Consider the following 72,089-nt stretch of genomic DNA (forward strand, 5'->3'; position numbering starts at 1 on the left):
CTACTGCACAGACATATGCATACATGCACACATACAGGCACACATATACAGAGGCAATAAAAAATTAAAATGCAATAAAATAATGACCTAAGGCAACATTAAAAAGTGATAAGTGAACATTCTAGGTCATAAATATTGTCAGGAGAGGGAAAGAACATGAAAGTGTGTTCTCATTATCTGCTCACCTCCCAAGAGACCCTGTCTTAGTTTCTCTTCTACTGCCAGAGAAACTTGACCTCAAAGTTCCAGGTCCATAATGGTGGAGAACTCAAGGTAACAGGAGCTTGAAGCTGTTATTCACAACATATCCATAAATAAGAGCAAATAGCAATGAAGGCATGCATACTAACACATAACTCACATTCTCTTCTCTTAAATAGTCCAGGATAATCAGCCTAGGGAATGATACCACCTACAGTGGCAGATTTTCCTATATTTATTAATATAACCATCATCACCTTCCTCTAGACATACCCAGAGGCTGAGGCCCTTCTCCAAGGCGAGTCTATATTTTGTTGCCCTGAACTAACACTGCCATTGTCTCCATCCCCAAATACTTAGCAGTGGGGGGGAGGTCCACTTAAAAAGATGCAGAAATGAAACTGCTCCTTAATATCCAAAACAGTTTGTTTACTATATCTTCATAAGCACCGAGTTTTTGGAGCTCTTATTGCTGTATTTTAAAATATATCATCGAGTCTTTGATGAAATAATAATAATATTCTAGTAAGTAAACATTACCTATTTTATTTTACATACAATAAATATTATGTTATGTATCTAGTTCATGGTTTCATTGCAGGGCTAAACAGAGACATTCAGATTCCACTTGAGTAGCTCTCACTTTTGTATGACAAATATAATGTAAGGAAGTCTCTAGAGGCTTTTGAATTGAATTATCACATCACTGATACCTTGCTATTAAAGACATCTTAGATTAAGATAAAATACCACTTGATGCTGAAAGGTAAGCTGATCAACTAATTACTCAACAAGTTTCCAAAGAGAGTCCCTGGAAACAAAAGGGGGAGAACTTTGAGAATTGGAATATAATTATCAAGTAATAAAGATTATGTCCCATTTAGGGCCCCGAGAATTGACACTGAACAATCAGATGTGTGCCAGAGAAATGGTGTGGATTTCCCCAGGATGCTGGCTTCCTTCACAGCTTCCCAGATCAGCAAGTATGAGTGCAAATTCACACAGCCTTTCACTGTCCATATAACCAGGTGACATTGACTGGTCTGTAGCTGCATATGCGACACTGATGTTGAGACAACATGTAAAACGCTCTCAGATTGTGACTATCCTACCCAAGGGCGGCTTCACTAAGGTGGGAATCAAGGAAAGCATCCCAGTCTCCAGATGTGCCAGGCAATGCACTTCCTCTTAGAAGCCAGTCTTCAGCAGCTCAGTTAGGTTCTCTGCAATTCATGGTGTTTATTTGAATGTGGAAAAGATAATTTATATCTAACTTATAAATCGTTCAAGATAGTGGTAGGAGCAAGAGAAATAGTTTAATGGTTGTTGCTCCAGTATAGGGAAAAGTAATGAATCAATAAGGATATGTGTGGCACTAATGGTTACAATGGATACAGCAAAGTCAAGAAATTAGAAGCCCGAATCTAAGGTTTGGGTTGGTAAGGTAGGATCATGAGAGGAATTATTTATACAGAGATCAGGGCATGAGGGACACATCCCTACAGAATAGCTAAAGGAATGTTGACTTAGAACTGAAAAGGTGCCGAGGTAGGATCATTCTTGGAATTTTAAATGGTAACAGAGAAATCCAGTCTTTGGAAGTGAGGGTAAGAAAGTGTAGAATTCTCTAATAGACATGAAGAAGTAGGAGGGGGTGGGGCTATGTTGCTAAGGAGACACGGGCTCCATAGTTCCCATGTGCTTCTCATTCCTAATGATATTTTGGATTTAACACAGAGAAGAATTTGAGGCATGTAAAGAATAAGATGAATTTTCTAGGGTTTCGAATATCCAAAGAATAGCATAGTGAAAACTGTTTGATTTAGCTTTTTCTCCCATACATCCTGGGTAAGATGCTGCAGAAGTCTCATTTTCTCTTACAGATTCACTAATAGGCAGCTTCCAAACAGACATGCAAATAAACAGTCCTCCTAAGCTGGCTTTTCCTACACACACACACACACACACACACACACACACACACACACACACACCAATATAGAAGTAAAGAAGTCACATCACACTGTACCAAATTCATAGAAAAGGTGCCAGAGGGCCAGAGTTGATGTTTCCCTTGCCAGTATCCTATATTAAGGTACTTTGGAGTCATTGTGAGATCCTGTGCTCAATTCCAGCCTCACAAGAATAACATGAAACAAAACAAAATTTTAGTTGAACCTGGTGGTATACTTCTGTCATGTCGACCCCCAGGAAGATAAGCAGGAAAACTGCAAGTCACAAACCTGTTGTGCTGCATACAAGACCTGTCTTACAGAAACAGTTGAGCACGGAGATTAAAGATAGAGGAATTCCCCAGCAGGTCTAAAATCCTATGTTCATGCCATAACATTGCACATGCTAGAACAAGAAATGTGAAAGAGATGGAGGGTTCCCAAAGGGGGATATCCCAAATAGCCAACTTATAAGGAAAATCTGCACATTATACAAAGAATAAATAGGTCACCAGAGGCTAATACCGGAGCGAACTGTTATCTCTCAGGTGTCCTAAAGAACTCAGCACAGAAATGTTTAATAAGCAGTTGAGGTTGTTCCTGAAAAAGTTACATGTACAATTTGACAAGGATTCATACATGCGTGGATACACACAAACACACACAATTTTATACATACACACACTTGTGAAAAAAGAAACAAATCCCTCACATAATGTGTTCAATAGCACAAATTATGAAGGCAGTGCCACTGAATTTGAGGAGGATGCATCAACAGATGCAGTGAAAATAACAAAAACCCGGGGGATACAGCCGTTGGCTCAGGAATTTAGGAGAGACTAAGAGAGCCAACATTTTAAATCCAATTTTGGGAAGGAGAATGCAGTGGCATTGAACATGTCCTTAAAGAAACAATGCCTGAAAACTTCCAGAACTAGATACAATGTACAACTATGGTGTCTATGGAGTGAACTCATCCTGAAGAAATCTCAGAAGCATCACCAAACATCTGACCTCCTTCATTGTGATCAGGATCTTAAATTGCCAAGCATTTTTCAACAGTGCCACAGGTTGTGGAGCAAGCCTTCTTCATTTAGGCTTTTGGGGGACATTTAAGGTCCAGGAGACTACAGTGTACAGTCCTGGGATCCCTAAAGCTAATGCCTATTTCAGAGTGACAATGTTGTGAACTCCATTTCCAAGAGTCTCCAAAGTTATTGCACTGGTAAAATGTCCGAGTCAAAAGTTTTCAAGACACATTGCAAAAATCTTGACTTTAAACTCCTATTAAGATTAAAAAGAAAGTTACATATTTATCACCCTGAACAAAACTCAACTCCGTGTAGATCAAAGACCTCAACATAAAACTAGATACACTGAAAGCTATAGAAGAGAAAGTGGGGAACAGCCTTGAACTCAAAGACCTCAACATAAAACTAGATACACTGAAAGCTATAGAAGAGAAAGTGGGGAACAGCCTTGAACTCAGTGGTATAGGAAAAGACTTTTGAACAGAACACATGACCACAGGCACTAAGATCAATAATAGATGTGACTTCAAGAACCTGAGAAGCTTCTGCAGGACGTTGAATACCATCATTTGGGCAACAGCAGCTTACAGAGTGGAAAAATTTTTACCATCTAATAGAGGGCTACTATCCTAAAGAACTTAAACATGAAATATCAAGAAAGCAAATAACCCAATTTTAAAATGGGCAGGAAACTCAAGTGGGTGAGGAATACTTAAAGAAATGTTCAACACCCTTAGTATCAGGGAAATGCAAACCATTGGCTGGAAACTGAAAACAACATAGATGTCATTGGATAAATGAATGCAAGAAGAAGATTTGGTGCATTTATGAAATGGAATAATATTCATCCATGAAAAAAGAATTAAATCCTGAAGTTCTCAGGTCTATGGGTGGAACTAGGAAAAAAAAAGACATAAGATCAGAAAGACAAACATGGGATGCATTTGCTTATATGTGTATGATAGATATTAAGCAAATGATAACTGAGTGATAGTCCCTAGAACACAGAAGTTAGTTATAGAGTAAGGGACTAAGGAGAAAGATAGATATCCGTAGGAAAGGGAAATAGAATAGATATCTATTGATGGGTGGTAAGGGGTTGGAATAGGGAGATCAAATGGGAAAGAAGGAGGATGAGAAAGATGAGGGACGGTTTACTGGGAGAGGCAGATAAATTCAGGGCCAGTTGGGGGTAATATGGAAACCTTATACACTAGAAACTTCCTTAATTTCTACATGTATGAAGGCAATCTAAATAAAATTACCAAATAACAGGGAAGACATAGCTTGTCACCAAAAGAAACTCTCAGTATTGGGACTGGGTTACTTCTAATAAAGTTGTTAGCAAGAAAGGTCCCATGGCAACCCCCAAACAATCCAGGCTGTTGCCAATCCTAGACGCTGCTCCCCAGAAACCAAACTGATGACAAGGTCCTATTGCTGAAGACAATACCCATACAACACGTTGATTTTGGAGAGGTTGAGCTGGTACCTACATAGAGTCTTTATCACTACATTCTAATGTCTTTGGGACAGGAAGATCCTCTACATGCTACCAAAGGAGAAATGTAAACACCAACCCAGTTACAAACCTTTTGCTCTACAACAATGACCTGCCTGGTAGATATGCTAGCCTACTGGTGACCAGTCAATATCTGATTAGGTTTAAGGTCCACCCCGTGATATGGAACCCGTGACTGACACTGCTTGCATGACCAAGAATTTGAGACTAGATAGCCCAAGGACCTAGAGTAAAATCCAATACTACCATTTATACTAAAGGAATGTAGCAATTATATGTTCCCATCAAAGCCCTCCCTTCAAGGCTTATGGAACCCTACTTTGTTTTGTCCTATTTTTATGTGTTAGTTTTTTTAAAATCTTATTTTATTTTATTATTGTCTTCTAGATGACTACTTGTTTTCTAATGAAAGATAGAAAGGAGATAGATATAGATATTAGGAGAGTGGGGCAGAAATTGGGATGCATAGAGAAAGAAAAACTAATCAGAATATATTGTATGAAAAAAAAGAAATCTACTTTCAATAAAAGAAAAATATGAAATTTACAGTGGTTGAAAGACAGCTTCCCAAATACTTGCCTCATATGGAAGAAGCCCTGTAAAAGCTGGGTGTGATGGTAGAATCTTCTAATCACAATGCCAAGAAGATGAACATTGAAGGAGACTGGGGATTGGTAGCCTGCTCATCCAGCTGAATCAAAAACTCCAAGGTATACAGCAGTTGAGGAAGACTGCTAACATTGACCTCTGGTTTCCACACGCACACATCTACCCACCTAGGTACCCATGTGTATACGCACATACACGAACACTTATGCACACACAAACACTAGAAACTTATGTCTGCGTAAGATAAGATGACACATGGAAAATATGACCATTTCAAAATGTAGGGATAGGACATGGGTCAGTGAAAACCATCACTGAGCACAGTAAACATTAAACCGATGGGCTCATGCTCAGCATCTGGGGCACATTCTGGATGATATGAGTGCACATCTTTGTTTAGTTACAGCTGCTGTGAGTTTCTGTATTCAAAGCCATGTTATGTCTGGAGAAGAACTTTCTACACCTTATTTTCTGGTTCTTTTAATTTTTTTGTCCCCTCTTCCATGATATCGATGCTATATATCAGGCAGAACACTCTATACTCATTTATGTCATCACAGTGATTAATTCTGAATTTTAGTAAGAATTGTCATCTATTGCAAAATAAGTTTTCTGACCAATATTGAGAGTAGCACTGATCTATATATATATGCAAAATAAAGAAGTAATCCCCCAAACTCAAAAAGCTTCTCCCACAAAATAAGAAACATACATATGTACTCTACAAAAACACAAAAGCTGGATCCAAAAAAAAAATGCACAAACAAAGCATTTGAAACAAAATTACCCATTTACTTTGTTTTGTGTTGGCTGTTGACTTCTGGGCATGGGGCCTACCCTCAAGTGTGGTTTATATAGTTAATGAGATTCCGTTGGAGAAAAATGATTTTTCATTTGCAAATGGTTGTCAATTGCAAATAGCTTGTTGGCATTTTTAAAAATTAGGTTGTTTACTTTCTTTTGAGTTCTTTGTGTATTCCAGAAACATTAATCCTTTGTCAGATGTATACATGGTAAGGACCTTCTATTTTCATATCCTGCCTCTTCATTTGATCAAGTTTTTTTTCCCTCTACAGACTTGTTTCATGAGATTTCACTCAGCAGTTTTTGACCTGATTTCCTATTGACTGGAATAGAAAGTCCTTACCTATGTCTATACCTTGAGATGTTTTATATTCTTTTCTACCTTTTTCTCTAGCAGTTTCAAAATTTCAGATCTTACGTCAGAGCCTTTGATGTATGTTGAGTTGATTTTGTGCATTTGTTCAGGTAAACGGAAACTGATTCAGCTTCATTCTTTTTTTTTGTTTGTTTGTTTTTGTTTTGTTTTGTTTTTAAAGACAGGGTTTCTCTGTGGTTTTGGAGCCTGTCCTGGAAATAGCTCTTGTAGACCAGGCTGGTCTCGAAGTCACAGAGATCCGCCTGCCTCTGCCTCCCAAGTGCTGGGATTAAAGGCGTGTGCCACCACCTCCAGGCTCCAGCTTCATTCTTATACAGATAGATTTCCTGCTTTCTTGGCACCATTTACTAAGGAGGCTGAGTGCATTTATAACGTCATGTGGTTTAGCTGCATGAGTTTTAATTGACACCTTTTATTACACTCTACTGATCTACACATCTGTTTCTGTGCCAGTACCATGCTGGTCTTCTAATTGTGGTTCTATGACATACATTGAAATCAGGTATGGTGGTACTTTCAGCTTCATATATTTATTGATTCAGGAGTTCTTTGGTAAGCTGTAGACTTCTGTGCTTCCAAATGAATTTTAAAAGTGTTTATCCACGTCTGTGAAGAATGGCTTTGGGATTCTGATGATGATTACGTTGTATTTGTAGTATTTGTAGGTCATTTTCAGTAAAATAGCAATTTTCATAATATTGATTTTTTTAATCCAATCTATTAACATCTTCTAAGTGAAGTATTTGCTTTCTCTATTTTTTCTAGAGTGATAAAGTTTTTATTGCAGAGGACATTTAGACTAGGTTTGGTACAGTTTGTCCAGGTTATTGTGAGCAGGATTGTTTCCCTGATTTTTCCCTCAGTATGTGTGTGTGTGTGTGTATGTGAAGACTGATGAGTTGTGTGTATTAAATTTTATATCTTATCACTTTACTCAAAGTATTTCTCTTCCCTAATCATTTTCTGGTGGTGTTTTATGTTCTTTTTTGTATAGAATAACAGTTACAAATAAGAATGCTATGAGTTCTTCCTTTGCTTTTGCTTTTCTTGTCTTATTGCTCTAGCTAAAACTTGTAGCACTATGGTGAAAAGTAGTGGGGAAAGTGGGCAAACTTGTCTATTTCTATTTTTTCTCAAGTATCTTGAAGTTTTTGCCACTTAGTACAATCCTGATTTCTTATATATAGCAATTTTGAGCTTAAGATATGTTCCTATAGTCATGATTTCATCAGCATTTTATCATGAATAGATGTTGGATCTCATAAAATCATTTTCTGCGTTTAAATAATCATGTGGTTTTCATTCTTGAGTCCATATATGTGATGTATTACATGTATTGATTTGCATATGTTGACCTATCCTTGTATCTCTGGGAAAAAGTGAAATTGATCTTGGTTAGTGATTTTTTTTATGTATCCCTGAATTCAGTTTGCAAATATTTTATTGATAACTTTTCCATTATATGCTCATGGGTATGTTGGCCTGTACTTAAATCCTTCCTCCTTCCCTTCTCCCCTTTTTTCTTCCCTCCCTTCCATCCATTCTCTCTCTCTCTCTCTCTCTCTCTCTCTCTCTCTCTCTCTCTCTCTCTCTCTTTCTCCCTCTCTCTATTTGTATCTTTATCCATTTTGAGTCCTAGGGTGATAATGGTTTCATAAAAAGTGTTTGTCATTGTTTCTTCCCTTGATATTAAATAGACTAACAGAAAAGCACTGATGTTTGTATGCGGAAGTGGAAAAGAGGTTCTGCTTTTTTTTACACGGATTATGAGAACCTGTGGATTCCTTCCAGGCTAATATGGTTTGATGGCCCAAGACTCCCTGAAAGGTCTCCATAAATCCCCAAATTACTTTGGCCAACAAATTGCAGGAAGCAGTTTGGAGAGAACTATGCCCAAATTCTCTAAATTTTTATAAATGTTTGTTTTCATTTAAATGGGGATATGATATAGAAATAAATACTTTGCATTGGTATGGATCTTGGTTTATTGATACAAATTTAAGGTCAATTTTGTTATATGTATATTTCTGCTCTTGATTCAGGTATTCTGTTTGTGAAGCTCACTTAAAATTTAATATATAATTAAAAATACAGGTTAGTAGATAGTCATCTATAGTAGTCAAATATGTAGTCATGTTAGTTAGGTTTTCTAGATGTACAAAGATATATTTCAAATGGATAGGCATACTTCAAACACTTCAAAGTCTTACAGAATACGATATTTAAAATACTTTAAGAACTTAGGACTTTTCATGACAATGAGACACATCTGCTCCTGCCAGAACCAATCTACTTCAAGAGGATGATGGGCATCAAAGAGTCTCCTTACGAGTTTGCTAGTCATTTGTGCAAGAAACTGCTCTTGCCTGAACTGCTTAATGGTATGCTGTATGAACTGAACATGTAGGATCCACAGAGAAATGACTGTTGAAGTTGCTTTAAGAAGATGAGAGAGTCCTACGGGATTTCTTCATGAAAGAGTCTGCCAGACATTCTGCAGGACATAGAAGAAAGTGACTGACAAATTGCCAATATAGGTGGTACTATCTTTAAAACTTCTTGCTTCTTAGAAAAGTCTGCCAGATACTATGGCCTGTAGGCTGAAGATGGATGCCCCAAAATTACGGAAGAATTTTGAGTGACTGTCCAGGCAGCGAGATGTCTTTGTCAATTCCAGAGTTTTGGAAGTTGCTTACAATGTACTTCCTGTTAACTTTGGTAATATTATATCTTTTGTGGAATCTTTGATAGAGTTAAAGAAAGACAGTTATAATTATAAAAGACAAATTAGATATAAAACTTTAGACTCACAAATATAGGATAGATGATATATTATTTTCCCTAATTTTCCAAATGTAAATGAACTAAATATTGTAGCTATAATTCTTGCTTGAAAACTGTTTTGCTGTATTCAATCTTGCTATGTTAAAGTTAAAGCCTTCCTTTTTATTTAGATAGAAAAGGGGAGGTGATGTGGGATTCCCTTCTGTATGCTGTGAATATGTTTTATTACCATTGTTTAATAAAGAAGTTACTTTGGTTTTTAACAGGGCACAATATAGCCAGGATGGAAGAGATATAGAGAAAGAATAGGCAGAGTCAGAGAGATGCCATGTAGCCACAGAAGATGACAGACACCTGGGAACCTTACTGATAAATCACAAGCCTCGTGATAAAATATAAAATAGTAGAAATCGGTAATTCAAGATGTGAGAGTTAGTTAATAAGAATTCTGCACTAATAGGCAAAGAAGCACTTAAATTAGTATAGTATCTGTATGATTATTTTGGGTCTGGGCAACCAGGAACAAACAAGCAACTTCTGCATACAGATGTTAGCCTTTCTTTGAAGTTCTGGCAAAATTCATCAGTGTTTTCTTCTGGTTCCGGATTAGGTGTGTGTCAATGAGGTGGAACCTTATTAATATGCTAGCACCTTTACAGGAAGAGCAAAAGAGATTTTTTTTTGTGTGTGTGTGTGTGTGTTGTATAGCACTTTCCTCTGACATTGCTTGCAACACTCAATCATGTATGGGGGATCATTAAGAAAGAAACAAATAATTCAAATATTTTCAGGAATTCCCTTAAACTGACTAGATTCACTGGGTACCTCTCTTCCCAAGAATTCATTAACAGTAAAGACAGCTGAGAATCACTCTAAAATAAGCCCAGCCACCTGGAAAAAGTAGAGATGGAGGATATTGAAAGATGAAGAAACCAGTTAAGCTGGCTAGAAGAGGCTCAAAGCAACTAAGCCAATTGGAAAGAACTCTTTCCAACCTGCTGCACTGCATGAAGGGGTGTACACTGTGCTCTAGGATTCCAGGTTTTGGACTTGGATTGTATCAGCATCAGGTTTGTGGTGGGCTTCAGATTGGGAGTAAGTGGACAGTGAGTGTTGTCTCCTCACCTAAATCTTCATTTCTCAGTATTTTGCAATGCTTAGTGGGTAGATTTTATACCTGTAAATTCTGCCTTACTGAGATGGCAGCTGGCTGCAGTCTAGGTAGGGATCCTGGCATCTAAAGCTACTAGGTTATGGTTAGGATGCCAGACACTCATATTTTGGGCTCCAGACTCAAACATCTTTGTCTTTTCAACTGAATTCTGATCTACAATTCTTTCAAATCTGTCATGTACATGTTATCACTGGACTTCAGCGGTTTCCTTGCCACATTTGCTATGGTAAATTCATACTAATTGTTTAGTTGGAAGTCAATTTGAGGGGGCCTGAGGAAACCTTTTGATCATTTCCTTTCTTAAAAAAAATCTTATAATGTTTTGAATGTTCAGGCTCTAATATGAGAATAAGAGAATTAGGTCAAAGGTCCTGACGTTGATGAGAAAGAATAGTAAGTAATACAGCTTAATAGGAGCTGAGTATGTCTGTGTTCCAGATACAGTGGCAGTCACACTTTGCATATAATAGTCCATTAAATTCTCACGATGCAGAGAACAATGGGAGAAAAATTGTAGAGTTAGGAAATCAAGATAGATAATAGAGGCCTATTACATTTTATCTCCATTCTAATTATTATAGGAAACTTTTAAAAGCATAGAGTCATTTGGAGTGACTGCCTTTGTTTTCAAAAATTTTATCAAACATTGCACAAGAAAGACATTCCTTTCTGGTCCTCAGGGGTTGAGTTTGGGACTATCCACACACACTCTTATCTAAGGAGGTTCACATCCATGGCATAAAACTCTGTGATAGTCCATAAAACCTACACTTGTCTTTCAATATACTTCACATTATTTCTAGATTGCTTAGTGCACTGAATATAATGTAAGTACTAGTTAAGGAGCCATAAAGGGTACATGTCCTAGCTCCTTAACATCTACCCTTTATGAAATGATGGCATGAAAAATCTGTGCACGTAAGAAACAGTCCCAGGTTATTGTTTTCTCCAGAATTGTTGGTCTGCGGCTGATTGCATTGCTGAGTAAAGAACTCATGGTCACTGAGGGCTGAATTGAATGAACAGAGATTGCCACCCATAATGTTTAAAAATGTGTGGATGGCATACTATTTCAATTTTACAGATGCATACAGTGCCATCAAAAACTCTCCGAAGACACCACTAATAAGTAGTTAGATAAATACTAGTCACTTAAACCTTGGAGCTGGAGCACCACTCCTCCAAAGGCAGGCTCTAACATGCTCTCCAGCCCCCCTGCTTGAGGGACGATTCCTAGTGCTGGCCTGCCTTTTGTTTCCCTACTTCTCTCTCTCGTGTTGTTCATATTCTTTTCTATCTGGGACAAGGCTCCCCCTGGCTCTTTAACATTTCATTCTCTCTCGAATGATCTAGTTCAGGTTTCTCCTCACACATATTCTTCTAAGTGCAGCCAGTAACATTAAAGGGTTCCCACATTTATTTATCTCTGTTCAGATGAACAAGGGCTTTTGAAACCTGACAGGAAACAAATGTTTCATGTACATTTTTGTGATGGAACACATTTGAATTCACATCAACACAAGTCCTCAAAAACATTTGGGATCTCACAGAACATGTTGGGAAGCCAATTTTGGTTTATTTATTTATTTTGCTCTGATCCAGGAATCCCTCTGGAGCTTTCCAAGTGAATAAAGAAAGGTACTTATCCTTACTTGTTGACAGCCATCCACTCAAGCCCTTTGGCTTCCATGGGACCCTGGCAGGCAAGTCTGGTATGTATGTAGCAGGGGTTATGAGAATTACTTGATGCTCTGTACTCAAGTTACACCCGCAGGTGAAGAGCTATCCACAGCTTGTGTGCTGTTGACATGTGAATTCTTCAGATCACACCTCGTCACAGAAAATAAAGAGGACAAACTGATCTGTCTCTGTAGTATTAAGTTTAGTGGGCTTAGAATACTTACGTATAATTTTATCGCTTCCATTTTTCATTGGCCAGGGTCCTGAATATGAGTTCAGTAAAGGCACTGTTGCCATAACCTGCCTACGGAGGTTTCACAAATGATCTACGTACTATATAGTTTTTCCCCCTACAAACCCAATACCTGAAGGAACTGAGAATATAGTAGTTTAAAAAAAATCCATCAAATGCAATTCACTTTTGAATGGATATTTTGAAAACAACAAAAAACAGTGATTCAAAGAACCCTGCAAAATTATGCCACCCAGGGATTCCCAGAGTGCTGCTAGCTCATCTGCAGAGTGTTGCTTCACACACACACACACACACACACACACACACACACACACACACACACACACACACCTCCATCTGTGACGCTCCAGACTACAGCCATGGGTATCCACATGGGAAGTCCGTCTTCTTCCTCAAATGCTCTAAGGGATTTACTCATTTGTCAATAGCTGTAAAATCCTACCAGGACCACTGAATATCTTTATGGAGAGAGGAGAATCTATGGAAAACACAGGGACTAAATCTCATTTTTCTCTCCTAACAGCTTGCGATCATTTCCTCAGCTGGCGCGCCTCTGAGCATGAATGGGGAGAGAGACAAATGAGTCTCTTCAACAGCTGTTTCATATGAGAACAATTCCACCCTGGAACTTCCTGCTGATATTAAGGGCTATTGTCACATCATATGCCGTAGCCCCTTTCACGTAACCTAACTTCTTTCACAAAACGACTGTCTTCAATGAACCTTCAGAAATGACTTAATTCTGTTACTGGCAGCTTTATATAGCAGGAACACTGGCAATTGATCCCTCCTGCTTGCTAGGTCATCCACACACAAATCATATTTTAAATAGAGACAAAGGCGGATACAGGGTGTATTCATACCAGGAAAGAATAGATATTGCAATGGACGTGCCGCATAAAGGAGAGCACGCGCTCTCAAGAGGCAAGAGGGACTCTTGTGTTCCAAAACTGATTCAAAGCGACAGCGTTACAGTAACATTACCCAAATTGCCTTTGTTGCTTTGATTAAAATAAATAAATAAAAACTTCTGATTGCCACAGCCAAATCATTTATAAATATGTCAGAGAGGGAAGTAGTGTTAGATAAAGTAGGTAGGGCTAAATATATCATTACATTATTTAAAGAAAAATTCAGTTGCAAATACCCACAAATGCTTACATGTGTGGTCCCTGGGTATTCAGTTCGGATTTTCCCATTGGAATCCATTTGCTTCATATAGCTTTAATTATCTTTTTTTCCCCTGGATATAGGATGCCATTTAAGGATGCAATGACAAACAAAACGGATCTCATTTCCTTCCCTGGGAAGAGGATCTGTACCCAGCATTATTAGAGGTTACACAAGGAAGTGGAGCGCAGGGCACACTCACCGCGAATTTTTTTTTTTCTCCAGGCATATTGAAAAGTTAATGATAATTTTCTGTAATTCAAACTTCTGCTCTTAATATCCATTACCCTCCCGTGCAAGAGAGAGAGCTAAATGGAAGGAGCTCTGTCTGAATCCTCCTTTCACAGCCTTCCTGGGGAGTCATTTCCATTTCTCTCTCTTGTGCATTACATTCTGTGGGAGTCAAAGGTGGTGTGTATTGTTGGGCAGAGGGCTGCATCGAGGTGGAAGGGCGAGCCTGGGGTAACATTCCAGGTTCTCAGGTGGCAGGAGTTATTGTTTCAGAGGTAGTGACATTGCAAACTGTGTGTAAAGTGTTATGGGTGCAATTGAAAAGGGACCTCAACCATGGAAGCCAGAACTGCTCCAAATCACAAAAGTCATCAATCTGACCTAGACTTGGCAGTTACATCATGGTAAACTACAATGGCCTGTTGGAAATACAGTAATAAATATATTAAAATAAAATATAGTTAAAATGTGGGTTTCTATATAGCACCTAAAAAGCCTCAGATTTGAACATTCTGAGATGCTTCTCAGGGGTTGAATAGAGACTGGTTTTCTGTGAAACCCTGTCTTGATAAACCAAAAAAAAAAAAAAAAAAAAAAGCCTTAAAGTAGCCAGGTGCTGGTGGTATACACCTTTAATCCCAGCACTTGGGAGGCAAAAGCAGGCAGATATCTTTGAATTTGAGGCCAGCTTCGGCTACAAGAGCTAGTTCCAGGACAGGCTGCAAAGCTACAGAGAAACCCTGTCTCGAAAAACAAAAAGAACAAACAAACAAACAAAAATTTTAAAGATTAAAGCCTGATCTAGAAAAAAAAAAAGTGTAACAATTTTGCTTGTGTCAAAAAACACTGCAAAGACACCTAGATACACCGTCTAGCCTGAAGATAGTTGTAGCTATAGATAACCCTTCCTAAATGAATTTAAAGACACTTTTTGAATTTTATCAGAATTTCTTGTTTTTAAACAAGTATGATCAAATTTATTAGCATTGCAAACAATGGCGCCTGCTTTAGTATCATCGTCACTAAAATTGATAAGGAATATACAGGATTATTACGGTCGATTTAGCAAGAGTAAAAAGTTTACCAGAAAAAAAAAATACAATGAAAATGATAAGAGAATCATAGAGAATTACTAACTCCTCTATCTGATTAAAAATACTACATTTCTTTATACAAAAAAACCATTCACAAGCACACTGAAGTGGCAAATGAAAAATCAGACCATACCCATGACAGATATAAAGAAAGGTTAACATTCTGGCTAGTCAATTAAAGAAACACTAATCCCTTCAGAAGAAGGGATATGGACCATTAATTCTGTTCACTCTTTCTTTACTCGATCTAAATGCTATCATTTGGTCTAATGCTTGCTCGTCATCTCTCTGGCTTCCAAAGGCCCCTTTTCTCCAGCATGAGCTGCAGCTGCAGGATGCTCTTCTTTTTCCCTCCCAAGCATCAAAGCATCAGGGGGCTACCATTGGATTTTCCTTAGACAAGAAACCAAGTCCGAAGGATGGCATGGGAGCCCCCACACACACTTATTTGATTCTGTCTCCAGTCACATTTTAATTTTTATATTACATTTCTAAAAGTCATTAAGTACTTCATCTTCACAAAAATTTCATTTCCTTTTTAATCCAGGTCCTTTAGATATACAAAATAGGAATTACAGCCATGAATTATTGGAAAGGCACCATGTCCCTTGCCAGCACTTGTAACTTTATAAAGGTCTCCCTCTGGCCTGTGTAGCGAGGTGAACGATGGAGCGGTACAGCTTCCCTTCCTCATGCTCTTGAGCTTCTACCTCCGTGGCTTCTCTGTTCACCTGATCCTCTGGTCCCAGGCGTTTTAGCAAGTGCTTATAGATAGGAGCAAATGTACTCACATCTTATCAGATGATAGAACATGCCATATTCTGAAGGAAAGCAGCCTTGACCCATCTTAAGAGCCCCTGGTTTCCGTTTCCTTGGGGCTTCCTCTGGGTAGCATTTTTTTTTGAACATCTCACTTTTAATTTTATGTTCCTTCTTTTGTTAGCAAAGTATTTCCTTCTAGCCTTCCCCTCCTTACCTCCAAGAAGGCAATTTGCTTACAATTTCCTCTGTAAAGTCAATGGAAATTGCATACTCGAGACAATGGTGGCGGGCACAGAGCAACACACAAAATCAGCCAAGAGTATATGAGGGTGTTGTTGATATCTGTGTGTTTGTTCCTTCCCTCAGCTAAGTGTTTTTTGCAAAAGCCCACTTAATGCAATAGCTCGGGAAGTGAACTATAGATACAGCTTGTACACACTCAATTCCTTAAAGTGGTGTTATTATTTTTGTAAATAAAAGGATGCAGAATGACTATCCCCTACCAGAGAACAATAGATCTTCTTGTTAAGTCTCAGGTGTAAACTATGCAGGATTTACTTGCATACTTGAACTAAGATGCTGAATACAGGAGCTTTAGAAAGGTATACTGCTTTCCTGCTCTATTCTTTTATAACGAGCTTCTTCCATTTAGACTCCAAATTTAACCGTGCTTTGCTATGATGTGCCCCTGGTAGTTGGATAATGTTGGATCCTGGCATAGGATTTGTGTTTATAGAATGTACCTGGAGTTCTTGCATTTTAGCTACGTAGGATACATGTTGAGAGTAAAGGAACCTGGAGCTTTTCACCTACATTTTAAGTCAATTCTATAATTTTCTTTCTTTTTTTTTTTTTTTGGTTTTATTTTGGTTTTTCGAGACAGGGTTTCTCTGTGGTTTTGGAGCCTGTCCTGGAACTAGCTCTTGTAGACCAGGCTGGTCTCGAACTCACAGAGATCCGCCTGCCTCTGCCTCCCGAGTGCTGGGATTAAAGGCGTGCGCCACCACCGCCCGGCAATTCTATAATTTTCTGATGATTACCTTGGGAAAGGTGTTTTTTCTTCTTCTCTTTCCTTCTGTTCATCTCTATAATGGAGATGATAATAACACTTGCTGTATGCATAGATTAAAAAGAGTAGGACAGGGACAAGTCAATCAGTGCAAATAGAACTTGGGATATGGTAGAATCCATTATGGCTATTATTAATGTTCTGATAGATTGTGTGTGCTCCAGTTTGACTTTTAAAGAAATTTATTTTTCATTTCATGTGTATGAGCGTTTTGGCTGCATGTGTAAATGTGCACTTTGTATGTGTCTGGTACCTGGAGATGCTGGAAGAAGGTACTATCCTCTGGACCACATTTATGGATGGTTGTGAGCCATCATGCAGGTGCTAGGAAATGGACCCTGGTCCTCTTCAATAGCAGCAAGTGTTCTTAATCACTCAGCAATCTCTCTAGGCCCTAGTTTGACGCTCAGACATTCAACAAAGGCACTGGTGTTAAACACTTAGTCTCTAGGCTGTGGCCTTAACAAGAAGTAGGGAGTTTGAGGCTGGCGAGAGGGCTTAGTGGCTAAGGGTACTTGCTGCTCTTCCAGAAGAAGAGATTCATTTCTCCTACATTCACATCAGGATGCTCACATATACAGTGCCAGAGGGTCTGGTGCTCTCTTCTCGCCTCCATGTATACTCACACATATATTGCATACACTCACATGTGCAAATGCACATCAATGAAAATCAAAATCAAAATCTTAAAAATAACAAGGTGAAAAGGCATCCTGGTGGAGGCTAGACACTTGGAGCATGTCCTTGAAGGTGATCTGGAGACCTTAGCCCTCCCCACCATGCCCCCTATTACAGTGTCCTGATCACCATGCGATGAGCCATCTTCTCTGGCATAATATTTCTTGAACACTTAGGACAAAGACTGGTAAAGACAATGATTATTCAGGTTATCTCTGATATTTCTTATCTCAACATGTTCCTCTTTGGAATTGTGAAGTTTCTTGATATTCACCTTTTCAGATATAGTTGATTTTGTCTAGAGTGTTCTTTAAAGTGTTTAAAGTTGATGACAATGTCATTAGCCACATTTGAATTATTCTATCCTAACAACTTCAGCACAGCTGACATTGTCAAACTTTTTTTTTGTTGAGTAATTCAGTATTAATTTATTTCACTTATATCCTCCTCTCCTTCTTTTAACCAATGTGGGCTTCATTTTTGCTCATTGATCACTACTTTCATCATCATATTTTCTTCCCCTTTTTCAGAACTGCATATATGAACTGAAATGAGCTAACTAGAACTAGCTAGCATAGAACTAAAATGAGCTAAACTCCAAACTCATTTTCTTCTTCAGAGGAACAATAATGACTTAGTTATCTTGAGTATTAAGAGCCATTGCACTCAGAACATAAAAGGCCAAGGAAAGTTTGCAATATTCTGCAAGTGCAGATAAAAGATGTGTAATGAAACCCTTAGCACCTCTGTGATAATGAGAATAAAATCATGTTCGAGTCACCGTTTATACTTTCTGCTCAAGCCAATAGGTCTCTGTGACAAGCATTCATCTTTGGAAAGACAGGCTTTGGGAACACTGATGTGGTATAATTTTCAGATAACTTCTTCTCCATAAGGGCTTTAAGGCCAACAAAGCACACAAGGAATAATATAGCTAGCTGATGTATTGTTTGGAGACCTTCCATCTTCACAGCCTGTTTATTTGATTGTGTCTACTTTTGTATTTTTCTAATTTGTCAAGATTGGATTCAAGTGAAAGCAGTTAAATTCTAAAGCAGTGTTTCACAAGCTCTTGGTGGCGAACCCTTTGACCAACCTCTACCTTCAAAAAGTATTTACATTACGATTTATAACAGTAGCAAAATTACAGTTAGGAAGTAGAATCAAAATAATTTTATGGTTGGCAGTCACCACAACATCAGGACCTGTATTAAAAGGTCTCAGCATTAGGAAGGTTGAGAACTCTTCTAGAGTTTTAAAATCTGTTATTATTTCCTGGGTCATATATCATGGGACTAGTTCTGTATTTGATACGTGTGTTGATTATCTGGTTCTTCACGCGATAGGTATGCGCTTGGAGTGACTCGGGTGTACCAGGAACTGACCTTGGAAACCCTTTATGATGCTGTTCTGCAGGTTAGTGTCAGTAAGGAATCTTAAAGACGAGATCAACATGAGGATTCTGCGCCAGAGTAGGATCCACCTGCTCTGTGACTGTGGGTCCCTGGCTGTCAGCTCAGTTTGCTTGCCCACATCACTCTCCCTGGAGTCATCCTCCCTTCACCGACGGTCTTCTTATTACAACTGCAGTGGCTAGAAACTCTTCCAAGAAAGAAAGCAAATCAAAAACTTCTTATAAGATGTGTGGTCTCTGCTACTAAAATAACAAAAATCCTCTAACTTAAAATTGCTGTTATCCATTCCAAAATAATTGACTTTGGAAGACTGTATACTTTCAAAAAATGCCATCCACTCCACTCATTGTCAGAATCCCAAACATGTCCCTTTGGTTGTTTTGTCTCAAGATAGCTAGTGTCTTTTGAAGACAGAACGGTTTTGGGACATAGTCAAAATTTACTTTGCCATTCCTTGTAAAGAAGGAGAGAACTGAAAATAAAAAGAATAAATACAAGTGACAAGAATGTTTAGACTAGGGGAGTAAAATTAGTCAAGAAAGAATTTTGCTTTCTCTGCTTCTCCGAAACTAAAAATAATATAAAGCATGTATTTCGATTGTGGGTGTTTGTGTACATATTTGTGCTTGTGTACATGTGATAGGTCTAGAAATATACAGGGGGCTGACTGTGACCATTCAATGTTTTTAAGGACGTCTTAAAATGTCTTTGGTGTTCTTGTGACATGTGCATGCCCTTTGCTCTCCCTGTTCTGTGCCTAACCTATGAAACTGTTCCAACTTGCCCAAAATAGACTATTACCATGGCCTAGATCAGGGTCTTGCATGGCTGGGCTCATCAGCAGTTCCATTTAAATGGCCAAGTGAAAGAAGATGTGGCCCGCTTCTTCTAGGGTTGTGGATTTCCATTCCAAATGTTCTTGTTCACCCATCTGTCTGCCTCAGGAGAAGTGTCAGTTTCCACATTTTCTTGTGCATCTGTGCCTGGTGACGGGGAGGCTTCTTTCCCAATTTGTTTATTTATAAACTTAGCTTCTCTGTTCTTATTAAACGTACTCTCCAGAAAAGAGAATAAAAATATATCCTGAGCTTATTGCCCATCCTCTCCCAAACCCAGCATGAAGGTGTGTGCCTTTCATGGAAACTTGGGGCGAATCTCAGAATTTCCCTCCTGACATGGTATCTAAGACCTGTCTATGTCATCATTATGATCCTTCTGTTTATCATTTGAATATATACAGAGTAACATTTCTGCTTTTTCCCTTTGTTTGTTTTTAAAAAATGTACTTTCTCAATAGATACGTACTCTTTGTTTCTTAGTAAATATATAGGAATGGGCACCAAGGTTCTTTCTTTTTCCAAAAGCAACTATAGCTGATACTGGGAGCGCTGCCTTAAATTTTCTCCCACTGTGATACAAAAGACTTCATATCTAAAGAGTTACAATTATTGATATAGGAACATAAACTATAGAGCCAGTTGCTCAGGACTGAAGTATACTTTCAGATTTTGCAAGCCCTCTTGGCTTATAAGGATGCCTTGAAGTGGTTCCTAGTCTGCTGATTTGGAAAATGGTGACAAAAATCACCTCATAGATTTGATCTAACTATGACCTATTGCTGGACCCTAATGTCTTCCTCTGGGGAATGGGACACTGGGAGAGAAAGAAAGCATATAGCAGACTCATTTATTTAACAAGCATGTGTGTGCATGGGGGGGGGGGGCGGGACTTTTATACCCTTCTAGTACCCAGGCATTCAGACCCATTGGCATTGTGTGGTTGCCCCTCATTGGCTAGGTGCAATCAGGACCTCTGACAGGCAGAATCCAGGTTGGCTCCCCTCGCCCGTTAGGTCTTAACTTCACGAATGTAACATGTAGAAAGTTCAGTAAGCATCACTTAGCTACTGCCTGATTCTGTAGGTAAGTGTTTCCTAAGACTCAGCATCCTGATCCCTTCATTTGCTGTCCGTGGCTGCTAGTCCACTGAACTCACTAATGTAGCAGAGCTTGCACTGCCTGGAACCTAGTGTGTTTCACAACTGCAAATTTATAGCAAAGTCTACTGATCCTGACTTACAAGGTCTGATGCTCAGTTCTCATGAACATCTGATGCTTTTTAAATCTTGGCCATAGTTGCCCGTCTTGGCTGTTTCTTTCACGATCAATGGCATGGTCCTTCTGGCTAACTCATCACTTCCTCCCCCACACTACTATTTCCTTACGGCCTCCTTTCCATTTCTTGTTCAGACATCTTGTTCTCAGACACTGTGTTCTCAATCACATTTGCCCTCCTTACCTTGTGGAGCCTGTCCAATCTCTTTCCCATGCTCACTGCCCTGTTGATTTCTATCTCCAAACCGTTACCTACAATCTGATCTTTCTATGGCCTTTAGACTTGGCCTTTGCAGAACAGCCTTTTGAAAACTCCGCTAGAAGCACTAACATTCTTGTCATGTTCCTTAGGCCAAAACTAAACCCATACCATTCCTAAGACTACTCAATCACCTGCATCTTCCAGTTTTCAATGTTTTACCAGAGGAATCTTTTGAAAAGTACATGTAAAGATAAAAATGACAATTGTTTCAGGATCACAGATTTCCAATTCATCTCTTTTGTTAAAGGTTCCAGTCAACAAGGCTGGACAACAACCTTTATTCTTTTGTTTCAGGTCCACCCATATACAATTGTTCCTACTCTTCTCTGATGGCCTTCTACCTCTCACCTAAGACACTCGCATGAGTGCTGTTAATCATCAATTTCTTAGAGTCTTACTAACAGCTATGAGTTTGTTTATTGTAAAATATTCAATTTATCACAAAACAATTTAGAAGTTGCCATAGAGACATAGCACTTGCAGAGAAAGTTTAATTATCTTAGTTTTAGACAGGATTTTATTATCAACTCATTGGAGAAAGAAAGAGAAAGGTTGAAGGGGAGAGAGAAAGAGAGAGGGGGGAAGAGAGAGAGAGGGAAGGAAAGAGGGAGGGAGGGAAAAAAAGAAGAGAAGAGAAGAGGAAAGGAAAGGAAAGGAAAGGAAAGGAAAGGAAAGGAAAGGAAAGGAAAGGAAAGGAAAGGAAAGGAAAGAGGGAGGGAGAGATGGTTTTGTGAGTTAGGGCAGCCATGTCACCAAAATTGAACTGCATAGTGAATAAAGAAAGGGACTGTAGACAAAGATTAAGGCAGTGGTTCTCAACCTTTCTGATGCTGAAATTCTTTAACACAGGTCCTCGTGTTGTGGTGACCTCCAACCATAAAATTATTTTGTTGCTACTTCATAACGATACTTTTACTACATTTCTGAATCTTAATGTAAATATATGATATGCAGGGTATCTGATATATGATCCCACCCAAAGGAGTTGTGACCCACAAGTTGAGAACACCAGAAAAACCTGTGAATTAGCTCTAATCAGCACCCCAAACACAAGGGCTGAAGAAGAGCTAGAGGAAGTCTTTGCGAAGTCTGACTCAGACAAAGGGTGGACATAAAATGAACTCATGGCCTAACAGAACCTCATAGAGGTTTGTATTTGAAGTTGCAATGTTGCTTCTCCTCACTTGGTGTATAGACAGATTTTTAAAACAGCAGCAATCATCTCGATCCTCAGAGAAGTGAAACAGTCATACGTCTTTTCCCATGATGTTTATCAACACTGTAAAATCTATTAAGGATACCGCTCAAGAATTACTGCTATGGGGAAACGCTCTATTTGAATGTTTGTTTATTATCTTCAAAACATTCAAGGTTTACATGGGAATCTCTCCTCTTTCAGTGCACACACACACACATATGCACACACAATGCAATAAAATATGTGTTATTTTATATGGAACAGTAGTCATCTGCCATTTTTCACTACCAGGAATTACATAATTCAATACAACAAAATGCAATATGTTCATGGCAATAACTATCTTGCCAAGCAACATTCTGTGTGTCACCTTATCTAAGTATTGAAGCATTCTTTTATTGTACATGTTATTATCTGTCTTCAACAGCTAGAGACCCAGACTGAGGGGAATGAAGCCATGCATATAGTGTATTAGCTTGTAATTACTAGAGCCAGGATTTAAGCACAGATTAGAACTTTCTAACCTGAAACCTGAGGCGTTAGCAATCATTCCTTAGACTTCTGCTTGTATGTGCCGCATTTTCTACTTCGGCATCTCGCACATGTATGCTCCATACAACTGCTGCATTTTCTACTTTGGCATCTAGCACATGTGTGCCCCATACAACTTTCCTTGGCTTATTTATTCTATCCCAGTGTGCATGTCTTTCTAATATCAAAACACTTGTATCCATTGGCATTTGGCAACACTTACAAATCCACCAATATCATCCTCGTTCTGCTTACTAATACCACGCACAGTAAAACCTTTCTTTATCTTTTCCCTCAATTATCATGTGAACCTCATTTTGAAGGATTTGTTTAGAAATACAATTAAAATGTTTTCTACAGGTTTAGGCCAAGTTGGCCTAGATCCTAAAATCCACTCTGAGCAAAACCTCCAGGAATATATGTTCACAGAAAGGTTTGCACCCCGGGATCCCCTCCCACTTGCTTTGACCTGATATTTTGCTTATTCTGCTATGAAATTCCTCCGAGGAGGGAAACAGGAGCTTGCCTCATTAAGACTCATTATTTACAAGATGTTGACAAATGTTGGCATTTATCCTGTTAACATAATAAATGTGAGAAAAATGACCATTTGGCATAGATAGTCCGGCGCAGAATGCTAGCATGGCAAAGAATGAGGAAGGTTTGTTATGTCTAAGCGGCATCATTCAGGGCTACGTATTAGAATAAATATGTTTTGGAAAAATAATTATTTTTTTCTTTGTCTCACAAATACAATCTCTCTCTCTCTCTCTCTCTCTCTCTCTCTCTCTCTCTCTCTCTCTTCTCAGAAACTGGCAGAGTATTTTAATACAGAATAAAAACCAGAGCCCAGAAAAATATCTATACAAATATTGCTTAGTTATTTACTCTAATAAAATGTTTGAATTTTTGTACCTTTGAAAGAAAACTATTATTGTTGCTTGATCTTTGTAACATTTGGTTATAATTTAAATTCCAAATGTAGTCACTTGATAATAAAATAACTATAATATTCAAATTTACATACCCATAATAATAAAACAAAATAAGTGAAGGGAATAAGAATGTAAAGTAGGAATTACAAAGATTTGTTTTTTTCTTGAATGAACAGGATTGAATGTCTACTAATAAACATATCTAAAATTCAATTTGTTTAAATTTAAAAAATTTGAATTTGACACCAAGCTTCTAGATGCCCACATGAACTTTAAGCATACATACATGTACATATACATACAAACTCACACATATGCATATACACATACACACAAAGTCACACACATGCACGCACACATACACACAAATGCATACACACATACATAACCACACATATACACACAGACACATACATGAACATACACACAAACACAAGCAAAGACACACATACAAACTTCGGGGGAATTATCTACCTCCAGTCTGACTTTCATAATTGGGTCCTAGTGTACTGGGCAGCATAAGCAAACCTGAGAACTTCAGCATTGGGAAACATTCCATGAGAGACCAAGACAAAAACAAGAGCTGTGTGACCACAATTGAACAAGACAGAAGAAGGAATTGTCCAGATCATACAGCAGCCAATGCCTCTGTGTTCTGTCTACAAGGACTGCTGTTATATGAGCAATTGCCCATGTCTTTAGCATCACCGGAGTCTTGCTCCTTTTGTGGAAGACTGTTAGAATTCATGGTCACAGCATCACCCACTTTTACCAACAAGACTCTACCCAGTATAAAACCCTGCGTTTTCACAGTGACTACAGTTCCACCAAATGCAAACCCAATGCCTGCTAGGATTTTGTAATGCCCTCTTACTGAGGTGCCCGTGGTTCCCTCTGAGCTGAGCAACACATCCGCTTTCTTCAATGCTGGTCTTCTCTAGTGACCTTGGACCTGAAGTCTTGATTGTGTATAGAAAACAGAGCAGCACTTTACTTAATACAAGCTGCCCACCCTGGGAATCACTTTGGATTTAAGTGTTTATATTTGCAACAGTTTCTACCTACCCATATCTTCGGTCAATGATTTTTTTTTTTATAGTGTCTATGAGAGACATGTGGATTTGGGCAGAAAAAGAAACTAAGACAAAAGAAGTTAAGTGACCCCATGGTTGACATTTAGAATTAACAACATCATAGACAGAACCCTCATTTTTTCTGGCTCTTCCCTCCAAGCTTCATCTTAGAATATGGAATTTGATTAAGGTATTTCCAGCTATTTAAAACACAGTAGATGTTATTTATTTGTCTCTATCTCTAACGTCATGGAGGCTCTGTGAAGGCAATAGCCTCAAAGTACCTATTTGCATGCAACTATTCCTTAGCGACTCTCTAAGGAGTTCACTGACTTATGGACCTCAGCCAGGGCATGAACCAGCAAGGACATCTGATTTCCTGGCAGGAGGAATGAAATTCTAGGGCATGTGGCAATCTGTATTATAGTCAAGAATTCAACTGTAGTAGCAAGCTTCTTTGTATCAGTACCAAGGCAGGCACAATCCAGAGCTAATAGTTGTAATGCTTACTGTGGACTCGTGTACGCTTAGTAGGCATCCTAAGGTTGTTACAAAATCGAAATGCTCTTAAGTGATCGGAAGTATTATGTCACTGCTCCTACTTTGCAATTTAGAAAATGGTTGAATGCTTTGGTTGTAATGATATTTCAAAAAATTACCATGAGTAAAATAAGATGAAAAGAATCTGATAATACTACTTTACAAGTGATAAAAATAAACCAATGTACAGAATTAGAATTTTTGGTTTTCCTCTTAAATATCTGCCCTTAAAAACTACACAAAAATAAACTAAAAAGCAAAAGCAAACAAATAAACAAGCAAACATAAAAACACAAGGACTTCCAGGGTTTATTGTGTCTTCAGCACTTCAAAAATAATCTAATGCATCACCATTTAAATGATACTACCGTTGTTTACAATATACACAGATTTTGTTAATGATACTTTTATTTGGCATCAACACTTGTAATTTGTTCTCAAATATAATTGATGATGAAATAAATTAGAAGCAATTAAATAATGCTTACTGGTATTATCAGTCATATCCAACAGGGATTTAGAATAAATAGGAGGCATGCTTGGATCTCACTTCTATTTGATGTCCAAATGTGCTTTTTTATGGCGCTTCCAGCTGCTCCACAGAGCGTCCTTAACAAACAGCCATGTTAGGTGCTATTCTTGTGAGTGGTAAATTCATTTATCCACTCACTTTTAAATATAGCTGACAAAGACTTAAGAACTTTTGGCTGCTGCCAGGTACTTTGCCAGGTGCTGTTGGTCACACAAACCCCATTCTTCAAGGTTAAATGATGCAATTCACAGAAAGTAGACAAGTGATTTGCTGAGGTCGTGCTTTAGTCTCTGAAGGAAATGACATGTGGACATTTGTACTTTGAGAATAAGTTCGAATTTTCTCCTGTACACCTCAGTCACCTCTGTGCCCCCTACCTCCTCACAACCGCGTTCTCTTTCACTCAGCTCACCCTAGGTTACCATGAAGTGGACCTTACGAAACAGGATGCTCAAATGTGTATTCCTAACATATGGTACCTGGACTCTGCAACTCCTTCATCATGGATTCCAAGGGAACACTGTCATGCAGACGTCTCCAACTTGGAACCGCACACTTGGCTGCAGCTCTGGGATGCTAACAGGCCGCTTGCAGTTGGAATACAGAAACAAACCTGATCCGACTTTTAGGGCTCACGGTCCCCTTGGAAATAACTGATATCTGCCTGACTGTTAAGCTCACTTCCCTTGAAACACATCTTTGAAACAGCCTTGTCAAATGCTCCCTGAGCTATGTCTGAAGGACTCAGTGTTCTGGGGTATTTGGGTTTGAGTTTTCTGGGCATGCAGCTGTTCACATGTGATTATTTGAATGATTGTGGTCTAGAATCAATTCCTCCACGCCAAGGGAAATTTAACAGAAATTTTAGGGAAGATTTCAGTTCTCTTCACTTCCTTTCATTTTTTTTTTCTTCATGATGAGGAAATGAACATTAAAGACGTTTTCTTCTTTCACTTAATAGTCTCACGCACACTTTCAGGGAGAATATGAAGACAAGCCTGAAACCACTTTCTTACATTATTTGAATACATTCAGGTGCAATTTCATTAGGAATGAACATTTTCAGTAACAAGACTTGAGTGCAGTCATCAAAGTTTAACCCAAAGAGCAACTGGGTAGACTAACCCAGTCACATCTCTGAAGATAAATCTCTAAACATGATCTTGCTTCTGATCGAACCTTTGTACTGTAAATTTATCTGGAAGAGAAAATGGGGCTTCATTTCAGAAGACAATCCTTAAGTCCATCTGAGTAATCAATCTGGAATGACATGTTCTACAGAATGCTGACTCCCATCTTGGAAAACCAGAGGCCTTAGATATGTACTGGAGACATAATCTCATTTTAGAGATAAGGTGCTTATGGAAATGGATGTGTGAATATCTGGAAACTGCAGAATCAGGCCACCTTATTCGTATTCTCTGGTATAAATTCACATTTTCTCTCGTGCTTTTGTTTATTTTGGGGGAGATTGCCAACTTAGAATGAAAGACTAGCTGCTGGATTGGATCGGACAGCTCCAACATGGGGAAAACTCACCATGTGGCTTGAGAAAGCTCATTCTCTGACTTGAGTCATCGAGAACAAGGTGCCTTCCTGAAATCAAAACCAGACAGACACTTGTGCCAGGTCCTCAGACTGCATGAGCCAGAACTGTGAGGCTCTGAATTTGAAAGCGAAGTAAATTTCATCTGTGAGATGGGAATAAAGAGCAGCAGAGAATCTCTCAGGGCACCCTCCCCCCACTCTGTTTTTACAGCTGGCTTATAAACATTTGATCATTGATTAAGGAAAATCAGGACACTGAGGAGTTCAGCCCTCTGCTGCCGGGCACATTTGTAGACTCCTTCACTAACCTAAATTTGAACAAGGTTTGAGTATGTCGACTTAGAATGTTCTCCATTAAACTTGAGAAAAATCAAGGTAAGTACTCAGTTTTGGATTATAGGAGGGTTTTTGTTTGTTTGTTTTTACGTAAAATCATGGAATATTGATGGTTGTTTCAGATCTACAGGGTCAGGTTAAACAGAAGTATTTGTTGGGATATTTACAAAGAGGTTAGTTTCAGTGTCTCACAGAATGCCGGCATGACAAAGGCAGTTTCATTTCCCCAAGCCTTTACTCCACATGCTCCTATAGTGCCTGCCTCATGGGCGGCTACTGATATATTTGTTTTCACGTATAATAAACTTTGGTCTGTTTGCCACAGCTCAGCACCTACAGGATCATAATCTCATGAGGATAATAACCAAGTGGCCTTAGTCAATGACAGCACTTGAGAGGGGAATGGAAAAGTCCGCTTACTCTCCTCTATTTCTTTAGAAATGCCTGTTCTTACAAGGGTCAATTAGCAACATGAAATATATTCTGATCTGAAAATGAATTGTCTAGAATTCAACAGCCTATTAGTGACAATTGGACGAAGTCAACCATGACTGTCTGCTTGAAATAGATACAAATAAAGCAAGTTGTTAAGTTATGGGAAACACAGTTAACAAGGTATTTTTTAAAAGCCTGTTATATAGCAGAAGCTATTCAGCTAATTATGCTCAGAAAAATAGCCACTTTTTGCTTCCTAACATGCAGGTCACCCTTCAAAACAGGTCCAGCTAGGGTAGGATCTTCTCCTTAGCAGAGCTCTTTAAGTCATTCCCCTAGCCACTAAGAAGACATCTGCTTAGATATTTCCAAATTCCTACCCCATTTCTGGGAGATTGCAACAAAATCATTGAAAATGCTTAAGCCTTAGGGACTAATCGCTATTAACCTATAGACATCCCTGCAAAGAATGGCATGTTAAGCTGCTACCTGTATTTTCCATTTGATGGGAATGGTTAAAATCAAATCAGAAGTCGGGGACTGACAATGATAACTATGGAGCATTTAACTTCTTGTGGGGAAGATGAACTATATTTCTAAGGACCCAGCTCTTCTTAGGCCAGATCAGTCATTAGGGTAGTGCACACCCTGTCCTGGGGCTGATGCCTGAACTCCAACATCTAAGTTTCTTCTTCTCATCTCTCGCTTCTACTGTCTGACCAGATGGGAGTAGAAACGGGTGAAAATGAAATACTATGTTAAAGCAGGAGTTTGCAGTCCTGTCTGTTGTGACGTGGGCAAACTTGGGTGATACCATACTAGGTGAAAAGGATCAGGAACAGAAAATATTGGCATGACCATTTATATGTTTGCCTGCATTTATATACAGAACATAAAGATCCTGGAACACATAGCAATACAGAGAATTGTTACTAGGACTGGAAACTTGAAGAATTGGCATTTGTTTACTTCCATGTATGAAAGCCAGTTACAGAGGTGCATTTATCAGGGAGAGTGGAATGTGACAGCCTTCCCTTAGCCCTCAAGTATTTCCTTAATGCTATAGACCAGTGGTTCTCAACCTTCTCATGCCGCAACCCTTTAAGACAGTTCTTCACCATAAAATTATTTTCTTTGCCACTTCCTAACTGTAATTTTACTATTTCTGTGAATAATAATGCAAATACCTGTGCTTTCTGATGGTCTTAGGGGATCCCTGTAAGAGTCACTTGAACACCAAAGGGATCATGAGACATAGTAATTAAGAATCACTGATATAGACACTGTGAGAAGGGTCTAAACTCACCAAATTGGAAAGAAACATGATAAGTACTCCGCATTTGGAAATTTAATCTGACAAATAACATAATGAATTAGAAAAAGGAAAAACAGACAATTCTTAGTGCCAGCAGGAGGCAGTGCTAGGGAAGGTGTTTGAATATCTAGACTTCTGGGTGTTGATATGGGGAATACCTCCAAAGGTTTATAACTACTAAGCAGGAAATGATCTCATACAGGAATGGAAAAAGCTTGAAGATGGGGTCACAAATAAGCCTAAGGCTAATAAAATGGGGAGTAGAGGGTAAGTTGCCAAGGTTAGACTCTTGACTTATTCTGGAAGTAAGTGAGAAGAAATTCTTAAGGAAAAAAACATCTATTTTTCAAAATATGGCCTAAAATAAATGCTAATCTGAAAAGTATGTGAGCCCTTGGGGTCATTGCCACAAAAATCCTACCCTGCCTCAGTATCCACACTCAGGGGTGGTAATATGAGCAAATTCAATCTATTGAAACGTGGAATGTGAGAAGTCAAACAAATATTGATCAAAACCACTCTTGGTTAATAATGGCAGTCATTCAAATACTCACGTGGTCAAATATAAACAAGAATTACTTGCCACGGAGAGTGCCAGGTAAACAGAGTCACCCACAGCTATTAACAGCACACACATTTTAAGGATCTTATCACAGTCACTAGGTACACCAGTCTTCATTTTGGATTTGACAAGTCCTATGCTACATGCTTGCTGAAGGTCTATGTTAACCTCAGAACTCAGAGAAATGCAAATTCCCACGCAGGCCCGCTGTAAATGTGTCTCAAATCCACATGGTGGCTTTGGCGCTGCTTTGACTTTTGCCAACCGATTCAAGCTGGGGGCATGTGAGAAGGGAATCTCCACTGAGAAAATGCTCCCATCAAACTGGCTGATAGGCAAGCTTGTGGTGCCACAGCTGGGCAGGAGGTTCTGCATTGTGTAAGACTGTATGGGGAGCCAAGCACCTGAAGCAAGTCAGTAAAGGAAAATTCCTCCTTGACCTGTGCCTCTGGGTTCCCACCCTGATTGAGTTCCTATCCTAACTTCCCTCATCCATTGACCATGATCAGGATATATAAGTCAAATAAACCCTTCCCCACTCCAGGTTGCTTTTGGGTTTATTCCAGCAATAGAAGAAAAAGTGGGGCAGATTTTCCAAGCAACACAATCTAATTTTCTCAACTTGGTTTTGGGTTCTTTTATCAAAATCCTTTGAGTAGAGATAGTGGGGTCATAGGAGGAGACTAACACATGTATTGGGTTCAGAGCATTCTCTAAAGGAATTTCCCTAATGAAAAACTTCACTGTCAGTGACGGCATCCTGAACACCAAAAACTTGTCTTCAACCGACATGGCCAACTCAATCTAAGTGTAGTATGCAGGCTTTAGAACATGCTTATTTATTTATGTTTTGTGTGTATGAGTATTTTGACTGCCTGTATACGAGTGTACCAGGCACATGAAGTGTCCATAGGAGATAGAGGTGAGCATCAGACCCCTGGAAACTAGAGTTAGGGATGGTTGTGAGCTCCTTTTGGGGTGCTGGGAACCTGAATTCTGTAAATGGAGTCAGTACTTGTAACCACTGAGCCAGGTCTCTAGCCCCAGAGTCCTATATTTTTGAAAGCAGGCTTTAAAAAATAACATTAGAGTGAGAGGAGAAAACAGCTACCTTAGTGAATGGCAAACAAAGTAGAATAAAATGTATTGAGATAAGCACAGGGTCCTTATCTGACACTCTCTGCCCTAGCCTAAAAATCTGTTTCTAGATCTTTGTTCTTTTTACAGTGATTCTTTATAATTAGCCCTTTATAATGGGGCTAGGAGTTATTTATCCTAATTGTGGGTAGAGAGAATGACAAGGGATGGACCTCAGGAGATGATAGCCTGACAGGATTTCAGTCAGGGAGGAATGCTCTCTTGGTTACCATGAAGCCTAAACGCACTGATGAATCAGTGCTCTAAGCTACCCGCTCCTTGGAGGCCCAATCAGAGTCCCATCAACAGAGGTCAGATCATGGAATAATCTTTCCGGTTAGCCTGCAAGCCTCTGTTGTGTTTTTTAAAGGCTTGCTTCACTCTAGGAATATGCTTGTGGAGACAGACACCACTCCTTATCATCATAGACTTCTCCCAAATCTAAATCACAAAATCTCTTACATCAACAGATATTGAAAAATATGGTCGTTCTGTGTACTTTATATCTGAGAAGCAGTTCCTTCCTATTGTAAGTCCATTTTATTACTAACAGAGAAAATTGTTTTCCATTCATTTAATGTCCTACTAAAAAGGCAGTGTGCAAAATGCCAAATTCCTTCAGAGTTGCCCAGAAATGCCTGATCTGCCACCAATCAGTGAAAGCTAATGCACATTTTAAGAGAATTAAATCTTAAAGCTTTCACAAAGTCTCAGAGTTATGCCCTTTCTCGCCCTCCCCATTTCTATCTCTGGATTAATCATAATTTCTGGTGCAATTCTTTTGAAGTCATTCATTTTATTTGAGACATTGCGTTGGGCTCAGTGCACAGAGAAGTTTAAACACAGAATTTCTTTCCCTTCTCCATCAGCCAATATGATCCTGGAGGCAGGGGCCGGGTGGGGGGAAGCATGCAAAAATAGCACCGAGGTTACAAAGCCGATATTAGATTTTTGTTCTAAAATGAATCCCCATGATGCCTATCTTAATGAACAGGAGATAGACATTTCTTTTAATTAAACAACTTATTGTTTCAATTAAACTGACTTGCTTTTGTTTGGCGGCATCCTTTAAGTATGGGCAACTTTTGTCTTCTGCATCCTGCTCTCCGCTGTTGCTTCTTAGCTGACAGTTTGTGAGCAAACAGAAAGGTGGCTCAGGCATCCTCATTGCTCCATTTCAATACAACGCTGGTATCTGATCTTTGACTCATTAAATGACAAGACTTGTCGTCTTTGCTACTGCTTAACATTACAAGCCCATCCACTGCCACTCTCACACACACTGTTCCCTGGAACATTGCTGAGCAGTAACCATGATAGAATGGAAATGAGCTTAGGAGCAGCAATAAAAGTGATTTCCTTTCTAGGCCACAAATACGATGCATTTCTGGATCTCAATTATTTGAACTATGGGCCACTTTGTACCCATCATCGAAAAAGCCCAAGGTGGGTTTGGTGGCATACTCCTTTAATCTCTGCACTTAAGATGCCAAGCCAGATGGCTCTCACTGAGTTTGAAGTCGGCTTGATTTAGATAACAAGTTCCAGGGTGGCCAAGGCAACATAGGAGGACCCTATCTCAAAACACAAACCCCAAATCAACAAATCCAAACAGAAAACCCCAATATTTACTAACTGAATATCAATACATCTATATAGATTGGAATGTAGACACGGAATCTAAGAGTTAAAAGGTGTGCTTAAAATTTGTGTCATGATATTATACATGCTCTTAGTGAAGTGATGTCTAAAAAAATTTGGCAGATTTAATTCAGTGGAGGTCCATGCCAGTCTATGTGTTGTATGTATAATGCTGCAGATATGTCAAATAAGGAAGGGAACCTGAGCCTTTGCCTGGGAGTAGGCAAGCGTGGAACAGCACCGGTCATCAAGTTAGTGTCTTCTCTGAAGGAAGCACACATTTGGGGTGGGCTAGCCAGCATGAGGAGGGTGATTTATGCTGAGGTCCCAGGAAGAATTGCTGTGGAAAAGCCCAGCAAAGACAAGGGTTGAAAGCACATTGACCAGCTTCACTCCCCACCAGGAAATGATTGACAGGTTGAAGGTAGTGATAGCCTCTTACACAGTTGCTGGCTTTTCTAGAAGTCATTCATTCATCAGGGATTTTTTTTTTCTTTTCCTCTGCAACATTCATTTACCCCAGAGACTGGCAAAAAGGATGTGTCTGGTGGAGAACAATGCAAACCCTGGCCATCTCCAGCAGATCTGCCCTCTGGGTGCTGTCACTTCTCTGGATTCCTATGAGATGGCACTGGTGACCAATCCTCAGGTGGTTGGATGAGCCATTATAGCTCTGAGCAGTCCTTCACTTTAGCAAGGCATACTCACTTTGAACTCCAGAGACAGTGTTAACTGTACACTGTCAAGGGAAATTGGAGGGGCACCAGGACCGAGTCTTAGTATTCCCGCTGTTCAATGAGCAAATCTTGTCAATGTTTCGTGAGCTTCACTTCCTATTATAATAGCGAAGGTTTTAACTGGGCCTTTTGAAAGCCACATTCATCAAGTATTTATTATTTTATATTTGGTCTCAAACTAGGACCATTTTTATTTTTTCTCAGAATAAGATATAATTTATGAAAAACTGAATATTTTTTAAAAAGACAAATAGCTTTTAAAGATATCTAACTACTTTTGATGCTGAGGCAAGAGGCTAGAAAGCTCCATGCCTATCTGGGTGATAGAGTGAATTGTGAATTCAAGGTCACTTAAATAGCCACCTTATTTAGACTCCTATTTATTTAAAAATCATGGACGACAGGGGTTAGAATTCCATGGCAGAGTGCTAACTCGACATGAACAAGGCCCTGGCTTCAATCTTTAACATGAAATAAAATAAAATAAGATAGCAAAATTAAAAAAAAAATCTCTTCCCATTTTCCCCACCATTTCAGCACAGTGAAGCCTATAAAGTCTGTGATAGTGAAGGTATCCAGGCTAGCATCACTGGCTAGGGCTTTAAAGTCGGTCCTTAGGGATACCCAGCCCCATGTTCAGGTGGCTGATGATTCATATTGACCAAGAGAAGCACCCAAGTTTTAAGAGTAGAATTGGGAATTTGAATTTGAAGATCATGAGAACACTAAAGCCTGAGATGGTAGGTTAAGATCCTTAGAAAAATTGGAACCCTCTTGGCCTAACCTCAAAGGACATCCCCTGATTTCTCCCATCCTTCACAGGAAACTGAGTGGGAGTCTAGTTCTCAGAAGCTCAGCTTCTTGCTCTTCTGATAGGCCCACAGATAGCGCTTCCAGTTCATTAGTCAAATTGACTGAAAATGTAATTACACATGCTTCTATTCAAAAGGGAGTTAGAATGATCACACATGCCAGGGTTCAGGGATATCCAGAAGAGGAGGCCAAGTTTGCGATTGCCTGAAGAGTGTGGAAATTGATGATGTGATGTAAAATAAAACACTGTCTTTTTTCCCTGTTTCTTTCCCACCAACAGCTGCGTGAAGCTTACACCTGAAGGGAGGTGTAAAAGAAGCTCCACCTTTCTGTTGTTTAAACCTGAGCTAGACGCTTTGGTTTCAAAATTTCAAACATTAAATTTTATGCTGAACTAATCATTGATTATTTTTCTTTCAATTTTCCTATAAATCTGTCATTATAGCACATGACCCTCATACTCAATGGTTATAGCTGAAGACTTTGGAGGTGGTTAGTGTTAATTCCCAATTTGATGAACTCAAGATTCTAGATTCCTGGACTTACCTGTTGGGAGATTATCTTGACTGACAAATATGGGAGCACTCACAGCAACTGTGAGTGTAACCGTTCTCTGAGTGGGGATCCTAGGCTCCCTAAAATAGAGATAGTGAATTGGCAGGGCAGCAAGACTATATTCATCAGCCTCTGTTTCCTGATTGGGGATGCCTTGTGATGTGGATGCTGCCTTAACTTCCTGCCAGGTAGGGTTAGACCTTTGACTGAGAGCTGAAATAATCCTTTGCTTCCTTAAATTGATTTTTGTTGAAGTATTTTGTGAAAGCAACAGAAAAAGAAACTAAAATTCAAAAGCAGCTAAATGGAAAATGAAGCCTATGCCTTCAATATTCAGCGACATAATCCCAATAAAACCAAACACATACAGGATCTCTCAAGCTCTTTTATCCTTTTTCCCTGGTCTCTCTCTCTCTCTCCTTCACACACGCACACACACACACACACACACACACACTTTCTCTTACACACACAATTTTCTTTTCTTTCATTCTTATAACTATTACACACACATACACACCATACATATACACATCCCTGTCTTATATGCATACAATTCATCTTTTCCATTCTTAAATGAATATATACACACAGTATAGACTAGAGTTGTTGGCTGCCTACACCCATTCTATCCCCTAAATTTAGCAAAATACATTTATTTAAACTTCCAAAAACTACAATTTTACCAGAATTAAAAAAAAGATTACACATAAGCTTTCTTAGTTACTGGTTTATTCATTCAAAAGATGAAGAAAAATAATTAAAAGTTATAACTTCCCTAAAGTTAAATACAGAAATGATTAATAAAGATTTAAGGGAAAATATAAATATGAATTTAGTTCACTAAAATCCATATCTCATCAAATTCACAGCAGAAATAACTGAATATATCAAAGATTTTTAATTGGATTAGCATTGATATAATCTCTCGAGTACATTCATTTGTCAGATAAAGGCTTTGTCTGTCGGCTCAAAAGAAAACATTACCCTGGAAAACATTAGGTTGGGAGCATTTCAAATATTTTCTTATTCACAAGGTAGCAGACTCTTCAGACAAAGTATCACAGGGAGCATGTGCAGAGAGCACAGGGCTGCATCTTTCTGTCTTTGGAAGATGGAAGGAAGGAAGGGGGAATGACTGTAGCTCATCTTTCCAGATATCGCTCCCGCCATCAGACACAGACCCTCATTAAATCAGTGGCCTACGCTTTGTAGGTGTGGAAGGGTTAAGAAATGGTGATCTTAGCTGCTATGTTGGGCTCTTCTCTGGCTAGTGAGCTTACCTGAGATTTGTCCTGAAGGAAAGCGACAGCCCCACTTCTGTCCTTTTGTATAATAAACTTAAGCTCATGGGAGGGCAAAGCTGACATTATTCCCTTTCTAGTGTTTCCAAGGCAATTGGAGGTGGATCCAGTGCTAACTGTGTGACAGGGGTCCATCTTAGTGGTCCCTAAGGTTGCTAATCCATCTAATATGGCCATCTGGAAAAGTTTTCATGCACATTGTTTTCCTGTTACTTGAAATATTCATATGGCCTCTCCTATGTTAAGTAGGTATGAAGTCTAAACCTGCAAGTATTCTCCTATAATTGTGGTGCATGTCCGAGTATGTGGGCTGTGTTCATGGAAACATGAAGGGAGTCTTTTTAATGTGACACCAGTTTTGTCTTCATAAAAGTTTCTTTGTACTCCAAAATTCCGTATTGGTTTTCCATCCCTTTATAACAAATCACTAAAAATGCAGTGACTTAAACAAGACTTGAAAATTTTCATAGGTCACAATTGGCAGAGCATAGCTGGAGGCTTTATCTAGGTCACATGCATCTGAAATCAAAATGTTAGAAGAGTGTACTCTCATAAGCACCTCGAGGTACTTTCCTGAGTTCATTCAGGTTATTTTCAGAGTTCAGTCTCTTTAGGCTCGAGTACCAGTGATCAGCAAGTGATGTCTCAGCCAACAGAGACTGCCCTCGGGTAATAGTCATGTGTCATTCTTATAACCCAGAAAAGATTTTCCTTCAGGATATTAAGATGGAGTAATAAAATGCATTCAATGAAGAGAGATTATCTCTGCAATAGAAATACTAAGCAATGTCTGTCTAGTTTAGGCATTAGGTCATGGAACATTCTTACATAGAAGCCCTTTACCTCCATAATCCCAAATGATGTTGCAAAAGTTCCTTTTTGAGGTACCAAAACTTCAAACAACTGTGGTGCCATCCTCACTCTTTGGCCTTGTGTTGCACACACACACACACACAGCTATCCAACACATTCTGTTTTGTAAAAGTCCTGTTATCCGTATTCAATTATCACCTTGAGAGGTAGTTTCAGTAATTACTTATAAATATTTATTGACTCTGTACATGTAGTTTTTATGTTTCTATTATATTTTTTTTAAAATGAGGTATCTTATAACAACCATTTAACAAGAAATTGATTTGATTCCAGATCATGATTCCTTAAGCCAACAGGAATAACCTTTTGAAATAATATTTATGAGTAGAAAGGAGATATTATTATTTATTCTTAAAAAACAAGTATCTAAAATATATTGAATTATTCCTGTAATTATTGATTTTTTTTTGCAGGCATGGCACCCACCTTTGTAGTGAATGATTACCACCTCATAACTATGTCACTAACACAATTAAAATATGTACTAGGGAAACCATGTTCAAATTTCATGGACTTTAGAGTTTACAAACTATTCCTGTATATATCATAGCTTCACAGCCATCTCGAACTCTGAAATTCTACTCATTGTTTGAAGACTGAGGTAATGAGAGTCACAACTCTAAGTAATTTGCTCAACTAACAACTAGTGAATATTATTAATTTCTCATATAACATTTGTGATCTTTCTATTTCTAATACATGTCAGTGCCCATATCCTGTGTAGTAAAAAAATTACTAATCATTTGACAACATCTGTTCAGACTGAACCATGTTCCAGATAGCACTGATCAGGTTAGTGGTGGCTCTTCACCATGATGTGAAAATTTTCCATTCTCTCTGTAGCGATCCCTGGCCCCTCCTCAGGGCTCTAATGTGGATCACTCCCATCAGCCTCACGTGAGAGGCTCAGTGATTCCTGGCTCACCTGGTTTTAGGTTCTGGATGATGGGTAAACCTCCAACTACTACTCAGGAGAGATGAGAGTCACCCTGCTCACAAATCAAAGGAGTCAGACAATCCTGAACATCTTAGACTGTTGGAAGACACCTTGAAGAAAAATGGGATTAAGAAAGGTGGTTATTAATATTGAGTTTCTGATAGGAACTCTCAGTCATTTCTCTTAGTAGAAGTTACTCAATTTTTTCCAAGGTTTGCTCCATTTTAAGCTTTAACATCACACACACACAAACACACAAACACACACAATTTCTTAAACAAAAATGTGAACCCAAAGCAAGTTTACTAAAGTTATAAATTCCATAATAGTAGGAAATTTTAGCTTTGTTTGCTCAATCTCAAGGTTTGGAAACATTGCCTGGTATACAGCAAATTCTCCAATACATTAAAAAAAGAATAGGTCTATTAACTCTGCAATAGTCAGGACTGCGCTCTGCTCTGGTTATGTCACTACGAACTGGCAAAGTTGGCTTAACAGCCATGGCATACACTTTGCAAGAACCTTTCCCCTTGACTGTTGTTTCTCTTGTTAACCCTTATAAAAAAGTCTAATGCGAGGAGACAGACTATTATCTCCATTTTACAGTAATGTAAGTGATGCAGACTTCTTATGCCAGGAAAATCACAAATGCAGTATGTACAAGAATGCAGCGCTCAATTTACACCGGCAAATCCGACTTTGGTCTCATCCAATTGGTCCTCAGTGCAAAAATAGAAACCGTTTTCTCTTTCTTGTGAGCCAATGTGAATTTTACTGACTTTGCTGAAAAAAACCAAGCTCTAACCAACCATAGCTTCCTGAGCTTTTGGTCCAATGTTAAAAGAAATTCACTTTTCACAGCCTGATTCCCTACCTTTACCCGCTTGCTCCCAGCTCCTTCAAGGAAAGGCTTCCGTTTGAAGTTAGGGACCACAGCCTGATGCTCCTGAGTGACTCTCATTCCCATCAGGAAGGGAAAACAAATGACTAACCTAGCCCTGAGAACACTCCTCCCTGGCAGGCCTTTTAATGGATTTTGTTCCTTAGGCAGCTTAGCCTTTCTGTTGTAAAGTTAACCAGAACATATACTCGACCAAAATTGAAATTACAGTGAAAGTCCATCCATGAGAACATCCTGTATATGAATCTGCAAGTCCATAACTACAGTAGGAATTGTTGTAGGCAAGTGTCTAGGTAGCTGAGCAAAACACTGTGATAAGCTGTCCACCCTATCCCATTGAGCTGTCAAGGAAGGAAAATACACCAAGAACATGGCCACTATGAGGAATAACATTCACCAAAAGAGCTGCTCTAAATATAGACTGCATACATAAAGCTGGAAACAAAAGCACCACAGGCTAAGATTCCTTATCAGGTTTATCTGTTTTCTCTTTCTTGTCTCTGCCCTGTAATTCCCTTAATCCAAATGTTTGAGTCTCTCAGATGTTACACATGGTCGTCCTTACTGATTGTCGTTCTCAGAACCACAATATCCTATGTCAGACTTCCAGAGAGGATGTAAGGACTTGTGGAGACAAGAAAATCCGATGAGGTAATAAGAGATGTGGGACAACCCCAGGGACAGCTATAGTGATGGCTTAAAACCATACTGGATCCCGCCTTCCTTTTCTCTTCTTCATGTCAAGATCATTAAAAAACAAAAGGAAATCTGGTTGCACGGAAATCCATTCTGAAAATCAGACTAGAAGAATAACTTAGGAGTACACGCTACTTCCGTCAGGACACTGGAGGACCCGTATTAAATGGTGAACCCAGAGTTGTTCAACAGTTCCCAGTTTTATCCCTTGATTCTACTGAAACACTGTTTGTAGGGAACAATTAGCCTTCATATTTCCCCTACAGCTCTGCAAGCAAAATTTATAGTTACAACATACAGACTTTTCAAAGAAAGGAACGTCGATTTAACCTACCTGTATGTCTTGAAATATGTATTTAGCACAGCTGTTCTTTTGTATTAAACTCGTCGCAAAGCACAGCTTTAATGTAACCCACCACTGATCTGCAGTAAGTGGAAACAAACATCTCTCCTTAATTAGTATCAGCCAATCACTTTTTACATTTCGACAGAACACACACTGTGAACTGTTTAATGGACTATTATTTAGAAACGTGGTAAAGAATGCACGGGGTGGGGGGAGAGAAAAAGACACAGCAGAAGTCAAAACTAGGCACACCAATGAAAAATATGTTGGAAATAATTGAAAGTCAGATACATGGTTCAGCGATTCCCTAGTAGATTATGGGAGAGATGAACTGTACCCCAATTATTTCCAACGAGCAAGAGAGAGAGAGAAAGAGAGAGAGACAGAGAGACAGAGACAGAGATGGAGAGACTGAGACTCCTTGCCTTCAACACTCTAAACTGTCTACAATATATTTGCTCATTGTCTCTTTTTATATTGTGGACCCTTAGAACCCACACAGAGAGAGGAGGGGTAAACAAAGAAGGGAGTGGATCTCTGTCTCACAAATTACCAGAAACACACTCTGATTGGTGCACTTTTCGTTTTTCTCCTCATTAACTGTGTCTTCCTCAGAATGAGCTAAGGGTCCAGCAGTAATCAGGTCCCACAGCTAGCAATCGACTTGGCTGTTCGGGCAGTCACCACCTCCCAGCTACTGGGAAATACAGCTCAGAAGTAAAAATGAGTTAAAATAAAACTCACTCTGCTCTCTTTTCCATGCTTAGCTAATTTGATAGCCTTGATAGGCCTACAGAAAGCAATTCATCTTTCTCTGAAGAAGAGGCTGGATGCCGCCACCACCAGTAAGGGCCTCCCCCAGTGCCAACAGGAGCGAGCTTGATTACATGGCATGGTACCGTAGAGCATCCTGGGCATGGACATTTTTATCCCTGAGATCATTATCATAGTGCTGCCTGAACAATAATAAAATAAAACCACACAAAGGGCAGTCAAGGAGTAAGAAGGGGGAAAAACAAAAACAAAGACAGGAGGGCCGCTCTCAGACAAGGAAGGGCAACCGGCCCTGGAATTCCAAAGCAGTACGAAAAACTTGCCTTTTGTTTTTGTAAAAGTTTTTGAAACGTGGCCTGTTTGCTTTTGTGTTTCTTTTGGCTTTATCAAAGCAGATTTGAGGGGAATACTGATGAAGGGACTTCCTGTTTAAGAGGTCACATGCTGGCCAGGACATACCACTTGGCTCTAAAATGGGAGAAAGGGCTTGTGAGGACAGTGTCACTTCAGGTCGCTGGCTTTGCTTCTGAGAGGGACACTAGGAAGGACAACTTTTTCCCTCTTGGATGCAGGCACTATAGGCAAGTGCAAGTGTGGAGTTAGGTTCACAATAAGCTTGACTTCACTGTCCTTGTCGTGGTATGTGGGCATTTTTGTCAGACTGGTCTGGCTCACCCTGGCTGAAAAAAATCTTGCTGCTTAAAAACTTCCCAAGCACAGGCTGAACAGTGCTCCTCATTCCCGCCAAGCTGTATGGCTGCTTTCTCTTTGTGAGTGTGTGTTTTCCATTGCTCTTATGCCCTTGAGTGTATCTCTCTTCCCTCCTCCAGTCCACCTTGACTATTGTCGTTATTTCTCTCAACTAGGCATTAGCATGAATATGGATGTTGTAAATGGACTCAAGCGTGGTTGATGCAAAACAGAAGAGATCCGTGTAGCTACATCAAACAGAAGCATTTATGCAGAAGACAGGAAGGCACTTTTACCAGCGAAACCCAGTCACTGTTGCCACAATAGCAGCAACCTCTGAGCGTAACCTCCTCTCAAGGTTCTGAGAGAGGGCCACCTCTGCAGCAGGCCAGCGTTTTCACCTACATTTCCCCTTTATTATGTCTTATGTTTTGGTCCAGGGATGAGATGGGCATGGGAGCTGAAGGAAGTAAATGCCACCTCTGACTTAAACAGTGGAATACAAGCTCAGTCATGAGGACTGGCCAAGTGACCTAGAGAGCAAATAAGGAATCGAGACACCCACAGAATGTGGAAGTAAGGGAGGATCCCTGGGGCTCCCAGAGGACGCCCACACCTCTGTAATGAGAGAGTCCCACACTCCAGCTGGTGTGAGACAGTAGCTAACCAACTGGTGTGGAACACAATCACAACCAATTAAGTTTTAGATCTCACTGACTCTTGTGATCCATGAATTGGCACTGTCTCATCTTATAAAAGATAAAGTTTTTCCACTGAGCTATAGCGGAGGAGTGGCTTTTGTGACTGTTGATGCAGAAACACCTAGTATTGAAGGCTAGGTTACTGCCAGTGGAAGCAATGCTGACGTCTGTATTGCATAAACTGAAAGCTTTCACTTTCAGGAAACACCTTAACTGTGTGGGCATCTGCTTCCTTCAATTTACAGTCTGCAGGTGCAGTATTTGGCATGAGCAACTCTATGCTGGGTTGGATTTGAACCATTAGGGGTGATCATAAGAGCACAATCCAAATCAAGGCTACGTACATCCTTTTTCTTTCTTCCAAAAATTAATTAGATTTGTTTCAGGGTAATAAGGCATACATATTACTTAATAAATCTGATTAGCTGGGATTAGGTGCATTTGCTGTGTGTTAGGATGTGTTGAAGACCACGCCTTTCCATGTTTATTGTTAATGGAGTATCCAGGAGAAATGTTCGTGTTAGGGCTTGTCCTCAGTTCTCAGTCGCATTTGGGACAAGAATTCTTGTGTAATTTAGGGGATGGGAGATGATCACAGGAAGTAGGTTACTGGGCCCGGTCCTCGGGGATAGCCAGTCTCAGGCCCTTTCCTATCTCTCTGTCTTCTTGCTCTTTATAAAATGAAGCTCTAGCCCCCCCCCCCCCCCCCCGCACACACACACACATTCTCACAGCCATGATTTTCTAAAAACCTGGGTCAACATGAACGTTTCCTTTCTTGGGGTGTTTCCTCTGGTGCCTTTGTCATGGCTACAGAATGCTAACTGGCACATATACCTTGCATTAAAACATCCTTTCTTCCAAGAATAGGGTTTAGTCAACTATTGAACCACTTTATTACAAAAAACTAATTGTAAGTCTATAGGGCTCTGATAGAATCCACCAAGTGTAATACATTTCCTGTTGATAAATAAAAAGTTCTATGTGTAAATAAACATGTTCATGTATATTTATACCTATTTCCTTTCTTCAGAATTTTCAATGGACCTCACATTTCTCAGGGGTTGAAAAAATGTACTGTTAACAGTCCTTCATATGTTTGGATGATTACAGAAAACACTTGAAGGAATACCTTATTCAGGGAAGCGTAATGAGGGCTCTTTGAAGTCAACTACTGAAGCTATTGATATGTCATAAAAGTAATCTTATTCAGTTTTGAAGTAAATATATTCTCACAATATATGAAACTCTTTGTCCCTTGAGAAGGATCAAGTTAGCCTTTAATAAAGGACATAAAGGATCTTGCATATCACCTTAGAACCTTCATCTGGCGATGGATCGAGATAGAGACAGAGACCCAATTTGGAGCAACGGACTGAGCTCTTAAGGTCCAAATGAGGAGCAGAAGGAGGGAGAACATGAGCAAGGAAGTCAGGACCACGAGGGGTTCACCCACCCACTGTGACAGTGGAACTGATCTATTGGGAGCCCACCAAGGCCAGCTGGGCTGGGACTGAATAAGCATGGGTTGAAAGCGGACTCTTTGAACATGGCGGACAATGAAGGCTGATGAAAAGCCAAGGACAATGGCACTAGGTTTCGATCCTAATACATGAACTGGCTTTGTTGGAGCCTAGCCTGTTTGGATGCTCACCTTCCTGGACCTAGTAGAAGTGGGAGGACCTTGGTCTTCCTGCAGGTCAGGGAATTTGGACTGCTCTTCAGTATCGAGAGGGAGGGGGAATGGAGTGGGGGGAAGAGAAGAGGAGTGGGGATAGGGGGAGGGGAGTGGGGGGAGGGGACAATATGTGGGAGGAGGGGGAGGGAAATGGGGAACGGGGAGGAGGCAGAAATTTTAATTAAAAAAGAATAAAATAAAAAAATAAAAAAAGAAACACATCTGCTATAAACAAAGCTGAAGAAAAAAAAAACAAAAGAACCCCCCCCCAAAAACAACGCGAATGTTTATTTTGATGACACAGCTTTAATCACCTCAAACTTAAGAGGAGCGTTTGACAAAACAAACACCACAAATAATCTACTAAGTGTGTTTAAGTAAAACTGCTACTGGACGGTCCTTCAAAAAATTAGAAGTCCAACTGGGTGTGGAAAAGGGCAAGATTGCTTTCCTGTTTCCTTGCTCCTAAACTCCATATCATGACAAAGCAGTCATCTGGTGAGTTTGCTGGAATCTCTGGCTGCTGAGACTGGCCTTAGTGAACGTAGCAACACTGTGTTATTCCAACAGGCAGTTCATCACAGGCTCTGAAGAACAGGCAACAGACTGGCAATGGTGATAAAAACAAACTCAGAGAAGACAAATCTGTAAAAGTGGCAGAAGTTAGGGTGGAGTAAGACCTGTAGCACATGCCATGACTATTTATTTATTTATTTCTTTTTTATTTTCGAGACAGGGTTTCTCCATAGCTTTTTGGTTCCTGTCCTGGAACTAGCTCTTGTAGACCAGGCTGGCCTCGAACTCCCAGAGATCCTCCAGCCTCTGCCTCCAGAGTGCTGGGATTAAAGGCGCACGCCACCACCGCCCGGCATGCCATGACTATCTTAAGATGCATATCCTGGTTGGTGAAAAACTATCACATTTGCTCAGCCTCATGTCTACTAACACAGATCTTTCTCTAAGTTCTGTAAGTTACATAATGTCCATGACTGCCACCCGTATTAAACTATAGATGCGATAGCAACACATAATTGGCTTTCCCAAGTTACCTGGTTGCTCTGTATTGACGTGTGGAAGGTGCTTATATTACCTTCATAGAAAGCAAGACTCAGGACTGGAACGAATTTGAAGATGTTTGCTTTGTTACTTCCAAGTAGGAAATTTAAAATAACTCTTTGGGCTCTTTGTTTGCTGCCACCTGCATCGATGGCCTTCTTCACAAGGCAGTGATCTCTTGCATAGTCCAAGAAAGTAATGGGAAAAGCCTGTGGTATCCACAGGGGCCATCCAAAAAAGAGCCGACAAAGTCAACTGTACCAAATTCCAACATTTCACTAGAAGTTTGGGGAATTTAACTTACATCCAGTAGAGGCACTTTAGGGAGCTTTAATTTTGCCAGGGATCTCAATGCCTTGCAGTTCTGTGACATTCTTAGAAGTTAGGCTGGGCATTTGGTGCAGGGGAGGAGGCAAAAATCAATTACAGGCAATTTGACTATATTTTTATTCAAGTAAAACACAGAAATTTGGAGTAACACTGAAATCTACTGACACACGGTCATAAATCGAGCAGGCTAAGCCATGCTGGTTTTCATTTTACTTCCATTTAATTTTCTAATTAATCTCAGAAAACATTAATTAATTTTGTCTTTTTCACAGGCAGTCTGGCACCCTTGGGCCTGAAACATCGCAAATATTGCTGGCCTCAAGCACTGGTAATCAAAATTTCTAATTCATTTGAGCAATCCAGTTTCTTGCTCCTCATTTCTCTCTCTGGTATATACATTTAACATTTCTTTAACCCTTTGGTTTTGGAGAACGTTTTTAGTTCTAGAGAGAGAAACAAGAGAATCAAGTATTCTATGCCTTAGTCTTATCTACAGCCTTCTTTACTTCTATTGTTGTGTCTGGATCTCATTAAGCTTATCCTTTTGAGCTTCCTGAGTAGCACAGGTTGGCCACAAAGTAGCACAGGTTGGCCTCAAGTTTGTGATTCTTCTGTTTCAGCTCTCTGTGTAGATGGAAGACAGATATGCAGCATCTTACTCAAATTTGGTCTAAGCTATCCCCGGGATGCAGGACCAGAATGATGAATGGGTATCTCAGGTTACAGCAAACTCTCAATGAGGAAGGATAAGGGTTGAGGTTTTGATGGGGTAACATTTGAGCCCTTCTCTGGTAACGTACTTATCTAAGTTCCTAAAGAATCAAATGCACTCATATTCTGCTCTGCATTCACACGTCCACAAGAGCAGCCTATTTGACTGGTTGTACACCTTTTACAAGGCTAAGTCACAATTAAATAAGCATTCAGAAAAATGAAAATTGTTAAAAAACTAAAATATCAGAATTTTGCGTTTCTCTAATATTTTTCTTTTATCATCAAATGAACAGGCATCTCACAGGTCCACATTCTGTCAAAGATAGTAGAGTCACAGCGATTTTATTGAGCCAACTGCCTAGTTTTGGAAGCAAGGAGGGATGAGCACGCAAGGTAATGATACCCAACAGTGCAGAGTGATGTGACTGAAGAGTCACAGACATGTCCTGTCACAATGCGCAGAGCTGAGCTGCAGAGATGGCTCAGAATTTAAGGTCATTCACTACATTTTCAAAGGAGCCAGGCTTGGTTCCCAGCACACACAATGGCTCACAACTACCATTAATTCAAATTCTAGGGTATCCCATGACCACTTCTGGTCTCTGAAGGCCCTGAACATACATTGTGCATATTTCATACATCCAGGGAAATCACTCATATATATAAAATAAAATTTAAAAATTTAAAATAAGTGTGTTGAATGGGTATGTTCAAGATTTCAAGTCATAGCTACTGGACAGACTGTTATCTTATAAACAAATGTTCCACCTGGCATTTCTACACACGACAAGCTTTGGAGATTACTTAGGAAGGCTGGATGTGGTCTTCATCACCAAAGACAAATGACTAACATTTTAAATCCCTGTTTAATCTTTTGATACACAGGCTATCATGATATTAAAGAAAGCAAATTTATAAAATTTTAATGCAGCTTACATTTTTGACACGAGTTATTGTTTACCTTGAAATTGTGAAGATTCCTCCAAATCATTTCTTAAAATTTAAACATGTGCCTTTGAATGTAAACTGTTAATTAACCTGTTTTAGAGTTTAATGTAAGAATCCTAATTCACTTCTCCCCATAAAAACAGCCCAATTGCAAGTTCACACATGGTTTTGAAGATTTTGACAGGAGACACAGGATTACTGGATTAGTGTCAAATGATACCTTTTAAGTCACAGTGTACAATCAGACAGGACAGTAAGAATTTTGTACAGGTCTATAAGCTTCAGTTTTCACAACATGGGTCAAATTCAGAAGCCCAAGTGACTTAGACACACAATGGGTTGTGTAACTGGAGCTTGCCCTGAAGATTAAGGATTCTGAACATTTTATGTGGGGCCACAAGCTTATCTAAATTGCTCCTCATAGACAGTTGTTAGTATGTTGAATAATAATATGATCTACTCTGTGGAAGAGGAAATATCTTTCCTCTTTCAGGTCATGGCAAGGCAAGAATTACTGAAGTGACAGTATGGGAGTACGTTTTTAATTAAAATAGTATAATTAAAATAAAAATAGAATAAAATTAAGATAAAAGCTTCTTTCTCTCTTTTTTTCTCCCACCATCCACACTCATGTCTCCCAAAACTGATAGACTTTCTTTCTTTGATTTCTATAGTACATAACTATAGCCCATTGAGTCCAATTTTGTTGTGTGTGTATATATGGTTTCAGGATTCACCACCTTGTATTGGGTGACAAGTCATGTTGGGGTCTCAGGCCTGGAGCAACCTAATTCTCTGTCTCAGCAGTCATTAGTAACTCCAACTTTGTTGTCTAGGCATGGGACCTAGTGAAATACTTTTCTCCTTTGGTGTTTGTATGTCTATGCAGTGATTTCTAAGAGTGGCCATCTCCTGGCAGGGTTCCTAGAATCTTTGCTCTATCAGTCATTCCCGTCATCCTTCCACGAAGTCATAGATATGATGCATCTGTTGCGGTTCTCCGTGATCTGTTGATCTTTGTTATTGTGTCAATTTGTGGTCTGCTGTTGCAGTCTCCGTTGGCTGTAGAGAAAAAGCTTCACACTTATCTGTGAGGATCAAGATAAGATTCAGAGTGTATTTAGGGATTTATGCTGGGCCAGCATTACTAGATTCTCTTCTTAAGATTCATGACTTCGTTAGCCTGTTAGTTGACGAGGTTTTCATTATCAGTGTGATTTCCCTTCTGTCGAGTGGACCTAACGATCACACAGACAGTAGTTGGTTACCTACAAGTAGTTCAGCACCTCCATTACGCCTTTACAGATATTTTGCCATGCTGGTTATTCTTGTGGCTCATAGGTTTCATAGCTTGGTGGGACTATTAATGGTTTCCCTCACTTGGTAGCTTGTACATTACATAGAAGCTAGACCTCAGGAAAGAGGCTTTCAGGATAGATTCAGCTTGAATCATCCGAGGCCTGCATCTAATGTATATACAGCATCTGCCTATATTGTTTTTGAGGTCACTTGAACTCACCTGACCAACCACTTGAAAGGAACTTGATGGGTATTTTCACCCTAAGTAATGTGCGTTAGTGTGTGTGTGTAATGTGTATAATCTTAAGTAAATATAAAATGATGTTATTATTTTATAGTGTTTCTATCAAATATCATTCTCTTCTCCTTCCTTCTCCTTCTCTACTGACATTGACACTCCTACAGAGTGGAAATGCTGTTCTTCAATCACCTTTAGCCTGGTAGTCCTCTCTCGTGCCCCCTCCATCCAAATGGTCCCTTATACTTTCCTGGTTTCTGCTGTAACTCCACGTTAAACTCACATCTGAGAAATTTGGAGCTAAGAACTGAAGATGAGAGAAAATATGTGGTGTTTGTCTTTCTGAGTCTGTGTTACCTCACTCAATATTATTATACCAGTTCCAACCATTTACCTGCAAACTTTATGAGTTTATTATTTTACAGCGGAATACTATTCCTATTTTTTTGAGGTTCCATGTGTCAATTTTTAGTGTTAATTTATGAACAAATTGAGTCCCATTCGAACAGCCCCTTCCTACATCGATATCATATAAGGTACTGCCTATGTTTCTTTTAAGCAGTTTTAGTCTCAGATTTATAATCGAACTCTTTGATTCACTTGGAGCTGATTTTTGGGCAGGGTGACAGTGACAGATTAAGGTCTAACTTCATTCCTGTATATGTGGGTATCCAGTTTACTCAGAAACATTTTTTTTCTGAAGATGCTGTCTTGTCTTCTTTGTAGTGTATGCTTTTGTTATCTTTGTCAAATATCAGAAGACTGTAGTTATGTGTAATCATATTTGTGTCTTATATTCCGTTTGTCTACATGTCTGTAGAACCATACGACTTTTATGAATATAGCTCTATCATACAAAAAGAGTCTGGAATCACAATGCCTCTGGCATTACTCCTTTCTCATGATTGCTTTGGCGATCTTATGTCTTTTTTTAGTACCATTTAAGTCTACTGTTTCTTTTGACTGATAGGGCTACGGCTCTGTTGATTTATCTCCTTAAGGAACAGCTATTAAATATGTTGATTCTTCAGATTGCTTTCTATGTTTCCATTTCATTAGTCTCTTCTTGGATGTTTTATTATTTCTTGCTGATTCCTGGGTTTGGGTTTGGTTAGGTTTTGCCTTCCAGACTCTTGAGTTGCATCATTGGGTCATTTATGCATGCGTTTTCCTGAGTTTTTAAGGTAGACACTTCGAGCTGTAAGTTCCTCTCTTAGGATGGCTTTTAGTGTAAACCAGCCTATGAACTACAATCCCAGAGAACTTAGACAACAATGAGGACACTAAGAAAGACTCACATAGATCTAATCTACATGGGAAGTAGAAAAAGACAAGGTCTCCTGAGTAAATTGGGAGCATGGGGATCTTGGGGGAGGTTAAAGGGGAGAGAGGAGTGTTAGGGAGGGGAGCAGAGAAAAATGTCGAGCTCAATAAAAATCAATAAAGAAATAAAAAGTAAAAATAGATACTATGTAGAGCTCAATAAAATTCAATAAAAAAGGAAAAAAAATAGGTACTATCTTAAAGAGAAAGGATGGAGAAAATATTCTAAGCAAATAGGACCAGGAAGGAAGCAAGTCTGGACATGACAATTTCTCATAAACTAGCCTTTAAACTAAAATTGATCAGAAGAGACAGAGAAGAGAGCTTCATTTTAATCAAGGGATAAATTTATCATCAAGAAATATTTACAATATTAAACATATACACCCTGAACTGCAGTGTACCCATATCATAAAATGCTTACTAACAGAATTAAGGAAACTGATTAACATAAACCCAACAATAGTAGGTGATTTTAACACCCTACTTTCTTCATAGACAGGTCGTTTGGACAAACAAAGCAAACAAAAAACAAACAGAGAAGCTTCAGAATTAAATGACAGATTACATCAAGTGGACCTAACAAGCATCCCCACAATATTCCACCCAAACACAGAGAATATGCATCCAACTCAGCAGCATATGGAAGCTTGTCTAAAATAGACCACATGTTGGGACAGAATGCAAGCCTTAATAATACATAAACAGTTGGAACAATGTCATGTATCCTATATGATTATTTTGCAATAAAACTTAAAATCTATAGATCTTTTCATCTTCAGAAACTTTTTAACTGGTTCTTTGCTCATGTTTAACTATAAATGGAGATTAAAAGTTACCAAGTATTTTCTTTCTGCATTGAAAAAAGATACAATTTTTCCTTTAATCTTTTATGGGTATGAATCATTTTTTCAGTAATAAATGCACTTTATGCACCTGGAACTTTTCTTTCTAAATTTCAATCATGCATTTCCATAGTTTATGAAATAGGTGATATGGAATTGTATTTTCTAATATTTTGTAATTTTAGTATTAATATTCATGTGTAAAACTGACTTTGACCATTTTTGTTTCTAAGTTGGACATCTTGCTTAGAATGCGTGTTTCTCTGTCTTTTCTATCTTCTGGAAACATTACAAGAATGTGAGGGAGAATCTTCCCCAAAGATAATGTTTTATTATATTTGCAAAGTGTTAGTTTTGTGTTTGAAAGAGAAAGAAAGAGAATAACTTGAATCATGAGGTGTACTTCATTAAATTACTTTGAAATTATTCCCATACTTTATTTCTCTATGAGGTAGCTTTTAAAAGTTTTAGTTCCTAAAACATTATCTCCAAAATTTTTTATAATCTTCTGCTTTCATTGAGGTTATTCTCCTCTTTCTTAGTTAATTCCTAGGTCAAATAATTTATTCATTAAATTTGGCCATTCTTCTCTCATATTCAAACCTACCACTTTCTCTTGAGACTATAAATTTAGTTACATTCCATAGATAATTACTATTTTTTCAACCATCATTTTGTTTTAATTTTCTATATCCCTTATGATATATTCTTTGACTTGTGAGTTATTTAGAATCTGGTTTTCAATTTCCCATTATGCGAGCTATTAATTATCCTTTCTGCTATTGTGTGTGGCCATCGTTGTATTGAGATTTGTCTTGGAAGGGCTCAATGACAAGACTCTTCTGATATTTTTGAAACTAGTTTATGTTCTAGCAGTATATTAATTTCTGTTCTTTTATTAAAGTGATTTGTCTTCAGTCTATGTGCAGATTCCTACATGTACCCCTGAGATCATTTTAAAGTTCAGGATTCAAGTGTTTCAATCTTTATGCTTTATTCATTTTTCTTATTCTGTCCTATAATCTGTCACCATCGGAAGGTGTCTCTCCAAGCTACCCACCAGTAAGGCAGAAAGATCCATTTTCCTGTGAAACACATCAGTTTGCACTTTACCTGTTTTTGTTTATTACTTACCATGTTCTAACTTGGAAATCTTTCATCATCATCTTGCTAGTGTGACTTTTGTTATCAAAGTATATTTGAGCTGAAATTAATATAATGTTGCTAGTGTTTTGCTAATGGATGCTTGTTGTGTTTTTTTCCCATTTGAATCTGACTTTTTTCTATCCTTTTAATCCAGATAAATACACCTCATAAATAGAGAACATGTTTTCATCTTTATTTTATTTTATCTTCTTAATTTAGTCTATGAGAATTCGCTATGTGCCTACAATGCATTTTGGTCATATGCACATGTGATCAACTATTTTGACTTCTAGAGGACTCTTCCAACATCTTTCTAATTTTTGCTTTTTGTTTTAATTCCTGTATTAATCTTTACATCGAGATTGACTCCACTGATATCTCCTGTGGTCACTATTTAGTATATAGTTCTGTTCCATGAACTCTTCAGCTCCAGAAGCAGAGAGGACAACTCAAGTACTTTTGCAAAAGAAAGCCTCTGTGAGCAGGGTAGGTAGGGAGCAGTTGGCTGCCATTTTGGTCACAGCTCCAGTTCTTATCCTTCCTGAGCTGCTAATCTCCAGGCAGTGGCAGCTAGAACTAGGCCATTTCTGCCAACATGCCTGTATGAAGCCTCCATGCTTCGGTTCCCATGGTATTGATGGACTTTCTCACAGTTCCAGTGTAGCCCATTTCATTCTACTCAATCCTCCTTCTTTCTCCTTTTCTTTAAACTTTAATCAGCTGGCCTAACTTGGAGATACCACAATCTCCCTGTCTTCCTCATATTATATCCCCTTTGTAGCCATTACCACCAAAAAAATCTTCAAACCTTTGCCGATTTGCAATGGGACCTACTTCCCAGTAGACGCAATTGATTACACCCATGGATAATAAATCCACAGTCTCTATACTGAAAGAAGTATCCTCAAGACAGGTTCAAACAATTTTATAAATGTTTACAATGTGACAACCTGTGGAAAAATTGAAGGAAATATAAATTCTATGAATTAAAGAAAATTAATTATATTACTCCATAATTAATGACCCCAATCACTAACTAATGGAATAGGTATGTATAACCACTGGGTCATATACAGCTTCCTAAATCCTGGGGAAAAGTGGACTGTCGGTTTTTCATTTTCTTTTGCATATTCATATTCATATTCACTTATATCTAAATCATATCTAGATTTCGCACAAATAGAAAGTCATTAAAAAATTTAGGATAAAATATAGGAAAGGGATTTAAAAATATAACATAATATACTGCATTTGGACCAAACTCTCTATGTATTTAGATTCTGAAAAATATGCTTCCTCCAGTTATAGAATGCATTCCTGTGACTTTCCTATGTTCTTTGATACCTATTAGGTCACACTTAGATATGTTGCTACATCAGACTTTCTGCATATTCTCTTTCCTGTTGGGGGAGTTTTCTTAGATTTGTTTTTATAATTTTAAAGGTTTTTTTTTTTTTTGAAGAGAAGCTCTCTGTTTATCACAAAATTGAAGAGACAGACATTTTCTACATGTGCCTTCCCTGCACTGCAAGCCTCCCCATTGGATTAATATTTTGATCCAACTGATGTGATGCTATTGACTTGCCTTTATCAATTGTTGTCCATGGGTGACAATAGGATTCCTGCTTGGCATTGGATACTCTTTGCTTTGGGACATGCATTCTAGTGTCACACAGAATTGGAGCACTTCTGCTCCAAAAATCCTCTGTGCTCTCATATTCAACTCCCACACCACCCCCAAACCCTCACCATTCACTAATCTTTTACTGTTTCTTTGTATTTATGATTCTTAGTATGCTATACAGTAACAATCATATCATAGGCATTCTTTGTATCAGCTTCTGTTGTTTAACAGCATGATTCTAGGTATCTTTCCTTTCTATTCTTGGCTTGGTAGCTTATTTCTTATTTCTGAATATTATTTCACTGTGTGTACTCATCTGTCTGAATTATTTACAAATCTGGGCATTTATCACCTATGCTCCTCCTAAGACCATTTTGTCCTTTAAATATCAAGATTCATCATATTTAATGTAAGTATTTTTTTGTCTGTAAAGTTCTATGAGTGCATTCTGTAAGGAGTTAGAACTTGTTTTTGATTCTTCAGTTTGCTTATATATGCCACCTCTCTGTTTTTAAGTTAATTTTGGACTTCTTAATGCTTGCAGATTCAGATTGAGAGACTCCTAAGATACTTAAAAGAAAACCAGTTCCTTTATAATCCATGCCACACTTGGCACATTCGCTCACAACCTCAGGTTCTGATAGAGTTCTGAGGGCCAAAGCTGGATGCCAGTGTTTTGGCAGTCTGGTTTCCTTGAGTTTGGGGGTTATCAATGCCCTTTAATTCCACATCAACACTGGAGTCATGCGAAAACTTAATGCTTTTATTCATTTGTGTTTCAACAGAAGAAAAGTATTGTTACCCGTTTTGCTTCACTTTTCCATCCCACTCAAGAAAATCGGAGCCTGGTGTGATGGCGCACGCCTTTAATCCCAGCACTCGGGAGGCTGAACCAGGTGGATCTCTGTAAATTCAAGGTCCGTTTGGTCTCCAAAACATGTTCCAGGATAGCCAGAGTTGTTACACAGAGAAACTGCCTAGAGAAAAAAAATGAAAAGAAGAAAGAAAAGAAAAAAAAATGAGAATCACAGTGGTTTGCTGGCTACTCAGGGAGCTGGTGGGAGAGGCTGGTGGATTGTCACATTTTCTAGTTCTTTTCCTTCCAGATAAATTCAAGTCAACACAAGGAGCATGTTTTAAAGGGAAATTCACTTTCAGTTTTAGAAACATATGATGGAAATATCAATCTCTTATGTTGTGGGAAAAATTATTGACACATTTTTTTTTTCTGTGCAGAAAAGAAATGTAGGTTATCCTGTGGGACTTTTGTAGAACAAGAAGCTTCCAGCTGTAGATAAGGGTAGGACATTTATTTGAGGTTTGATTTTTGTCTTGGTTTGGGTTTTTCATCTTAGTCTTTTTAAATGAGCATATTAATAACATCAATAGAAAGGTTCACTCAAGGCATCTAATTTTTCCATAGCTGCAAAACGGTCCCTGCATTCATCCTCAAGTCACTGCGGTGGAGTGTCTGGCTGTCTCACTTCACAAACTTCTCCCTCAACCTACTCAGCGACTATTGTCGCCGCATCTCATGAAATAATGCATGTACCCTTGCATCTCAGCATCTCTGGTGGTGAAACAAACCAGAAAAGCGGTGATGCGGGACTGGGTACCTGTTCCTAGTACAAGTGTCCTTGTCAATATTCTGAGAGATGATCACCTTTGTGCTTAGGTGGAGGGAGAAGGTTCCTATCTTCTCGTCTGATGTCATTTGCCCTCTAAATAATGACTCTGTATGAATTTTATACCATTGAAAATCCAGCCATATTATTGCCCTTTCCCCTGACTTCCTCTGCAAAATAACTTCTTTTTCACCAAGGGAAAGGTTGGTTAGACATTGTGATAGATGCTATGCCTACACTCCTGCAACAAGACACTGTACTTTGAGTTGGAAGATTTTCATTATATCTCATAGACCTCAACAGAGAGATGTGTGGGAAATTATCCTCTGGATTAAAGAAAAACCTGACATTCTAATTCTTGTAAAGAAGTGTGATCATGGAATGGAAAGCTGCTATGTCCAGCTCACCTTCCCCGTCACTGAATTTTGCACACATTCCGGCCACCATGTCTTTTGCAATGCCTCTATGCAGCTGCTTGCTTTTGAATGGTTTGGATTCATACATGCATGTCCTGGATTTGAGAAACGTACAGGATGTCAGTGTGGCATGTAGAGTTAGCACGTTTGGAGACACTGTGTATTGGCTGCCTGGAGAAGACAAAACTAAAAAAGTAGGTTAGACTAGAACGGAAAATAAAATCATATATTTAGGAAAGGAAGGGAAGATTTAGCAGATTTATTACATGAGAGCAGGCTGCTGCTGAAGGAAAGATCTCAGACTATTGAAAGTAAGAGTCCTTTAAAAACTCTTGGAGACCGTAAGTTATGGGATTTGGGCAGCATGGTCTGTTTCCCAACCTACTTTTCACTCTATTAAAACTGTTGAGCTCCAGTCTGGACTCTAAGAGCCTTTCAAAATGTCTTAGCTCTAAGGATGAGAGAAGATTTTCTCCATGACAACTCTTCTTGCTCCACCACGGAAGTGCCCCTTTCTGTAACTGTCTCCTTCACTATCTTCTAATTGAAGTGGGGGGAGCTGAATTCTGTCCTCGGTCATTACTGAATATGCAAAGCTTCTAGCACAGCCAAAGCACAAAGAAAGTTCGTGTATACGTGCTTGAAAGAAAATTCTGTAGATATGAAATAGTGTGAGGCATGTATATGTTTACTGAAGAGATTTACAGAATAATAATAATAATAATAATAACAATAATAATATATCCATATTAACTGCCAGCAGGAGCATTGCTACCTTGATGGTTCCTGTTAATCCTGAACTTCCAAGGTTGTATGCATATTTTCTAAGTGCACTTTTCCTATAGCTTTAATTACACATTGGATGGAGTTGTTTGAAATGTAGAACTGAATGTTTATTGATTTCATATAAAATATGGACACAGGTGAATTTTGCACACATTCAGCATCAGTGAATATGTTTAGGGGAAGCACCAAACTCATTCCTGGGTGGAGGAGAAAAACAGAGGAAAACCAAAAGAGGTAGTATGATTTTTTCCGTACACCCTAAAGAGGGTTCCATGCATCTGAACGGCTTTACACAGCCATTGCTTTCATAAAACCATCTCTGTGGCTCCATGCCCAAACCCAACCTCATTTACTACCTGACTCAATTTGGCTTGCAGACAGCCCCAAGATTGTTTCGCCTGCATAATGTCCTTTGTTTAATATTTCCCCCAGACAGAGGAAAAGAGTGAGGTTAACTCAGTACAGTAATTCAGTTGAGAAATGCCGCAGGCTTGGATCCATTAGGCAGTTCCAGGGATCTTTGTGAGTGGCTTATAAAGAAAAGAAGCTGAGAGATGAGAACTGAATCCCAACACAGAACATGGCCATGAGCCTCCTCCTTAGCCTAGTTCCTCTTCCCTTTCCGCAGCCTCTTTCATGTGTTTGTTCAGTTAATCCACACAAAGTGCCCTTCACTGTCAGATGGTTTTTAAGGATATGACATTGGCGAAATGATGTCAGTAGAGATTTATCTGAAATTATAATACTATTCAGAACATATAGAGTATGTCAAATACTAGCTTGTCCAAAATGTGTAAAGCAGACTTAGAGTCTTTATTTTTTTCAAGGCAGAAGCTTAAGTGCTTTCATGAAGTCATGAATATTTAGCTTCCATGTGGGAGCTTCACACTACTGCATGGAAAATAGATTCCTCTTAGGAGATCCCAGTCCAAGTATTCAAAGGCTTCGAGACTTTGGAGGTGAAAGGGATACAGATTTCTTGCCATTGACATGGTGTAAGTCATCTGGTTATCTTTTCCTTTCAATTCTACACAGCAAGGGGAATCCCAGCTGTCAGACAGTGGCTATCTGAGCTACGTCAGGGCCTGGAGGAAGGGAGGTAAGTGAAGCCTTGTGACAAGGACTGCCAGTGACATGGTTCTGGGCTCCTCCCTCTCTTCCCTCTTTTCAAGGAAGACATGAAGTAAATTTATTTTGTGCAGTCAAAGATGATGTCACCCTTAACTTTGTTTGACATGTTCCATCTGAGAATGAAAGCTGGGGACATTAAAATTTACTATTATACAGTGGAGTGGAAGCCAGTGAATTTTAATCCTTTTTTTGTCTAGGGAATCCTGTGCTAACTAAGTTTAACTAAGTCACCCATTCTGTGTTTGAGTCACCATGGCAATAAAACAAGGACAGTAGTATGTTTCCACTTTCCTACATGGACAATTGACCAAAAAAATTCATACAATGTACTTCTACATGGAAGCACACCCAATTATACAGCTAATGTGTGCATATAAGACTATGTGTTTTTGAAGCATAGATATTTGGAGCATATATATTTTTGAAGCATATATATTTTGGAGCAATGACATAAACCTCATGGCAGTATGTAGTGAGTAATACAATCAGGATTCTAAGTTACTGTAAGATAGTTTATAGACAGTAAATATTTTCTGGACATAGGCTGAGGTCAGGAGTTTTTACATACCTTAGAACATTCCTGTATGGAATCTCACAAAGCAATCGGGGTAATAAAACTTTATTCATTGATGCTATGTTCTGTTGATACTTTAGGATCCCATTGCATACTCTGAAGCTATGATTTATATATTTTCGGTTGTAAAAATTTATGGCAGGATCTTACTTTAATGAAATTCATGACCATTACTTTTTATGAAATGAAACAGAGGCACTGTGAAATTCTGTGGTTTTCCTGAGCATGCGTTATCAGAGCTAGGACAGGGACTCAGCACACATCTTCAGGCGGTCACGTTCAAGGTTGTTTCTCCACAACATTCTCAATTATTGACCTTACCCTCGTAGATATGATTAACCTCTACTGACCTCAACCAAGGAACTTCGCTGTGTCTCCACCCATCCATCATCTCCACAATATCCCCATGTCCTTAGCTGAAGTCTAACATATTTAAGGATTTTGTCTTTATTCTCACACTTGAACCCTTGCCTCTGTGGTCAGTCGACTTTCAGGAAAGTTTCCAAGCATATGCCATGAGCAAAGAGTACTGGCTATCTATATGCAGAGGAATAAAACTGGATCCTTAGTCTGGGTGGGGTGGGGAGCTAAAAAATGGATCAAAGACTTAGACAGGAGATCCCAAGTTATCAAACTACTGGAAAATAAAAACAAATAAGAAGCACTAAATATCAATCTGGACAATGATGTTTTAGATTTAAGGCGAAAAGAGTGGGTACCATGAAGAGAAGTGAGGAGGGGAGATTACATCAAACTGGAAAGGCAGGTAGAATTCTGGGTAAATTATCGTGGAGTTTGGTACATACTGATGAGGCTACATTTTGTCTTTGTACAAATTTGATAAATTCCTCAATCTTTTTTTTTTTTTTTGGTTTTTTGAGACAGGGTTTCACTGTAGCTTTGGAGCCTGTCCTGGAACTAGCTCTTGTAGACCAGGGCTGGCCTCGAACTCACAGAGATCTGCCTGCCTCTGCCTCCCGAGTGCTGGGATTAAAGGCGTGCGCCACCACCGCCCGGCCTCAACCTTTTTAAATCTTTTTACCACTGCTTTTTGTAAAGTCTGGACCTCCTGTCCAGTGTCCTCTTCTAGCCCCCTCATTGAGGATTTCAAGGGGTGAAGTCTGTCCAATAAAGATAACGTCTCATCCTCAGACATAATTTTTATAGCATGAATATTACTTCCTGGAGAGACATTCTATCAGTCAATTTATTATAACCATTCGACAGAGTCTGATTAATATATTCAACAGTATGAATTCTCTCAGACAGTGTCTCAGTACCCTCTGTCTTTGACTGGGTTTTGTTTGTCAAATTGGTTGTATCCTTTTCCAGAGTGCTGAATTTCCCTTTTAGTTGGTCATTTTCAGCCTGTAAAAACTGTATCATTTGTAAAAGTGCCTCATTTTTGGCCCTATTTTCAAACCATGTTTTTACAGAAAAAATATGAAGGATGAAGCTAATCCCCAGAATCAAATAGAGGGATGTAGGAGGGAAATTATACAAATCTTGCATAACATCATACATGGTATAAGTAAAAAGGTATTGAATTCTTGGATTGTTAAATTGTCCATCATTTTACCCTTTTAAATTACAAATTTGTAATTTATATTTTAAATTATAAATCTTACCTGTGCTTGAGTTTGAACTGGAGTAGGCACAATAACCATTACCTGCTAGTAGGTGTTGAGTTGCACTTGTAGCCACGTGGCCGGCTTGAATCTGATTTTAGATTAAATACTGAAAAATTTGCTCAAGTTAAAAACAATTATTAAATGTAAATAACAGACTATGTGCTTCATGGAAGTCCCTGACTGGTCAGCAGACAAATGAGCACAGAAAGAAAGCAATGACAAACAGAGGCAACCAGAGAAGCCTGTGTCCTGCCTGAGCTTTCGTGAGTGAGGGAAAAACTGGACCCAGAAGCCAGTAGTGCAGCCGCAGGTGGCCAAGGTGCTTGAGTACTTGGATCAGCTCTGAGGCATTTATTGAGAAAATATGAAGGACCTCCACTAATGGCTCCTCAGGGCCGCTGCATAGGAATTCTATACTCAAATGAAAAGCATGGAGCCTGACGGCGGTTGGCTAAAGCCACTGGAGACCCAAGCCCCACGATTTGGTGCAAAGTGTGGAAGTTAGCTTAAGTGGGGAAATAACCAGGCTAGCTAAATGATAAAACAATTATATTTTTATTTATTATAAGGGGAAAACTCACGAAACAGGAACGAGAAGTCCAAGCTCAGCTGTGCTGCAAGGAAACCACATAGAGAGAGAGCACCTGGGCTGGGAATCATTTTTCTCCTGATCCCAGAAAGCTACAGCCTAATTTGGTCCCACCTCTTAAAGATAATTGATTGGTAAAGATTCCCCCATTACCATTGAAAGATGCACCTGAACCATATCTGAAACTGGACCTGTTATTCCTGGGAAATGGATATTCTTTTGACATATTCTTAGGTGAAATACCAATTTTGGTGGAGAGAGTAGAAAATATGTAAATATAAAGAATGTCCTCATAGCAGGACAAACCAAACAGCTGACGACCCAGTAAAATTAGTCAAGGTGCCTCTTAGAGCTGATGGGTGCAGAAGTGCTCCAGTCCTCCCTGCGTGCCTGTGGGGAGTAGGTGAGACAGAGCATCTTTACCTGTCTAGAAATATGCTGTGTTTCTTTATTATAAACTGCCTTGGAGATTATTTTCAATATGAAAGAAGCTTCAGTGATACCACCTTTCCATTTCTCACATAAGTTGTTGCTCTACCTTTGACCAAGCCATGCTGCTTTTCAGCACTCAAAGTTGCCATTTATAGATCATCACCATCATCATCATCATCATCATCATCACTTAATTTACACAGATGAATTTAAAGTTTTAATCAATTAAGAGCCAAGATAAACCTTTAAAAATACACCAGGCTGTATATAAAGGATGTACTGTTAGCCAAGATGGACATTAGAAAGAATTAAAGCAAGAAATAATACCCTGTCATTCACATCCATTTTTTAACCAAAAACAAGGAATCCACTGATGCTTAAATTTTTTTTTGTAATTTTTATTTTTTCTCTTCTCTCTTCTCTCTATAAAGGTCTAATGATTGTTTTATGTGAAGTCATGAACACAAGGAAGTTAACATACTGAAGACAGAAGAGATTCTGAAGAAAGGAATCAGGAATGAGGCCTGTACATGTTGTTCAGCTACAATCCCCTAGCATAAGGACCATGGATAATTCAAATACCTGTTCTGCTCACAGAAGCCTTGTTCTTAGACACTGCTTCTGGACAGCATCCCTATTCTGATTGGGGACACCCCAAGCCTCAGAACTCCTTCTAATGATGTGGCAATTTACAATCTACGACAGAAAGAATAATCTCTTGATTAATCTCAATGGTCAGTTTGATTGAATAAAGAAACACCTAGGTTGTCAATGGGGTGCAGTGATGTGTGTGTATTTGAGAGTTTTTGCATCAAGGATTAATTGAATGTAGAGAGACTCCTGTGAAGGTGGATGGTGCCTAACAATGGACCAAGGTACCCGAATAGATAAAAAGGCAAGGGAGTGAGCTATATGAACATCAGCATTCTCCTCTCTGCTCCTTAAAACCACACAGTTCTTCATAAGGGACATGTTCTGCTTATGTAGCTGCTAGTCACATTGTTTTCTCATGTTTTCTCAGCTATGATGTACTGTGTTTAAGTTAGGGTTTCCATTGCTGTGAAGAGACAACATGACCATAGCAACTTTTATAAAGGAAAACATTTAATTTGGGTAGTTTACAGTTTCAGAGGTTAGTTCATTATTGCATGTAACATGATTTCATACAGGCAGGCATGGTGCTAAAGAAGGAACTGGGAGTTCTTTCTACATCTTGATTCACAGGTAACAGGAAGTGAACTGTCTTACTGGGTGGACATCATTGAGCATAGGAGACCTCAAAGCTCACCCCCACAGTGACACACTTCCACCAACAAGCCCACACTTCCTCCAAAAAGGCCACACTTCCCCCCAAAAGGCCACACTTCCTCCAAAAAGGCCACACTTCCTCCCAAAAGGCCAACTTCCTCCAACAAGGCCACACATCCAAATAATATCACACCGTATTGGGACCATTTTCTTTTAAACCACCACATGCTATGTTCCTTTGAACTGTGAGTGGAAAGAAACCCTTTGTCCCTAGTGTTGCTTTTGGCTACATTTGTTTGAAGCAATGAGAAAACTAAAGCCGAGTTTTTTCTTTGACTTGGAGTGGCAGCAAGCACCTCTTTCATTCCCTTAACAAAAATCTCACAAAACAGGGTCCATTAGCAGTAACTTCAAACAAGAACTAAAAGCCAACTCTTGTTCTTATTTCATGGTTATTTGTCACCTCTGGTGTCTGTAGCTCAGTTTCAAATCTTATTTATCACACTTTAATATATTATTCACTTATTTTTGTTGTTCTTATTTTGATTATTTTTGTTGTCTTTATTTAATTATTTGTCTAAAATTTAATTATTTAAATTTCTAGAGTTGAATATATTAGTCACTTATTTTTGTTATACATATTTTGATTATTTGTTGTCTTTATTGGTCTAAAATTTAACTATTAAAATTTCTAGAGTTGAATTTTATAACTACCATCTTCAGATGACATTTGTGTGTTGCCTTTGGCCTCAGTCACTGTGTTGTTGAAATACAGAGTGGTGATGAAGAAGATTACGATAGAAAAGACCAGTTACATTCCCTTCCACTTCCTCCTGTCCCCACCCTTTCAGCTTTAAGGATTTCTTTCTTCATGTTCTTCCTTCTTATATTCATTCAGCATGAAATAGGACTGACCGAATTCTCAAGTTCTCTGTCCCCTCTCTGCTGTTACTTCATCTTCTGTTAATATTTATTCAGGCCCACAATTTGGGAGATGCTGTAGAGCCAGGAAGACTGTACAGAGCTGCTTCCACACTGATAACCCAGAACACATATCCTCAGCAGCTCTTGACTTCTGTATTCCCAGGGCTCACACACCGGGTCTTCAGAACCCTCTTTCCAGCAGTCCTTCCCTCTTTTTTTTTTCTCATTTTTTTTTATTCTTTTTAAATTAAAATTTCCAACTGCTCCCCGTTTCCCATTTCCCTCCCCCTCCTCCCACTTATTGCCCCCTCCCCCCGCTCCCCTCCCCCTATCCCCACTCCTCTTCTCCTCCCCCCAGTCCATTCCCCCTCCCTCTCGATACTGAAGAGCAGTCCAAATTCCCTGCCCTACAGGAAGACCAAGGTCCTCCCACTTCTATCTAGGTCCAGGAAGGTGAGCATCCAAACAGGCTAAGCTCCCACAAAGCCAGTTCATGTATTAGGATCGAAACCTAGTGCCATTGTCCTTGGCTTCTCATCAGCCTTCATTGTGCGCTTCCCTCTTAAGAGGAGTTCACTCTCTTCCTCACAGCTTTACCGTCTCCTGCGCACCACCATTCACCATTAAGTCCTTTGTATTTATCCAACTCCCCTTTGCTCTCAGCATCACTTGTGGGTTGAAAACTGAGGCTGGTAACTAGCAGAGGAGTCTCTTTATACTTGCCGCAAAGGAAACCCTGATCCACAACCTTGGCCCTGGCTGAAACGAACCATAAGAAAAGTATTGAGTTGTGCAGATTTCTTTCTTATTCTACACTTCAAATTAATATCATGTTGCCTTTCCAAACGCTCATTAGTATATTCCTGGGCTCCTAGCTGGATATGCCTCCAAGATTATATGGAGCCTTGGTGGGGGCTGGGAGGGGCAATGAAGCTATGGTCTCTAAGCAAAAAAGGCAGAAAGATTCACTGCCTTGGCATCTGGGGTGTTCTCTGATTCTTCAGTGTTCTTCAAGCTGGCTCAGAGCTCTCTGTCTTGATTGTCCTCATGCTCATTCACAGCATGGCTATTTTTGATGGGTAATGCCTGTGGGTCTTCCTGCTATGCTTCAGTACATCTTGAGCCAAGAGAAGAAGGAGAGAGACAGTGTCTGGCCTCCTTGGCCTCAGGTGAACTGTGTGTGCTTTTTTGGCATGGTCACTAAGTCCTGCACCCTGGATACCGTTTTTAGGCTTCATTTAAATGAACAGGAAAACCTTTGAAAGGAATAGCCAGAAATTCCCTAAGCAATAGCCCCTGTTGATTTTATTTCTTTATTTTTGCTAGTATTCAAAACACAGATAAATATAAATTTGGAATATCTTTTTCATTTTTATAATCTCAACTAATTGTTGATTGCAGGGTATGCCCCATTAGTAAGAAAGGAAATCTGTGGAGTTCAAAATAGATACAACCCTTTCATAAATGCTGGCCATCACCTGACCTAGAGTTTCTATTATTTTTTAAAATAAGATGAAAAAGTAATGTCAAATTTTTTTCTAGTTTTATCAAAGGGGCAATGAATACATGTTCTACTTTATGTTAAAGAAGAAAAGTTGCAAGGCATAAAAAGAAAGCCCAAGAAAATGATAATTAAGGAACTTAAAGAGGGACACGTTTTTACAATAAGAGGAAAGAGTAGCTGTAAGATAAATAAATGGCTCAGCAATATAAGCATAATTCAAGTCCTTTAGAAACAATGACACTCAAGATAGTTCTCTATGAGAGCTATAAAACTGTAGTCAAAAATAGTTTTGGGGAGAGTGTCAGCTCACAAATAACTCTGAGACTTATTATTAATTATAAAAGCTTGGCCTTAGCTTAGGCTTGTCCCATTAGCTCTTATAACTTAAATTAACATGGGTTAATCCTGTCGCATGACTTGTTACCGCATCTTTCCATACTTCTCATGCTGCTCCCTCAGTGTCTGGCTGGTGACTCTGCCTTCTTCCCAGGAGTTGTCTCTCTGCCCAGAAGTCCTGCCTTTATCTCCTGCCTAGCTCTTGGCTGTTCAGCTCTTTATCATACAAGTCACAGCAATAGATTTTCACACAATGTACAAATATCCTACAACATAGTATAAAACCTTTGGAAGACTTTTCTCCAAGGCATCTTTTAGAAGGTCTAGATCCCAAGAAGACTTCATTTTTCAGACCATCTGATGTCACACATAATCACAAAATGAACATTTTATAGACAGGAAGTCACATTCCTTTAAATGATTATCTCTGTGGAGAAACAAACAAAGACTGGGAAAAATGGCAAACGATTGGTTTAACTTTTCCCTACTGTTTTGGTTTATATGTGACCTTGATTTCAGGGAAGAAATAAGAAACCTGAGGACATTAAGGCATCATAAGCCTGTACCTTCAGAGTGAAGGACTGGGCTGGTGAATAAGGAGGGAGCTGAGGAAGAAAAGAAAGTGAGGTTATGGGATCACAGAAATCTCCAATAGGGTGAAAATCTAGGTTTTATTTTAACAGGGAACTTATCATATAAGCAAATAATATTGGGGGGGGGGACTGGAAAGCATTTAGACTCACCAGGTTCATATTTACAGACTTAATGTAGTTTTGATGAATTATGAGTGTGCATGACCTAATTCACATCGATTCCATGTCCTAGTCTATGCTCTAGAGGCTGTCTTCATTGAGAGTCAGTAAATTTGGAAAACCAGGTATGGTATTGAAGACAGAGAAGCAGAGTAAAAAATATCAATGCATGGAGGACCCAGTTAATTTTCTAATATATATTTATAAGCTGACTATATACATTTTTTGCTTGCTTGTTTGTTTGAGACAAAATCTCTCTGTGTGGTCCTGGTTGTCCTGAAACTTGCCATGTAAACCATGTTGCCTTTATACTAACAGAGGTCTTCCTGCCTCTGCCTCCCAAGTGCTGGGATTAAAGGACTATGGTACCACCCCAGCCTTGGCTATGTACATTTTGAAATTAATCTACATGGTTTTATTTTTCACATTTTACAAAATGTTGAGAGGAGCATTGAGGTGCAGAATCCATTTTGTCAAGAAACAGGAAGGAGAAATTTAAGAAATAAGTTAGCTTTGGTTTTATTGGGAACAATTTTTCAAATTCATGATTCCACATTTCAAATTTGATACTGAGTCAAGATCAGTAAATGCAATTTCTGTGACTCACCCAATATAATGCTTTTGTATTCTTGATCCAAATCATGATTATCACCAGCATATCTGCCAGACTCCAGACTCCTATCCTTTTCCCAGAGAACCTTATTTACGCTATACTCAGAGACTGCCCTCAGCCCTGAATCATGTGCTATCCTTTACTTTCTGTTTTGGTCAGGTACGCTTATTGTCCCAATTGAATATATAAGATGGAGTCTTAAGGATGTTGGGTAACAGACTGGAAATCACACTGCTAGGAAGTAGAAAGCTAGGCTTTGAATCTTTGGCATCTAATTCCAGAGCTCACATTGTAATCCTCTAAGCCCTGGGTGGCACATTCATCAATGTACAATGTGGGGTTGGAAGTGCAGCTTGGAGCTTTGGAGCAGAGCAAATGTAAATGGCCCACCTGGGGACTGAACCCATGACCTTGGCATGATTAGCGCAGGGCTAACAGATGAGTGAATGCCAGAAGCATATTATCCAGATTTCTCTCATATGATGAGTTATTTGAGGGCAGGATATGCAAGTCAATAGGGAAACCTATTAAACCTATTGAAGCACACAAGACACAAAACTACATTGTTCCATTTTCCAGATCACTCTAAGAATTTAATTTTTGTCTGTCTGCAAGTTATCGTGTGCACACACCAGTATGTGGTGTGCGTGTGCAAACACAGTCACTGAAGACATGAAATGGGGGCTTGTCACAAGTGCGCATCGATGCATGCGTGCCTTTCTGGTCTTAGATGATTAACATGCTGAGTGTGTGGTCTGTGCATACAATGACCAAGGCCTTAGTGGTTTCGCATCTTAATGGGTCTCTTCAACTTCAAAGTTGTTATCACTGAAATTCTAAAGATGGAAAGATTCGATGTATTTAAAGCAGAAATTTGTTTTGTTTAAATTGAGAGCAGAGTAGAGTCCGCCTTTACCTATGCTGAGTTTGCTCCAAGATCCCTAGGGGATGCCTGACCATGAGAAGCAGCCTACAGTATTGCAACATAGCACCTAGAACAAATCTGTCCTTTGTGCCCCTCTTTATTAAAATGGGGGTTACTTGTCCACAAGCATTGAAGTACCAGAGGTCAGTCTGTTAAGCAAGACAGCTACTAAGTGACCAACTCTAGAGACATCAGATGTACACAGTATGACTCACATATATGATGACTCACATTCTAGGCAGGGTAGCCTGAGATTTCTTCATCCTTTTCGGAATGGTGTACCATTACAGAGTTATGGATTATATTTATAACTGGGATTCTCTATTCAGTATTTTCAGACCACGGTTTGGATCGCTGCAACGGAAGGAAGCAGAACCACAATGTGGGCCTACTGTGTGCCCTGGTTCTCAAGCAGATGGGTATGGTTCTGAGATTGTGTCTTCATCTATTCTGTGGGGAGTGCTTAATTTCTGAAAAAAAAATTAAGAAGCTATTATCCCAACAATGCAAAACAGAAGACGGCGCGTTTCAGGGTATTTTGCTATACTCTCTGATTTTATTCAAGTTTCAGTCCAATGGAGATCAACCATAGCAGGGTGTTGGAAATAGGCAGGATCTGCAAACCTGCAGTTGAAATTAATGATGCTAACTGAACTGAAGGCAGCCCTGTGTCCAGAAGAGGAGACTACATTGTGATCCCTCCAGGAACAGCAATCATTTTATCATCGCCAAGCATTTCGGAATCCAAGTAAGAAAAGGGAAAAAAAAAAAGTAAATGTGCTTGCCATATTCTTAGTACCATTTGCCTTGACAGGAAAAACAACAGCCTCTTGCCTCCTCAGCTTACTCCTCATCAGCGCGCTCTTCCCCAAACAAGACACTGCACATCAGCCATTTGGGATCTCTTCCATCCGTGTTGTAACGCGCTCTCCCGTGCAGTTTGTACTCACTGCGGCATGTGCCGACGCCAAGAGCAAGGCGTTGGTAATCTGGGCACCCACAGTTGTGATGAGGCATCTTCAGTGCAGGCGTCCAAATCAAATATTTGGCTGTGCTTCTTCAGATGCGATATCTCATATTGTCACTGTGGTTCTGGCAAAGCCGGGGAACTTGGGCAGGAAGGGAAGAGCCCAAGGGGAGTGGGGATGGGGAGGGGAGACTAAGGAAGTGGGGGAGGGCAGAGAAGAGGTTCTGCCAGTGTCAGATCTTCCAGCCTGCTGCCCCACCTTTTGTTCTTCTCTACTATGCTTGGACAGGGGCCAGGTCTGTGTGACACTGACAGATGAAGGACAGTATGGAGGGTGAATTTGCTTTCAGGCACCAGAGACATCACTGGTTACTCGCAGAAAACTGGTGTTTTAGTATGAGTTTATAGAGTGTACGTCTCTGCTGGCATGCATGACAGTGATGTCATGGCATGCTTTTGACCAGCACCCTCCAACAAATGTAACAATGGATGTTGATTATTTATTTGTTTATTTTTAAAATTGTTGTTTGTTTGAGGCAAGGTTTCTGTATTTCAGACTGGCCGGAAACTCGGTCCTTCAGGGTTTTCAGGCTCACCCTGGATCCCTTGGTTTTTGGGACAGGTCTGTAAACGAATAACTCAGAAGCATCACTGCCTTCTTTTCAAGGAAGAAAAATCCTAAAACCTGGAAGAGCTGATGGCTCAGACAAGGAGGGGGAACAACAGTTTTAATCTGCTTCCTCAGCCTCCTCTGCATGCTACACAGGGGTAACTGGCGACTGAGTAAAATTTTATTGATCCATGAGGAGGCATGGTCCTGTATAGCGTTCTTAGAGCAGAGGTACAAATTTTAAGACTGGAAAACTGTGGGGTTGCAGGGATGGTTCAGCAGGTAAAAGTACTTGCTGTACGAGCATGGAGATGTGAGTCTGAATTGCCAACACCCATGTAAGAGGCCAGGTGTGGAGCACTAACATGAGGAGGTCAAGACGGAGATTCTGGGAACTTGCTGGCTGACCTGACTAGCTAAAATGAAGTTGCTACTTCAGTGAAAGACAAGTCATAAAAGATTATGGAAGAAAACAATTAAGGGGGGGGACTGATGCCTCATTCTAGTCTTCACATGTACAACACACACACACACACACCACTTTATTATATTTAGTTTTTTATGTGAGTTATCTTCATGCACATGAACAGAGATACACAGAGATGCACATGTGCGTGCATTCAGCAACACACACACACACATACACCTGTGTGGGTACCTGAGAAAACCAAAAGAGTCTACCACATTTTCTGGATCGGGAGCTAACAGGTGCAGGCAACTGAACTTGATTTCCCTGCAAGAGCAACAAGCACTGTTAATCTCTGAGCTCTCTCTCCAGGCCAACTCTCCCCGTTTATGACAAAAAGAAGAAAAAGTAAAATCAGGGGATATCTGTCATAAAATAATTTTTATTGCTTTTATCTCTTTTAGGTGGGGTAGAAGATTGGTTGTGCAAATATCAAGTTTTCCCCAGCACGGGTGTGTTGCTTCTTTCATCACGCTGTAGGAGCGTCAGTGGAGCAGGTGAGTTCACTCTCTTGTAGCAACTGCACTCACTGTTGTCACTTGCGGTTCGGTCCTGTGGGACTGGGCTCTATTTTCTTCCTTTCCATAGTGGGTCAGATGACTCTTCCAGAAAGCCTGAAGTCTCTCAACTTTTGCCTAATGTCTTTTGTCTTTTGTCCTCATTGGCCTCACTGGTGGACTTCAGGATGTCGCCTTCATGTCATTTCTCATTCTTCAGTTCTATCCGAAGGCTAACTTTACTAGACCCGTTGAAAAGAGGCTGAAAGTTGCCTGTTTGCTCATTGTCTAATGTTGCTGATCTCTTGGTTGGGTTGCTGACCACCAGAAACTCTGTAGGTCTTCAGATTTTATCTACAAACATTCAGCAAAGTTTTACATTTTGCATTTCCTCAAGGGTGCTCCATCTGAATGTAGTGATTCCTACTCAAGTCCATAAACTGACAGAGATACCAAACTTGATAGACTCCGATTGCCAGAGCTGTTGGAATGAGTTCAGATAGATTTAGACTTCAACAATAAAAAAGTAACTGCAGTGGGCCCATAGGCAGATGAATGAACTCATATAAGATCCTTTGAACGAAGAATAAGAACCTTATGAAGACCAGGTTGAAAACGCCGAATTATGGAGATACAGTTATCTGAATAAAAGGATAAAGAAAAGAACCGGTGGCTTTGGGAGCTATTAAAAAGTATTGTGTGGATTTCAGAGCACAGAGAGTCTGCACATCACCAGTCCTTCATCAGGTACTCAGTCCGTGATTCAGCACACATTTGCTGAGTACATTTTCTAAACATGAGGTTGCATCACTTCAAAGTTAGCATGCAGGAGCGTAAACCTGCATGTGAATGCATTTGAATATTGAAGTCATGCACATGCGGTTAATTAACCCACGGTTGACTTTCAGCAAATCAGAGAAACTGGTAACAATAACAGGTATGATTTTCATGTTACGTAATTTATTTGAAAGCATTTAATTTTTCAGATAACTGAGCTTATTTTAAAAAGTTATCATCCTATTCAAATCCTCGATATCAAAATTTACAATAGATATCACAATAAGATAGATAGATAGATAGATAGATAGATAGATAGATAGATAGATGTCAGTCAATAGCTGAATGAAAATTTACTGGGATGAGTTATGAAAAAATACTTCATTTTGACTAGATATTCAAATGTTCAGGAGTTCTCCCCGAATCTCCTGCCCCCTGTCATGCTGATGGTTGCTGCCTTTTGTACTCCCAGGAATACTCTGCACATCAGGTCCCATCATCCTTTCTCAGGCTTAAGGTCTTGTTAATGAACAATGATCTCTCGTAGTTTCTTCCTACTGACCAAGTTTCTCATATCTTATAAGATGGCTCCTTCCTTCCATTTCTGCCTACTGGTCTACCTTGTCCAGCCATGCCTCTTTAAAGTGTGTGTATACAATTCACTCTTTTCTACTCTCTTACCTTCCCACTTAATTCCCAAGGTATACTTGGGGAAGTATGTCTTCTGATTTCCAAAGTCCACTGTACCCGCCTTTACCGCTAAACCTAACAAAGTATCTGGGTCTTTGGCAGGACTAATTTCCTACTCCTGTCTCAAGAATTTAGTCACATTTGGCACAACTGATTGTGTGTCCTTCTGAAATAACCACATCTCATGGCTTTTTTTAAATTTCCCAATTGTCTTCTTTAAGATTCCTTGCTGATTCTTTCACATTAACAGACTTTCAGATCGCTGGTTCCCAAGATTTAACATGAATGAGAACAGTTGTCATAGATTCTCCTTTTGAATGTAGATTTAATGACCTTTTTTCTTTTCATGAGTCAGTCTCCTTAATGTCTCTACCTTAAATTTGTTCATGGGGGATCCATATTATGCCTGAATTGTCTTCTTTCTCCAGAGATATCTCTCGTAATTGCAATCTTTATGACTGTGTAGACCTGGAAGACCTCCAGAATCTGTCTCTGCCCCATAACTGCCTGCAGCTTTCAAAGCTGTTTCCCATCCCCATAACTGATTTCTAAGAATGCCTCTGCAGAGACCATAGACTCAAGATGCCAACCTTGGTATGTACCTAAGTGAACAGCCAATGGCCAGTGCGAGATGCAGATGCCTCCTCTTGGAGTCGAGCACTGCTGTCATATATGCTTCTCTTCTTCTCCTGGGGACATACAACTCACCTTCCCTGTGGCTCCTAGGCATTTGGTCCTGACCATCAGTTCCTATGGAAACTATTACTCACTTGCCCGAGATTTTGCTATGGTGTTCTATTATATCACAGTCACCAAGGTTATAAAATTTAATACATCTTATTTAACTGCCTGTCTCTATCTCTAGAATTTAATTTTATTTATTAGTCGTTTTACGTTTTACCCACCATGGTACCTTTAGTGTCTTAGATAATGCTTAGCTTAATGGACTGATAATAATAATTAATTACTAAATAAGTTTTCAAAAGAAATGTAATGAAGGGGACTACTATTGAATTATCCCCCCCCCAAACAAAATGAACAAAAATGGAGTATGGTTGTACATACGATAAAATGTTATCTGCACTGAGCATCATCTAATCC

This window comes from Chionomys nivalis, chromosome 19 (assembly GCF_950005125.1).
Source record: "Chionomys nivalis chromosome 19, mChiNiv1.1, whole genome shotgun sequence".
In the NCBI taxonomy this organism is placed as follows: Eukaryota; Metazoa; Chordata; class Mammalia; order Rodentia; family Cricetidae; genus Chionomys; species Chionomys nivalis.